We start from the raw sequence: 72,089 nt of genomic DNA on the forward strand, positions 1-72,089 counted from the left end.
AAGCCTTTTCATAGATCAGTTATCAAGGTATAGTCCGTGAGTCAGCAAGGTGAGCATCACTTGCGAACTTATTAGAAATGCATATTCTGGGTCACACCCCAGCTTTTCTGAATCAGAAACTTCAAAGAAGGAATTTAGCAAAGTGTTTTTAGAAGCTCTTCGGGAAATTCTGCTGCTCACTTGGATTTGAGAGGCACTACGTCAGATAAACCTGAAGACATATATCTCAGCTCTTTCATTCACCAGGCAAGTGTTTAACCTTGCTGCCTCAGAGGTCTTACCCATAAAAATGGAAAATAGTGATGAGTCTTATTTTATAGGGACATTGAAAGAATTGAATGAGACAGTCCATGTAAAGTCCTTTCAAAATGCCTAGGATATAATAAATTCTCAATAAATATTAGGAATTATCAGCTATTCTTTTATGTGCAAGGATATAATCGATGGAAAGCTGGTCAGACCCTGGCTATAAAAATAGAAGAAACCGTATCTAATTTGAGAGAACAAGAGAAGACTATTTGGGCTGCCACAATAAAGCAATTCTAATTTGGAAAGATTTGAAGGAAACCCCAAATGGTGGACAAGCAGGTAAACTCAAATGGAAAGGATTTCAAACTAAGAAGACAGGAGGGGTTGAAACGGTCATTTGAAAAGTCCTCTGAGGAGCTAGAGGTAAGGTCTCCTGCTGGCCTTTGTAGGAATGAGAAAAGGAACCCCTTTTGGGTGGATACAATCCCTCAGGTGCTTTGCATGGCCACTGAATGCTCTCCTTTGTGTCAAGGGACAAAAACTTCCAGCAGGGCTCATGGTTGGAGGAGCAGACAGTGGATGGAATTTGGACCCCCATATCCACTCTGCTAGGTTCCCAGGCATAGGGCTAAACCTACATAATCCCACACATTATTCCTGATGGCAAATCGAGGTCTTTGTCTTTGATTAATACCTCCACTTGACTTTGTTAGAAATAAAGATAACTGGCAAGCATTTCAAGATTGAAAGGAAAATGAGTTGATAACCTTGAAAAGGCTGAATCCCCCTACTCTGAGGTTTTATTGCGCCTATCAGTTGGTGTTCACAATGCCTACACCTATCTACTTGCTCTGGTGAGCCTTGTAAACTTTGAAGAAGAAAAAAAATAAAACCTAACTCCTGGAAAATAGTGACAAATGAGATAGTCAATGTGTCCATACCTTGGAAACTGCAGAGCCCTGCTTACGTGTAAAGTAGAATGACAGGTTTCTTTTGTTGTCTCTGTGACCAAACATCTAATAAAGCCTCTGTTGTTTCCCTTTCCAAAAGTCTGGAGCTATATTATTGTTGCTTTACTGTTTAATTGACCATTGCCTTTGTACTGTGTAAACATGATTCAGACTCGTTTCTGAGAAAGATACTTCCTCTTAACACCAATGAAGCACCAGTAATATGACCTAATTGGAAACACTAATTTATAAGGAACAGAAGTGGCACATGGACCAGAGTCTGCTCTTCTCTTCCCTCCATTCCTATGACCACCATTAGTCCCACCACCCCACTTTTACTGTCACACAGGAGTGTCGTGACTGTTACTATGAATCAACCTTCCAACTCTGACCAGATCTGGTCAAAAGAAGAGGTCCCTTCCCACTGCATTCTGCATTACAAAGGGTTCTTCTATGAAAAACTAAGTACTATTGAGTCACTTTAGGATCCTGTGGAGAACTTCCATCTTGGGTTACAATGTTTCACAACCTAACCAGACCTATTTTCGTTAACACTCACTCCTCTTCTGAACTACTGCCATACCTCGCCTACTGGCTGGCACAGACTAAAATCCCAATACTTAATTGCACCAGTTGTGGGAACTACATACTCCTTTGCTCATTCTACACAGAGATACGTGTAATCAAACCTGGTCTACAGCCCAATGTATAACTCAGTTTCTGTGACTCAGGTGAGTGAGGTCCTGGGACACCTCATCTGAGTTTGCTTATATTTGTCAGAAACACAAAAAAATAATCCTGGAGCATAGAGATTTACCGCCTCTTCTATCTGCTACTGCTATCCTTGTTACATAGCAGCTTTCATTGCTCCTTAAACAGTCTCTGTTTGGATTCCCCTCATTCTCAAAATTTCTATCCCTTTAGTGGGCTGATTCACGTAGTCATCAAACAGATAGATGTTGGACCAAACAAAGATCAAGGCAAAGAAGACTGGTCAATGCAAATGAGGAACATTTATTTGTATTCTAATTAACTTAAAAGCAGTGACTCTGAACTCCTGTTGAGCCAAAAAAAGAAGTACCTGGGAAACTATTTAAAGGACCTTTGCTAGGGGCCCACCACAGGCCAATTCAATCCAAGACTCTGAACATAGCTTCAGTCATTTTGAAAAGATGCCCAAGTAATACTAGTGGTCAGCTAATGCAAGAACCCTTGAAAAGAAAAAAAGATTGGCTTCCAATGGCAGGACAGTACAAAGCATGTTTACTACCTCAAAAATTGGTGGTGGTGAACATTCAATACTAATTCCTCTCAGCCTGATGACAAAAAAGCCCAGGGGTCTAGATTTATTTAATATTTCATGATCAGAATCAAAATATCAGTATAGTATTTAGAGTGAGTAGAATATGACATATTCAGGGAATATAAACTCATAAGAGACATAGGGCTTCATGAAGTTCTGCAACATATAATGTTTCGACACTATATATGTTGTTTTATTTCTAGTATGGCTACTCTCTGGGAATGATATTCTATCTTTAAAAATATGTTTGTGCTCAGCAAGTATTACATTCTTTTATGAAGCAATCAGAGCCATGTTGATTGCCTACTGATGTGGGAGCCTATGGTAGGGAAGAACAGAACTAGGCAGAGAAAGCTAGGTTGTATGCTGGGAGAAAGAAGAGCAGAGTCAGAGAGATGCCAGGAAGCTGCCACCAGAGACATACGCTGGGAACTTTACCTGGTAAGTCACAGCCACGTGGCAATATACAGATTAATCGAAATGGGTTAAATTAATATGAGTTAGCCAATAAGAAGCTAGACCTAATGAGCCAAGCAGAAATTTAATTAATACAGTTTCTGTGTGATTATCTTGGGTCTAAGCTAGGCTGGTGGCAGGAAACCAACAAGCGACCTTTCTCCAACAGCCTATCCCTGAAGATTTTTATAGACTGGAGCTTACAGACCCCAGGAATAAATACTGTAGATCCTGGGACTAAAACCTCAGGCCTTCTTCCAGCAATGATCATAATTAAGGCCCAATAGTTGAGACACTTGAATTTTAAACCGGATTCTGGTTCAAAGCCAGGCCTAAAACAGACTATTCTCTAGCAAGTCCATTGTTATGTTAAGAAAAGGAATGGGGTCAGCACTAACTCTAGAAGCAATGAGTTAAGAAGTGGTTTTTGAGCTCCAGGTCCTGAAGTGATGAAGTGGCCACAGTTTGACAATAAGCGCTGTTCCCATATATCACTGCCACTTCCAGAGTAAAGAAGAGATTTATTTTTAAAAACCAAATAAAGAGGATAGAAAAGAAAATGTCAAAACGAAGGGTCAAAAACGTAAGAAAAAAAAAAAACAAAGATCTGATTCTAGAGAACAAGGAGTGTTCCCTCCCCAGATCAACTCAAATCCTGGGGTGTCATTGCAGCTTGGGTGAGTCAAATCCTCTGTTACACATTTTGCCCCTTTCCTCGGCAAGAATCCTCTCTGAGCACAGAGCTTCCCTTGCAATGAGAGCCATATTAACAGAAAGCATGCTGTTCCATGTTTCCTTCATCACCTAAGTGCCTTCCATCGCAACGAGCTGCATGCTGCAGGGAGAAGAAGGCCACTTTAGGAGGAAGGGGAGAGATGGACTTTAGCACTCGAGAGAAGATGGGTTCTGAGTGAGATGTGATAACGCAGGGACCGGGCAGCTATGAAGAAACGACTCGGACAAGGGGCCAAAAAAAAAAAAAAAAAAAAAAAAAAGACAGACATTTTAAAAATGAAATCTTAAGAGCACATTGCCGTGGTTAGTCTGAAACTGTTATGGTTCTCAGGACAATTTGTCTGGCTACCGTACTCTTGATGTCTTTCTTCTACACCAGGGGCAGAGCTCAGGTGCTGGTACACAAGAGCGTTAAAATCCCTAGAAAGTACGATTGACTCCACTGAAGCCACATTCTTGGGGTCTGAGTATCCATGAAAGATGGCATGCACATAAAGAACTAGGGAGCAATGTGCCAACCTAGGGTATGAAGGCAGAAAAACCTTTTAGAGACCGTCATGCTTAAACCACATTTAAACCCCGGGCGGGGTGCAAGCACTCACTGCGAATTCTGTCTGCCTGGCGAATCTGCCGCAGAGCTTTCTGAACGCTTTGGCTATCTTGTCCTGTGCTCAGGATGACTCCTACAGGTAGACCGTGGCTCTGAAGAGCACTTGAGACTCGACTGGCTGTGTGCACCCAAATTTCTTCATCTGAGGAAACGACCCCAGCGTGAGCCCACTGGAAATACTTCATGACAGTTACAAGCACCCGGATCGGAGAAGGGAGTGTCCGAGAGAAGGTCGGGTAGCTCTGTTTGTTATCTAATTCATGATTCACACAAGCCCAAGAGAAAATGCCTTTGTCCCAGCTGTTTCCCAGGAGTGAGGCTGCTTCACAGTAGCCAGGGTTGGCAGGGCCAACAAATCCTGAGGCCATCTGCTGGTGGGAAATGAAACTGGAGAGGGCGTTGGAAGTCCTGCAGTCTTCATTAAGAATCACGTATTCGAAGGAGTAACTCCTGTCAAATTCCACATCCCGGCTGATTCGTTCGATTGCTAAACCAGCAGCAACCTCCGGCAGGGCCTTTGAGAAGAATGGATCACACGTCCAGGGCCCTATGACCCCTATCTTGTAGGGGAATGCTCGCGTCCACCGCAGGAGAGTCACTAGGGCCAGGAGGCACACATATTGCCGGAACTTGGAGGATGTAAGGCCATGGTGTCCTGACAGTCTACTGGAAATGGCAAACCAGGGCAGAAGGCGAGAAAAAGGCCAGGGTCCGAAGAACATAGCCTTACTGCCTTTCAGCAAGCTAACGATGAGATACTGGAGGGTTACTCTGCCCTCTGGAGATGGACAGTGGTGTTTCCGAGTGCCTGTCAACCAGAGTAAAAGTTTTGTTACATGAGTCTGAAGCCTCTGGGGGAAATCACTTATGAAACAATGAAGTCTCCCAAGAGTCCAACCTCTTTTGATGAACTCTACCTTCAAGAAGCAATTGAAGTGTTCCCCCACTTCATGCTACCTTAGTTAACCCTCCCAGGTTGAGTTCAGTGCGCTCATATCCATAACTGTGAGAGAAGGGATTCCTTTCGCCCAAAGCTCCCTATGTTTCTGGCTGTGATACACATACAGGACTGACTGATGCCTCTGTGCTTACAGAATGTCAGAGGGAATAAGCAGTGACAAGGGCAGCTGTGTGGAAAAGAGATCCCATTGGACTAGGAGTTCCTGAAGCCAAGTTCCCAGCAAAGAAAATCAGATGAATGTGTGCAAACTGGATAAAGAACGCTGAAGTTGGCCCAAGACCGTGAATGTCTTCAATAGACAGAATTCATTGCTCACTACTATAATCACAGCATTTCAAAGATTCAGACTGCAGAGAGCTCAGCCCAGCATCCGGCGTACAGACTCGCCTGTACGAAGGGAAATTTAATATATATATATGGAAACATGAATTGATCAAGAGAGATGATACTGAGGGAAACCATTAATAAATACTTGCTTGAATAAAATGTGGCTTGGCTCTCCTCGGGGCTGATAATCAGCACAGCTGTGCACTGATCAGGCCATGCTATTACTGTTTTATTAACTGTAATCATTTTGCCTATGGTAGCCCTGTTGGATGTGATCCTGGCTCCAAGCCCTAATTTTGTGAGAAAGCCTAATTGGGGCACACCTGGTAGATTTTAAAGACCCATCAAACTACTGTGACTAATATTCACACACCAGAGCAAGCTGTTTAAATGACAGTGGGGGGGGGGCAACATGGGAAAGGAAGCAGTTCTAAAAGTAACGTGCCAAACACTGAGGGGTACGAGGGTCAGAAAGAGAAGCTCCCAACTGCTTTAAGGGTGCTTCTGGAATGGCCACATGCCTGAAGATCTCACGTCCATTACAAGACTTTGAAAGACAATATAGTCTTATTTCTCTTCCATAAAAACCCACACCCGGTCTGCATGCTGTTGTGGAAGCATGAGGGTCGGACACAACTTAAAGTAGAAAGCGTAGGTACAAGCTGAGATCTAGTAAACAGCCACACGCTTCTTCTCCCACCTCCATCCCATTCCAGGTTTTTCCATTGTGTGTGAGGGGTCCCTGTTTCGAGTACATTTTGCGATGAAGATATTGAATTATACAACTCTTAGCTCGCCGGGTCTCACCCTTTCGACCACCAGGGGTGGACAATAACAGCAATCCATGTGATGGACCTACCAGCAATTAGGTGAAGAAGCTGCCATCATTCATAGGTGGCTTGTGCATTACAAAATTTAGGATGAAAATCATCCCCAATGTGATAGTGCTGCGGTAGGACATTTAAGAGGTGAGTACGCCTTTAAGAGAGATGGGCTGGCTTTGGGGGAACTTGATGTTTACACAGGGATGAATGAGCTCTTGGGAGGATGAGTGTGTTCTTATAGAGTGAGTACCTGGTGTTTCATGCCACGTGATCTCTTATATGTGTTCCTGCCATTCTATGTCACCTGAAATGTTACAGTATGGATGCAGCTGCCAGATCTTGAGTTTCCTATTTTCCAAGCGGTGAACTTAACAAACATCTTTCTTTTAAAAAGTACTAAGCCTCAGATATGTTGTCATAGCAACGCAAAATGGACTATGGAAGACAAACAATTGGTTCTTCTAACGCAAATACACCAGTCTTATGAGTTCTTTTCCATAACCTGTACATTTAAATTAGAAATCAGCACCCAGAATAATAAAGGCTAAAATGTACTGCGTTCTTAGTATGTGAAAAGCAGTAGGTTATACCCCTTGCATATATTATCTTATTTTAATAACAACTTAATTTAAAGAATTCATTATACCTCTTAGAAGTACCTGCTGTCACAATTAATTATAGATGAGGAAGGAATGCAGAGAAAGAACAACTCGCCTGGGGGTGCACCACGGTAGACTGAGGATTTACACCCCAGTTGATTAAACACTGTGATAGAAGGCTTATACATATCCCCTAATCTATGAAATAATTGAGATCACCTCATTATACCTTCTATTCTACGCAAATTGAATTTTATTGGCTCATTTGTGGTTTAAGACCTCCTTAGTCCTCCCCTCTCCATGAAAGAATAAATTAGACAAAGAGGTAGAGAAACAAAGCAAATTGGAAGGAACAATGAAAGATTCGCTATCTAAATAGAAGGAACCTGCAGTTTGTGTTTAATCCTAGCTCTGCCATAACCTGACTTGAAGCACACTGTTGCAAAAGTGGAAATGGGGGTCACTTGTTAAGCTGCACTATATCCCAAGCCTACACTGGTGTTCAGGAATGGAAGTCTTAGAAGCATATCCCCTCGTGCTCAATTTCTTCATCTGGAAAGTGGAGAAATATAATCTGTAGTCTTTTGAAGAGAGCTGGTCAATAAGTTACAATGCTAAACACACAACTGTCTTTCCATAACACGGCTTCTGCCCTGCTGCTCGCAAAGTGCTGCTGGCAATCAGAAGGCCAGGTCTCTGGGGCCAGCTCTACTAGTGACTCAACATGCAACGGGCAACAAATTCCTCCCTTCTTTGCCCTAACCTGGACTTTGAGCTCTTCAATTATCTTTCTTCTCTGGCATACAGTGATCCTGGCTTCCATGTTTCTTCCAGAAAGTTATTCCAAACCACTCCACTGTTAAAATTTCTTGCTAGACCACCTTTAAAAGGCTTCTTCCTCAGTTTTATCCCCAACTCTTTTCCACTGAATTCCATCGGACAGATCCAGGGTTTTTTGTTTCTTTGTTTTGCTTGGGTTTTTTGTTTGTTTGGTTGCCTGGTTGGTTTTTCGAGACAGGGTTTCTCTGTAGCTTTGGAGCCTGTCCTGGAACTAGCTCTTGTAGACCAGGCTGGCCTCAAACTCACAAAGATCCTCCTGCCTCTGCCTCCCGAGTGCTGGGATTAAAGGCATGCGCCACCACTGTCCCGCTCAGATCCAGTTTCTTAATTTCGATTTAGAGTCCTTGATCAAGGACCTCCCATGTGAAGCCTACTCTCTCCTTCAGTGTGAGTTAAACTCTGCTGACAGCCTGGATTCTTAAAGCCACCACTCACCATTATTACTCCTAAACACACATTTAGAACCTAAGCACTTTGCGCTGTGCCTGAGTCATAGTAAATGCTCACTAAATATTTGTTGAGCAATTAGTGAAGAGAAAAAAAAACATCTGTAATGAGACATTTTCACATCGAAAAGGCCCTACTTTAGACCTGAGCAGTATCCACTTTTGAAAACGATCCACAAAGTGAAATTTGCAGCCCCAATTTTTTTCTCAGTTCTTGCTGGCCTCTCCATTAATAGAGAGCTCAAGAACTCCATAGAAACCTCTCTTCAAATCATCTGCGTGGATATGTGAAGAATGAGGACATTTGATGCCTTCTCCCACTCCGCTCAAGTGAACAGTGCTGGAAATAAATAGCGGTACAGGCATGTTTGTGCCCAAATAGTCAAATTTGCAGTACTTTCATGCCTCAAGTGCAGGGAGGTGAAGAGCACCCACGCTTTGAAGAGGAAAATTAGGGCTTGCAACTCAAAGCCACCAGCTATCCTTTCTAGTGTAAGCCTGGCGTTCTAATGGGATAATCCAGGCCACTCTTCCCAACCTGACCCATCTCAAGTTCTAAAACATTTGCATTTCTGGAAGCATTTTCAAAGTTTATATGCACTTATAACATAGGCTCTTCCTCTAGCCATGGGTCAGAAAATGTCCCTTGCCTATCCTTCCCAGTTACTGCCGCTCTTTTCCTTCATTAACTACAGAGTGAAGGCCCCACCAAGCTGAAGATCTACCCTCTCACTCTTTCTGGCACGTACGTCATGCATTAAGCGCTACTAACTCTGCTAGGTCTCCCTGGAGAACCACAATTGCCTATGTTGCTATTCTATTTCATCTTGATTCCACAGCTCAAGACTTTACAGGAGAAAAACCTAATCTTAAAAAAATGAATAGAGGAGTTAAAGGAGGGATGGAAAGGGGAAAGTGGAGATAAGAAGGGGGAGGAAGAAGAAAGTAAAGAAGGAGGAAGTAAGGAAAGAGGAAGTAAGGAAGGACACCTTCACCTGTTGGTTTTGATTTAAAGACAAATTATAACACACTCTTGTGTAAAAGGCCTCTGTCTGCGCGAAGGTCCCCTAGGGTTAATGGGAAGCATAGACATAAATAAAATGAAATCTGAAGTTATGAAATTTTGGAACTAAAACACTACCAACCCCACAGTTCCAGGGTTGTTGCCTAGGTAACTCCTTGGTAACTCAGGTGTGAAGATCTGCATGGGGGTCAAGCTTCCTCAGACTATGCTTAGCACGTAGGAATGCACCATTTCCTCTCAGATTGCCTTCCCAATCTGCTGAACATACACAAGGAGAGAGTGTGACAGATAGAGCTGAGGGAAATGGCTCCTCATCCCAGCTTGTCACGCTGGGGACTTCTCCGGATGATTGATCTTCGCAGTTATAGCCTGAATCAAGTTAACAGCTTGGCTAAGACAACATCAGGAAGAAATAAAAAAGAGTCATGAGAGAAAGTAAATAAAAGCTTGGAGAAGAGTTTTTAAATCCACATCCTGATTTAAAAGCGTCTTCAAGTCTCTCTCTCTCTCTCTCTCTCTCTCTCTCTCTCTCTCTCTCTTATCCTCTCATCCTCTCCCTCCCTTTCTTTCCTTTCCTTCTTTTATACCATGTATCACAGTAAAAGTAACATACCTCCTATAGTGTCTGAGCTCGTACGTGGGCTGTTTTTCTTCTCCCATCACAATCTCTCCTATAAGCAAGAGTTATCAACTACTTACCATGTAATTCACCACTCAAATAGCTTCAGTGGACGACCTGTGCATGCAGATCTCAGGCACAGCTACTCCAAAGCATCCATTTCTGCACATCTTTCAGGCTGTCATAATCCTGCTAAGGACTCCAGTCTGTTGACATCTTCCATTGAAAGAGTAAATGATTATGAGGCATAGTAAACCTTCGGGAACCCACTTCAGCATCCCCACACCAAGATCCGGATTAGGATTTAGAGTGACACTTCTAATCCTTTAAATTGATCCCACCTGTAAGAGCTGACCTAAATGCATTGACCCAGAGATTAACAATTAGAACCCTCTAGATGGGTGCATCCTCCACAGGCTACTGCCTTCAACCTTTCCAGCCAGACTCACATAGCCTTGGATGTGGCCTGTGTGTTTCTCCTTTCTCTCCTTTTATCTAATAACTACAAAGCTCCCTTTTCTCCAGGACTGCTACTTCTAAATGCCAGAACATTCATGAGCTGTTCTGGTCCCAGATATGAATGATAATGCAGGCTGGCTCCCTGAAAACTACAAAGTAGATGAAATTTCTCTCCCTCATGTATCTCCCTTATGGGCTCGCACTTTCTTTTCTTCCGAAAGGGGGTTTCGAACTTCCCTGCACTCCAGTCTTTCTACTTCCCTGAGAGTTCAGATCTGTGCTTTTCCCATCATCCTTCCCTCTGGGTACCTGCTCACCAGGGCGCTACTCTGGAATCCAGAGTTTAAAAGTTGAGATATTAATGAATAAAATTACTTCTATTAAGTAACAGTTACTACATGACAGCCATTTTTATAATAGCTTAATTCTGGCATAATTCACCTGTCATATTTACTCTCATAAAATGTATGATTTAGAGTATTTTGGTATACTCACAAAATTGTTCAATTATTACTAGCCTCCCTTCCCAGAATAATTTTCATTTTCCCCACGAGCAAATTCTATCCCTTGTTAAAAATAACTCTCGATTCCCCATTGCTGCTATGCCTAGGTAGCCACTGGTCTGCTTTTGTTTTCTGTAGCCTGCCTTTCCTGGACACATATAACTAGAATCATGCAGTATGTGGCCTTTAGTATCTACTGTGTTTCCCTTACCATTATATTTCCAAGATTCATTCTTGTCCCATCATTCCTGAATACTTTATTCCTTTTTATTTATGTAAAAGGATTCTCTGGGCACTTGTGTGCATATATGCATGTGTGTGTGTATGTGCGTGCGCGCGCATGCACGCACAAAGAAAAGAAGATCAGTGTCATCCTCAATCACTATCCACTTTTTTTTTTTGATATGGCGTTTCTCACTGAACCAGAATCTGGCTAGAGTGGTATCTTGTGAGCCTTGGGGACCCTCTTGTCTCTGCCTCCCAACTGCTGAAATTACAGGAGCATGCCACTGTGCTCAGTCTTTTTATGTGTATTCTGGAAGATAAACTCAGGTATCCATGACTGAAAGTAAGCATTTCACAAACTGAGTCATCTCTGCAACTGCAATTGGACATAAAATGTTTAGAAGGGCCAGGAGGTAGTAGTGCACACCTTCAGTCCCAGCACTCGGGAGGCAGGCTCAGGTGACTCTCTAAAGTGAGGCAGCCTGGTCTACCGAGCAAGTTCCAGGACAGCCACAGCTACATAGAGAAACCCCATCTTGAAAAACAACAACAAAAACCATTAAGTGGACATATTTTTCTTTTCTCTTGGGTACGTACATAGAGAAGTCCTGGCACATGTATCCCACACACCCTCGTGAAGTGCCTGCAGAGGGAGCCCATTCTTTCCTTCCCTCTTTACGTAAATTCGGGGAATTGAACTTGAGCCTCTAAGATTGTAAGTTCATTTACATACTGAACCATCTAGCTGGACCCCTGACTTCCTTTATAATTACAGTTACAAAGAACAGAGAACTGTCTCTTCATATTTAATAATATTTTTATACTAAACACTACAGAAGACTTCAAAGACAACTATCTTGGAAAGTGGCCAAGGCCTCATGTGACATTAGGTACCAATCCTCATATTCCTTCCATGACTGAGATATAGGCTAGAGCATGGTATAACATAAAGGCCTGCTTGTTGGGGTTTATGTCCTGCCCAGTTCCCACAGCTGGTAAGCCCCCAAAGAAAATCACACAGAGAGTCTATGTTATAAACTGATTGGCCCATTAGCTCAGGCTTCATATTAGCTCTTATAACATATATTAACCCATTATCCTTATCTATGTTAGCCACATGGCTCAGTACCTTTTTCAGCGGGGTAGGTCATATCCTGCTGCTTCCCTGGTCTGGGCAGGACTGGGGAGAGAGCTTCCTTCTTTCCAGAATTCTCCTGTTCTCATTGCCCCGCCTCTACTTTCTGTCTGTCCTACCTATACTTCCTGCCTGGCTACTGACCAATTAGCATTTATTTAAAATGTAATTGACAGAATACAGAATTGTCCAACATCAGCATGGGCTATAAAAACAGATCAACAATAATCAGTCCCTAGTTCATCACCCAGAATGAGGCTTTGGACAAGTTCTTTCTTCAAGTCTGGAAATCTTATGTGAACCCAGGGAACCTATTGGGGGAAAAATAAGTTTAAAGACAGAGGAAAGCTACTAGACAAGATGTCAGACAAATTGCCACACCCCTCCTCTTTTCAATGAGGCCTCATACTGGCAACTTTCAAGCCTTAAAAAAAAAGTTTCCTGGGGGCTGGAGAGATGGCTCAGTGGTTAAGAGCACTGGCTGCTCTTTCAGAGGTCCTGAGTTCAATTCCCAGCAACCACATGGTGGCTCACAACCATCTGTAATAAGATCTGGTGCCCTCTTCTGTACTGAAGGATACATGCAGGAAGAACCCTGTATACATAAGAAATAAAAATCTTTTTAAAACACTTTTTCCATGCCCTGATGCCACTGAGATGTCTTTCTTGAAATATTTTTGAGCAATATTTGCTATCTTTCTGTGTCTGAGTATTTCATCTCCATGTATGTCTGTGCGCCACGTGCATGCAGTGCCTGCCGATGGAGTCCAGAAAGGGGCATCAGATTCCCCGAGGCCAGAGTAACAGATGATTGTTAGCTGCCATGTGGGTGCTGTGAATTGAACCTGGGTCCTCTGGAGGAGCAGCCAGTGCTCCTAACTGCTGAGCCCCATCACTGAAATTTCTTTAGTCCACTCAGTAGTAATCGCAAAGGTCTCTCTCCATTTGTCATGCTTATCATGCCCACCGAGGAGGCATCCCCAGGATGTATCTTTTAAAAGGACAGCCTGGGGTCAGGAGCAATATCATAATAACCAATTACTGTGCACGTCCTCACACATGGCACTAAAAATGGATTATTTATTTTTCATAACAACCCCAAGACACAGAGACAATTCCGAACTTCACTTTACATGCGGAGAAACCGACTGACTAAGCCCATATAGGTTATGTGGACACACAGTTAGTGAATGATGGGGTCGTGACTGTAATTCAGGGAGTGTGGGTTAAGAGCCTGGCACTTAATAATTTTGCTATATTGCTTCAGATTGCACAGAAACAATAGGAAGGTGATTTTATACATATATATTTCTGTGCATATATATATATATATATTTATCTATGACATTACAAATGGGCTTGGTTTTCTGCAGTTTTAACTGAACAGGCGGAATTTTGCTTCAGCTGTCATAGTCGGTCCAGAAAAGAAAGCCCGCATAAAGGTCAGCACTGCCCTCTGGTGGTCAGTTTCGAAACTGAAATTAAAACTAAAGCGGTAATGACAGCACATAGCCACAGGATGTCACTATATCATCATATAAAATCCCTCTAACTTGAATTTTTAATATTAATATAAGGGTGTACATGCTGGTTGTGAAAACATTTTGTGCTGCAAAACAGTACAAAGTCATTAAAGTATTTTGTTTACATTGAATATAGTATATTGTGAATTTGTTTTTTTGAGACAAGGTCTCACTCTACAATGCAGACTGGCCTACACTTGCGGCAATCTTTCTGCCTCTGCCTCACAAGTGCTTTGAATAGAGGTGTCAGCCCCCACACCGAATTTACATTTTATTTTATTCTACGAGACAAAGGCTCATGTAGCTGTGGCTGGCCAGGAATTAACTATGTAGACCAGGCTGGCCTTGAACTCACAGACCCACTTAATTCTACTTCCCAGTTGCTGGGATTAAAGGCATGTGCCATTACACCCAGTGCAGTTATTTTCTAAATATGACATTACAACATACATGTTCTCATTAAAATCACAGGCTACGGAGTTAAACTGGACCTACCTGCGATCATAGGCTCCACCTTTCCTAACTTTCACTTCTGGAGGCCATGCCCCATAGCTTTTCTCACATACATTGATATGAAATGTTACATGTATATTTGAAGAAGAATTTAGAGGCTGGCAGAGGTGGCTCAGCTGTTAAAGAGCACTGGCAGAGGGCTAGGGTTCAGGTCCCAGCATCTACATAGTGGCTCATAATGTCTATAACTCCAGTTCTGGGGATTCCAGCATCTTCTTCTGTCCTCCTCACAAAGCAAGCATGGATGTGGTGCAGGCATCCATGCAGACTAATACTCATGTGCATAAGCTAAAGATAAATCTTTTATTTAAAAAAAGAAGAATTTGAAGAGTTTAAAGTTTTGACTTTAAAATTTATTGCTTGTCGTTATTTTGGTGAAATTTCTGTGGTTGTTCTTTGACACAGATTCTCATATATAGCCCAGATTGGCCTCAACTTGCTATGTAACTAACTAGAAAACTGAATACGTTTTTATTTTATTTTAAAATTTGTGTGTGCATGTGTATATGCATATATGTTTGTGTTTGTGTATGTGTGTGTGCATGTGCAAACATGCTAGAACATGCTAGTTCAGGTCAGAGAACAACCTGAGAGTCAGTTCTCTGCTTACACTATGTGAGACTTAGCTACCAAACTCAAGTTATGAACCTTTAGGCCAAATGCCTTTACCCACTGAACCATCTCATTGGCCATGACACTGAATTTGTGATCCTCTTACCTCTGCCTCCCAAATATTGGGAGTATATTTATACTTCTTAGTAGAAATAGTATATATTCATTCATTCTTATAAACATACCATTCAACTAGCCATTTTGACAAACTACTTAATTTTTCTGAATTTAAAGTGTAAGCATTGGTAAAAATCAATGCATTGTATGTTTTGACATTTACTTAACATTTATTGACTTGGATTTCAGAGTTATCTTGATGTGTTGAGCCAGTTAATTCCAACAACTTTAGTCAAGTTTCAAAGTCCTTTGCAGAATCTTGAGAATGTCACAGGTCTGAGGCATTGTGCCTATAATGGTTGAAAATGAAAACTTCTGGTTAATAATATTTTCATGTCACTTATGTGTTATTTTTACAGCTGCAGAATATTTATATCTATTCCAAAGTGGGCCCATCAATATTCTGTCACTATAGATTTAGGTTGTTTCCAGTTCTCCCATTATAAATGATGCTACAATGTGAAATCTTTAAATAGAAACCTATTTACAATATATTAGATGATTACTTTAGGATAGATTCTCAGACATGAAATTTATCACGTCAGTGTATATGAACATCGGTTACAGTTCATAGCATATGTGGTGCAATTATTTTCCAAAATATTACGAACAACTTGTGCTCTTATCAATAGCAAATAAAAGTTCCCATCCTATTGTTTCTCAGTAGATTTGTGGACCCTCCAAAATGGCATTTTGTTTTAGTATGTATTTCTATAATATGCGATTTAATTAAACAATCTGTGGGCAAACCATTTTGTAAGCCAAATCCTTATAGTGCTTGATGAATTACCTTTTTCTGCATCTAAGGTTCAGGAATAGGCAGAGAATGCTCCAAATTAGCATTTTCCTCACTTATGCAAAACTACAGAGTGAGGGGCCTGTGAGATGGCTCAGTAGGCAACGGTATTTGCTGCTAAGATTGAGGACCTGGGTTCAATTCCTGGAACCCACAGAGTGAGAGAGTTGACTCCCATAGGTTGTCCTCTGACCTGTTTGTGGTGACACACATATGGCCACACACATGCATGAGTGCATGGACACACACACACATATGCATGTGCACACATGCACAAAGTAAATAAAAATGTAGCTAAAAAATAAAGCAAAAGGAAAGAACTGTGTACTATCTAATACTATAAAAAGCCTTACAATCCGATAATAAAATGGATTGGTTCTGCTTCCTCTCCAAGTCAGAACATTATGCAGTTAGGATTATTCATATAGAACAGATGTCATCAAATAAATACACTTGCGTAATGTTTGGTAGTTGAAAGCAGTCTGACAAAGTAGAAAGATTGTGTGTGTTTGTGTGTGTGTGTGTGTGTGTGTGTGTGTGTGTGGTTTTTATGTAGTGTTCACTGTCCACCTTACTGAGTACAGAGAGTAGTTGCGGTTTTGTACACAGAGGAGTTATTAAAGGTAGCTTCCTGACCTCATTTCTAATCAGTGGGTCTCAGATGGGGCTGTTTTTACAATGGGCTGCATAAATGAGATAAATATAAAAGAATATTCTCAGAAATGCCATACCAAACAAGGGTCTCGCTTGTAGGTCACTAAATATTGTTGCTGAGAACTACTAGCCCAGTCCAAAGAAACATCAGCCTGCCTGCCTGCCTGCCTGCCTGCCTGCCTGCCTGCCTGCCTGCTCAGATTCCCCTCTCAAGATCTCAGGACACTAGAGTCAAGACACACGAAGTCAGTTCCCAGAAGGAAGGGGAGCTGTAGATGGAGGCTGTTTGGTTTTTGGCTGCCCAGACCCAAAATAATCATATAGAAACTATATTAATTAAAATGTTGTTTGGCCTATTAGCTTAGGCTTTCTGTTAACTAACTTTTACATCTTAAATTAACACATTTTTATTAATTTGTGTATCACCATGTGACTATGGCCTACAGGTAAGGTTTTGTCCAGTATCTTTCTCCTTCAGTGGCTACATGGAGCTTATAAGACAAGCCCAAATTTAAGCATGTTAGTTTTTTTCTACGGTAGTTTTTAGCCTGTTGTCCAGACACATGCTAAAAGGGGCTCCAACGAGGCACAAAAGGCAGCATAGCTTTAGGTAATGTTTGCAAACTCAAGAAAACAGAAATCGGAGTTTGACGAAGCCCCAAGCCCTGCTAAGATCTGAGTAGCCTTGAGTCTGAGGAGACAGACAGGTGGAACTAGCACTGAGCACAAGCATTACCATCTGTTAACCTGCCAGTCATACTGCAAAGAACAAAGACAAGGAATGAAGAATAGCAGCTAAAAAGTAGCGTGGAGTAGCAAATGCTTCATGAAGGTAATAGGAACTTCTTGAAGAACACTGATGCTGGGAAACACCCATCCCTGCATCTCATGGATGCATCCTTGATATTAGGAATGTGGTAGACTAGATATAAATGGATTCTAGCAAATATTGCAATCTAGCCTCCAGTTCTATCCCAGAAGCTTCATTGATTCAAATAATTTGTGTTTCTGTCACTTGCAAAAAGCAGTATTGGTAGCCATACCTGTTACCAACAACTTTGAAAGTAAAAATAAGCTCAAACTCTCTGACCTTTAGTCAAGGTGGAACAGGCTCACATCTGTGGGCCCTGACAACTAACATCACCATTTAAAAGCAAAGGCAAAGGCAGTGAGATGGCTCAACCTGTTAAGGTACTCCCCACAAAGCCTGAGAATCTGAATTTCAACCCTGAGACCCCCACGGTAGAAACCTGCATTTAAAAATGTTTCTCTCCCCCTCTGCCTCCTTTCCCCTTCCCCTGCCCACTCCCTGCCCATGTATTCTGAAACAGTCTCACTAGCCTCAAGCACATAATCCTGTTGCCAGAGGCTCCTGAGTCCTGTGATCACTTATGTGTGCCAACCCTTGCAACTAAAAGGCCAGTCTCTTGCTCACCTTTTCATTATGTACTCATAATACATTGGGCTCATGTGTTTAAAAAGATCCCTCTCACCACTAGACTAGACACAGGCACATTATAGACTGGGGTTAAAATTGCCTGGCGTGAGTGAGAAGAAAACATGGAACACACAACAAACTCACTTAGGAGTTTATTAGAGGGGGCATATACAGGCCTGGGAAAGTCTGTGTGTAGAGAGAGAGAAAGATGGTGCATCTAGCTTTTAAAAGCTGCCTAGTCCATGTGCACAGGAAGTTGACATGGCTACATCATAGGCAGATGACGGGGCTCACACATACATGCAAGGGCTTAGCTGAGTCATACTTGGATGATGTAACCACATGCACACAAGGGCTTAGCTGAGTGAAGGTGTGGGAGGTCCTTCTGTCTATGTGTTGTTTTTACTGGTTAATGAATAAATAACTGCTTTGAACCTATGGCAAGGACAGAACAGAACTTAGGGAAAAACTAAGCTGAATGCTGGGAGGAAGAAAAGCAAAGTGGGAGGGACACATGGAGTCATCAGGGACAGATGCTGGGAACTTTACCTGGTAAGCCACTGCCACGTGGCAATACAGAGATCAATAGAAATGGGTTAAATTAATATGTAAGAGTTAGCTCCTAAGAAGCTAGAGCTAATGGGCCAAGCAGTGATTTAATTAATATAGTTTCTTTGTGATTATTTTGTGTATAAGCTAGCCAGGAATGAAACTAGTGCCTTTTTCCATCAGAGTCATATGTAGATGATGCAACCATGCATTCATGTAAGGCCTTAGCTGAGTCATACATGGATGATGTAATCCATGCTGTACGTGGGTCACATGGGGCCCTTTAACATCCCTGGGGGCCATTAGGCACTTCTGCCTGAGGGCTTGTCTGCACATGCATAGCCCCTAGAACCCTGAAGTATCAGCTTTCTTGTGACTGAAATCATTACAGGGGTCCTATGTCAGATTCTCCAGTGTCTCATAACCCTATACTATGGAAGAACATTGCTTGTTTCTAGCAACAGAGTTTATTTCACAGTGAGTTGTTACTATGACTTGTGTACCTGGTCTTGAATAAGAAAGATGAAATAGTGACACTCAATGATCGGTTTTTCCTTTAGATCCCAGAGCCGATGTCTCAAGAGTCCTGCAGCTGAAGCTTAGCTTTGAATAGGCCAAGGCATTACCTGGAAAGTGAGCACATTCTACCAGTAAGATAGATGGACCTAGAAGAGGATCATGGAGTGCATCCCAGAATTGTTAATAACCACATACCTTCAGGCACCCAAAGGATACTGCTATCAGCAGTTTGTACTCTAGAAGGAAGGGAAAGGGGCTCATCTAGGACAAAAGGAGGTGCTTCTGGGCTGGGCACTCAAGCGGGTCTGTTCATCTAATCTTATCTGTCTGATGAGGATCCACTGGGATGTGCGCATTCACCCTGTCTTGGAGTTTTATTGCTGTGATGAGACACCATGACCACAGCAACTCTTATTGGGGAAACATTTCATTGGGGCTGGTTTATAAGTCAGAGGTTTAGTTCATTATCAGCACGACAGGAAGCATGGTGGCAGGCAGGCAGACATGGTGCCAGAAAAGTTTCTGGGAGTTCTACATCTGGCTCCTCTGGCAGTAGGAAGAGAAACAATGAGCCCGTTTTGAGCATCTGAAACTTCAAAATCCACCTCCAGTGACTTCTTCTCACAAGGCCACACCTATTCCAACAAGGCCACACCTCCTAATAATGCCACTCCCTATATACCTACGGGGGCCATTTTCTTTCAACCTACCACACAGTTTCCTTCCTATAACTGACTGCCATCATAAGGGTTAGATTTCCACTGGTGCCTCCTGTTGGCTACTGGGTGTGATTAACTTGTTCAAAGATGTTCCCTCAGCATTCTCTGTTTCCTGCTGGTGGAGGAGGTATTCAAAGACATTAACTGTGCCAAATGCCAAACACATCAGAGAGGTCAGATTAATATGTGAAATAACCATTAAAAAGTGATGTTTCCACCATATGCAAGAACTGTGTAAAAGAAAAAGAATACAAACACATTATAGATCACAATTTGGATGCCACAGAATAAACAGATTGCAAGAAACATATCATCTGAGCTAGAGAGATGGCTCAGCAATTATGAGCACTGACTACTTTTTCAGAGGATCCGAATTTAATTTCCAGCACCCATATAGCAGCTCACAGCTGTCTGTAACTCCAATTCCAGGAGACCCAACACCCATGGTAAAACACCAATGTACATAAAATAAAAATAAAATAAAAGAAGAAGCATATCATCTACCAGGGATGAATGATGAATAAGAAATAGAAAATATGAACAGAACAACAGCTAGTATGGTAGTTTGAATGTAGTTACCTCCCTCCATAATCTCACAGGGAGTGTCACTATTAGGAATTGTGACTTTGTTGGAGGAAGTATGTCACTATGGGGGCGGGCTTTGAGGCTTTCTATGCTCAGGATAACATCCAGTGTCTCAGTTGACTTCCTGTTGTCTTCTGATCAAAATATAGCCAGCATCATGTCTGCCTACGTGCTGCCATCCACCCTGTCTTGATGATAATGGACTGAATTTCTAAACTGTAAGCTGCCACCTCAATTAAATGCTTTCCATACAGAGTTGCTGAGGTCATAGTGTCTCTTCACAGCAATAGAAGCCTTAACTAAGACAACTAGTACGGTCACTGAAATTAGGCATAGAAGGAATGTATCTCGGTGCATCAAAGCCCATATGTGTCATAAACATGGGTATCATCACATTGAATGTGGAAAAGATGAAAGCCTTGCATTCCAGATCAGGAAGGAATGATTTCATCTGCCACCACTCTTACTCAACATTCTACTAAAAGTCCTAGTCAATTCAATTAGACAAGAGAAACAAATAAAAATTGTCCAAGATGTTAAGAAGAAAATCAAACCAAACTGCCCTCACAAATAATACAATTTTCAATGTAAAAACCCTAAAGACTTCACCAAATACTGTTAAAACAAACAAAAAACAAATTTGATAATGTTGAAGGATAAAACGCCAACATACAAAAATTATATCAATTCTATACATTAATAAAAGCAAATGAAAAAGAAAACAATATAACATCTATAATTGCTACAAAAATTGTACGAATAAAAAAGAGGCGAATGATATCTATAGCAGGTAGGTAGGCTAACTGCAGATCTTCACCTCTCTCTCCATCCCTCTAAATCTAATCACCTAGTGTCTTAGTTAGGGTTTCTATTGCTGTGACAAAACACCATGACCAAAAGGCAAGTTAGAGAGGAGTTTATTTAGCTCACATTTATTTGCTGTTCATCACTGAAGAAATGTTTCCCTTTATAAGAGTTGCTGTGGTCATGGTGTCTCATCAGAGCAATAACACTCCAAGACAGGGTAAATACCCACATCCCAGTGGATCCTATGAGTTGGCCCACCCCAACATCCAACCCACCAATGAACTGCTGTAGCAGCAGGTTAAGTGGACAAACCTATAGATCCAAAACAGCAGGATCTTCATGACACAGGACAACAACAGGATATCGAAGAGGAGGCCCAGTGAGAGCACATTATCAGTGGTGTAGCAAACGCCACAGGCCTTGAACCAGACCAATGACTCAAGTAAAGATGAAAGTACCCCCCATCCACTCTTCAGAGAGTTTAAGCCCTTCCTTGGGGAGTCAGTGAAGTCTGACATACCAAGCTGAGGCAGAATCAAGCCCCTCCCCCCTGTATCAAGGCTGAGCAAGGTATTCCACCATAGGAAATGGGATCTGAAAAGTCAGTTCATGTGCCCGGGATAGGTCCTGGTTCCATTGCCACTCCTCCCCACAGTAGATCAAGCCACATAACTGCCTCTCACATTCAGAGGGCCTAGTTAGGTCCCATGCAGGTTCCCCAGCTTTCATTCCAGAATCCATGAGCTTCCACTAGCTCAGGTCAACTGACTCTGTGGATTTTCCCCCCATCGTGATCATGATCTCCCCTTGCTCATATGATTCCTCCTCCTTCTCTTCAACTGAACTCCAGGAGCTCAGCCCAGTACTTGGCTGTGGATCTCTGCATCTGCTTCCATCAGTTACTGGATATAGAATCTATGATGACAATTTGGGTAGTCACTAATCTGATTATGGGGACAGGGCAGTTCAGACACCCTCTCCATGATTCCTAATAGTCTTAGCTGGGGTCATCCTTATGGATTACTGGGAATCAATCTTTCTTTCTTTCTTTCTTTCTTTTTTTCTTTCTTTCTTTCTGTTTGTTTTTCTTTAATTTGGTTTTGATTTGGGGGAGGTTACAAGGTCAGAGGGCAAATTCAAGGAGACTGGAAGATAAGTGGGATCAGAGTGTAATGATGTAAAATCCACAAAAAAAATAAATAAAAGGGAAAAAAGAAATATCTGAAATCAGTGACTTTATACCTCAAGGAATTAGGGGAAAAAGAGCAAAAGAACCTAATGTCATCAAGAAGAATGGAATAATGAAAATTAGCATACATGCCAATAGAAAAGTAGCTGAGAGCATAAGGCAGATAAAAAAATAATTTTGTTCCAGTACAGCCAGGGTAAAATAGAGAAACTCTGTCTCAAAAAACAAACAAACAAAAAAGTGAATTTTTATTTATTTATTTGTTTATTAAAGATTTCTGTCTCTTCCCCACCACTGCCTTCCCTTTCCCTCCCCCTCCCCCAATCAAGTCCCCCTCCCTCGTCAGCTCAAAGAGCTCCTTGGACTTCCCAAAAAAGTTAATTTTGTGAAATGATTAACAAATAGGAAAATGTTGCCAAAGTTAACAAGGAAATCAGAGAAAAAGTGAATCAGTAAAATAATAAATTAAAGTGAAGACATGTCTTACAGATATAAAAGTGAAAACTAAAGCTGACAGGATGGCTCAATTGATAAAGGAACTTGCCACCAACCCTGAGTACCCAAGTTCAATCTGAGATCCACATGGTAGAAGGGAAATTATTCCTGCAAGTTGTCCTCTGACCTGCACACATGCTCTGTGGCAACAAGTATGTGCATGAGTCCACATGTGTGCAACACACACTCTCTACATCAGAAATAAATAATAAATTATATTTAATAAAAAGGAACATATGAAAGAATACTATGAACAATAATAAAATAGTAAATTATGTAGCATATTACATTCATTCTTATACACACACCAATTACAAAAAATAGCTCAAATTAAATGTGGGTCATCAGGAAATTTCAATGGGTAAAGTGCTTGTCACACAAGCCCTATGACCCGAATTCCATCCCTGGAACCCACACAAAGATGGAAAGAGAGAAAGAACCCCACAAAGTGTCCTACACATGTACTTAATGGCACAGCCTCCCATACACATCATATGCCCAATAACAATACATAAATTTCTAAAGGAGGGGCAAGAAAAAAGATTATAAATGGAAACAAATGAATGTAGAAATATAGTAACTGAATAAATCATTAAAAAAATCCTTTTAAAGAAATCCTGGAGCTGATGCCTTCAACTGGGGAAAACTATTACATATTGAGGGAAGAATTAGTGTCAGTCACTAACAACGCCTCCCACAACGTTGAAGATGTAAAGACATGTCCTATATTATTCAGATTGTTATAATCCTGATTTGAGTAGCAAAGACATCACAGTAAAAGAAAATGATATCCAATGCCCCAAAATATTGAAAACAAATACACACATGTATGCATGTTCACAGCAGCACTATTCATAACAACCTAAAAAGGAGCAACAGCTCAATATCCATCACGAGACAAATTGATAAATAAGATGGGTATCTTTACAAAAAAAGTTGCTCAGTCACAAAGAAGGCCATTGGTTATCCACCCTCCAACCCTCACAACAGCAGAGCCTTTAATACTGTGTGTTAAAATTTGAGTACTTGTAGAAGACTGGAAGCAAGAGAGGGCATTGAAAGAGAGTTGGCTTATAGCGGACAATGAGGACTACTGAGACCCCAAGAACAATGGCAATGGGTTTTTGATCCTACTGCACCTATTGGTTTTGTGGGAGCCTAGGCAGTTTGGATGCTCACCTTACTAGACCTGAATGGAGGTGGGTGGTCCTTGGACTTCCCACAGGACAGGAAACCCTGATTGCTCGATGGGGAGAGGGGGAGGGAAGGGGGAGGCGGTGGTGGGGAAGAGACAGAAATCTTTAATTAGTTAATAAAGAAATAAATTAATTAAAAAATAAAAAAGAAAGTCAAATGAAAAAAAAAAGAGGACTGGAGTGGGGGGATAGAAGAAGGTAGATAATATGAAAATAGAGAGAGGGAATACTGGGGATTGAAAGGTTCACTCAGGGAGGGCTGGGGATGGGAGAAAACAAGAGGCAGCAAGAGAGTTGATCAAACCAAAAATTAATGGAAAAGTCATATGGAAACTTACTATACAGTTGCCAAGTTAAAAATATAATTTATTTAAGCCTGGTGGTGGTGGCTCACGCCTTTAATCACAGCACTCGGAAGGCAGAGGCAGTCTGATCTCTGAGTTTGAGGCCAACCTCGTCTACAGAGTGAATTCCAAGACAGCCAGGGCGACACAGGGAAACCCTGACTTGAAAAAACATAAATAAAAAATAAATAAAATTATTTAAAATGAGAAAGTGAAAAATAGGTACCCTCCATTGCTAGAAAAAGCTGTTCCCAGATGCTATAGGTTATTAAACAAAAATTCAAATGCTAGGGGTGTGAAACAACTCCAGAAGTTGTCAGGGACTCCCCAGAGGCCCATAAAACAACACAGGCTTTTGCCATTTCTCTTGATTGCCCACCAAAACTAAATGATAACATGACTATTCGCTAGCCAAAAGAATCGATTTAATTATTTAAATTTAAATATCAAATTATTTTAAATATTTAAATAATATTAAATTGATTAAATTCAAATATTAAGTTATTTAAATTTAACTATTTAAAGTAGTTAAGTAAACATAAGAAAATACTAGATAATATTAAACAGACAAAATCATTTATATGTGTATATAATTATCAGGAAACAACTAGATGTTGTAAGGAATGGCGGGCTACGTTCCTGGCGCCTGGCCGCCCGCACAGCTAGCTTTACCCGAAATAATTACATGGAAACTGTATTCTTTTAAACACTGTTTGGCCCATTAGTTATAACCTCTTATTGGCTAGCTCTTATATATTGATCTAACCCATTTCTAATATTCTGTGTAGCACCACAAGCTGGCGTACCAGGAAAGATCTTAACCTGCGTCTGTCTGGAGTGGGAGAATCATGGCAACTGCCTTACTCAGCTTCTTTCTCCCAGCATTCTGTTCTGTTTACTCTGACTACCTAATTTTCTGTCCTATTAAAGGCCAAGCAGTTTTTTTATTAATTAACCAACGAAAGCAACAGTTAGATACAAGACGCACCTCCATCATTTCCCCTTTTTCTGTTTAAACAAAAAAGAAAGACTTTAACTTTAACATAGTAAAATTACATATAACAAAACAGTTATCAAGCAAGAATTACAGTTACAATATTTATATCTATTTTATCTTTATCATAATAATAGAAAACTATAACTATCTATCCATTCTTAACTCCATCGAAGACTCCAGAAGGATATAATATTACCTAAGCAAACAAGAAATCCAAAACTCTAGAAATGACAGAGACATCTTGTTGTCTGGACAGCCACCCAAATTTCTTTTGCACTGTTGGGGAATTCATCTTCGGCCTACAGGCCCATACTATCCAGTAGACTCTTCCATGAAGCAGGAAATTTCAAAGACAGTTCAGTCACTTCAACTGTGTCCTGCAGAATGTCTCGCAGACTCTTTCATGAATCAGGAACCCCGAAAGACCATCTCACCTTTAGGCAAGCTCAGAAGTCCTCTCTCTGCAGGTTCTCTATGCAACAGTCCAGGCAAGAGCAGTTTCTTGCCCAACTGGCTAACCAACTCCACAAGTAGCCTCTTCAATGCCCATCTTCCTCTTGAAGTAGCTGGTGCTGCCAAGAGCAGATGTGTCTCATTGTCATGAAAAGCCCTAAGTTATTAAAACATTCAAAATACCAATTCTGCAGTCTTTGAAAGATATGAAGAATGCTTATCTAACTGAAATATATCTCTGTATATCTAGAAAATCTAACTAACATGACTACAAGCTTTACTATTATCGATGATTATCCATTAACAACCTATATTTCCTAATTATATATTGCATTCTTAAATGAACTATACAATCACAATACCTTAATCAAGATCAAAAATACATATACATATAACAAAATCGACCTTAAAATCCACACCAATGCAAATTATTCATATCTGTATCAAATAGAGATAATTTTAAAATATAGACCAGATTTGTTACTACATGTCTGTAATCTCAGCACCTGGGAGACTGAGGCAAAGGATTTCTGTGAGTTCAGGGCAACTTTTGCTTTAGAATGGAGTCCAGGACAGATCAGATTATATAGAGACCCTATCTAAAGAAGGTATTTTTAAGAAATAAGACCAATTACAGTGTCATACAATCCAAGCTACCCAGGAAGAACTCTAATGAAAGTTGTTTACCACTTCTCATATGAAGCATTACTGAGAGAAACCAGAGAACAAAATGGTAAGAAATACATCATGTCACGGTTTTGGAAAGTCAATATTATTATGATTTTAATTTCTTTAAATTGATTTAATTGAAAAGTTTTGTGCCCCAATAAACCTCTCTGCCAATACAATAATCCAAATCAGACAAAATCAAACCAAATTTCTAAAAGCCCAGGTTTAATGGATACCAATGCTCCCAGGTGACCTTCCAGCCGCCTGAGAGAGGAGAAAGGGAAGGAAGACCAAAAAACCACATTTGTTCTCTGGGGGGCAGTTTAAATGCCCTGTGCGAGTGGTCTTGAGCATCTCTGGGGAGGTGGTCATCGTTTGGTGGGCTTCCTCAGAGGTGGAGTCTGCACTGAGGCAACTCTCAGAGGAGGGGACGTGGGATGGAACTTCCAACCAAGCACTAATATTCAGTACAACCCAAACCCAAGTCACAACATAATTTATCGGGAAATCACAAAAAAAACCCTGAAACTTTATACCAAGTTGCAAAAGACCCAGAACAGACAAAAATCATTGAAAAATCAAATAAAAAGTTTTATCTTCACTCTCAGTTTTTAAGAGATATTCTGAATCTCTAACAATTAAGACAGCAACTCAAAAACAGAAAGAAAAAAAAACTCAAGGGAACCAAGTGACATCTGAAAAACCAAGACCTGAATTATAACAAAGACTACACTGCTGTCTCCCGGATGAAGGGATGGTTTTTGCAATAAGAGGTTACCTGATCCATGTCCAATCACACTGTGTAAAAAAGAACACAAACTGCTCTAATATAGGAGAATATATTAAAGACCTCCAACTTAGTCAAACTTTCTACACTGGGACACACAATCATTAAAAGAGAAAAGTGACCAATTATATTTCATCAAAATTAAAACCTTCTGTGCATCAAAACAGAACAGTAAGAGAAGAAAATGGAAAGCCATGGATCTAAAGAAGACGTTCATAGTACATACATACTCAGTTTTGACCACTACTCTGTATGTTTACTGGATGTCAGTGATTTCAGTGTTAAATATATGAAAATTACATATTGTAATTCCTAGAACACTAAATCCATTAAAAATAAGTATATAAATAAGAAAGGGATTATTATAGTAGCCTTTAAAAATATGACTAAAATATAGGAAGAAATACATAAATCAAGTTTTAGAAACACAGACTACCAATATTTTTGATGATTTTATTTGTTTGCTTGCTTTTTAGTTTTTCAAAATAGTATCTCACTATTTAACTCTGGCTGTTCTGGAACTCACTCTGTTGACCAGGCTGGCCTCAAATTCACAGAGATTAATTTGCCTGTCTCTGTCTCCTGAGTGCTGGGATTAAAGCATGAACCACCACTGCCCAGATAGAATGCCGATTTTTTTTTTAAGACAGGGTTTCTCTGTGTAGCTTTGGTGCCTGTCCTGTAACTAGCTCTGTAGATCAAAATGGCCTCTAAATCACAGAGATCTGCCTGCCTCTGCATCCCAAGTAATTGGATTAAATGCGTACACCAGCACCTGGCTTAGATTGCCGATTTTTAATTGAGTAAAATATACAAATACCCTTTTCTCTATAAAGAGCAAATAAATAAACAATGAGGATCTTAGCTCATCACCTACCGAGAAACAACTCTGTGGTGAAATACCAACCCACATCCTCCAAAATAGTTCAAAATAAAATACCAACCACAGAAAAATGTTATCTGCCAGAATCTCACAGACATAATCACATTTGGACACTATAATCTAGCAATTACAACTCAATACACAAAGCAGATGAGATCTCTTTCACAACACAAACATGGTTATCCACAGCATTTTTATTTAAAACATCTCCAAACTGAAAACAATGCAAAAGTCAGTTGCTAGGAGAGGGGGGAGATACACTGTCATACATTTATAAAAATAAATAACACAAATTAATGTGAAACAACAGACTACAAGACAACATGAATTTCACAATAATTTCCAATAAGGGGAAAACAGATGTGCTCCAAGTCCTATGTGTACCAAAGTGAGAGTAATTAATAATAAATCATACTATACTTCGAAATTGTAAATGACAGATTGATATTAAATGTTTTCTTGGCAGAAATGATAACTATGCCAAAGATAGTTGGATTTGTCTGATACAGTTATTACGCAATGTATACAAATAATTAGCATTTTAACCACTAAGTTATCTCTCCAGGTCCTATTAGTCAATTAAAAATTTAAAATTACATTTAAAAAGCTAAGCACTGAAGAATGTGTACTATGTAATGTCATTTATATGAAGAGCAATAACTGTCAAGACCTATCTGTAACCAAAGAAGTCATTATAGGTACCTTTAGGAAGTATGGACTGGGAAAGGACTGGAAAGAGCTTTCTGGAGCAACACAATTATACCATTTTGATACAAGCCTTACATGAGTATATATATAAAATCCAGAAATACATTACTTCAACATTATGAAAATTATTATAATTATGATGGCTAGTCTTGATCGCTAACGTGACTACATCTGGAATTAATTAAAACTCACAAATGGAGGGGCACATTTGTGAGGGATTTTTGTCAATTTGAAGTGGAAAAATTCAATTCTAATCCAGATCTTTGAGGTAGGAAGGCCCACCTCCAATCTGGGCCACATCTTTTATTGAAAGCCTTATGTAAGGTGGAGAAGAAGGGAGCTTTTGCTCTTTGCCTGATTGCTGTCACCTCCTAGTAAGTCCATTCTTTCACTAGTATAGAAGTTACTTCTTCGGGATTCCAGTTTATACTGAAGACTAGACAAGATATCCAGCCTGGTGGATTGAACAATTACTGGATTCTTTCTATATTTTAAAATAACTTCCTTGTTGTCTGCTGTCTTAAATATATAACCTTACATAGACACTTTGCCTCAAAAAAAAAAAAACAGCAAAAATAAGGCAATATCTCAAGATGCACTTGGCATACAAATATCATCTTGTAGAATAGGAAGTCTGGATCCCTGTACAACAAAAAGCTGAAAAACAAAAGGCATTGTATTCTAAATATACCCAAATATGTGTGTAAATCCAGCACATACACAATATGGCTTACTTAGGTTCCTTTATGAGCATAATTCCTTAATTATCCTTTTGTGGAGTAAGGATTAATGTTAAAAAATATGAGGCCAGGTGATGGTGGTTCACACATTTAATCTTTGCACTCAGGGAGGCAGAAGAAGGCAGACCCTCCGTGAATTCAAGGCCAGCCTAGTCAACAAAGTGAGTTCCAGAACAGCCAGCGACACACAGAGAAACACTGTCTCAAAGGCAAACAAAAAATATAAAATCCAAACTACATTTGTTTTCACAAATCAGTGTTAAACTCAAGAGAAACAACTTCATTGACTAAGTTTCAAAATTAAAAGGTAACCTTAATTTTTAGTAACCATCTAAACAGGGTCTTGAAGAAAAAAGGTAGATTTTTCTCTCTTGGCATGAATAAGAAGAACAAACAAGTAAAACTGAGAATGCCCACAATATATAAATCTATCATGGAAACCATACTCTTTCTAACATAGCAAGCCAAATAAGAAACCACCAGAAATATTAAATATATCTCAGGCAATAGAAGCGCAAAGTTAACTCTATACATTTGTTAGAATTTTCAAGTTCTTACTTCTAAGACAATTTTAGTATACCTAATAAGTATAGCAGGTCATTTAGAAAAACAGAAACAAGATATATATTCAATATTCAAATATAAAATTTGTACTTTTTTCTAGATACAATTTATGCAATCAAGGTTTTATTAAACAGGACAAGCCTTCGGAATATGATGCATACAAACTAACAGTAGTGTATGTTCCAATCTCATTCTTCCTGTGTTATGATATGACATAACTTTTCTTTTTTGGGGGGGTTCTTTTTTTTCTTTTTTAATTAATTAATTAATTAAAGATTTCTGTCTCTTCCCCACCGCCGCCTCCCCTTTCCCTCTCCCTCCCCCAATCAAGTCCCCCTCCCTCATCGAGAGAGAGCACAAGCAAGGAACTCAGGACCGCGAGGGGTGCACCCACACACTGAGACAATGGGGATGTTCTATCGGGAACTCACCAAGGCCAGCTGGCCTGGGTCTGAAAAAGCCTGGGTTAAAACCGGTCTCGCTGAACATAGCGGACAATGAGGACTACTGAGACCCCAAGAACAATGACATAACTTTTCTTAAGGAATGTTTACGTTAAAGCTTAAGGTGTAAGCACTTTAGAAGGTAACTTAGTGAAATGATTGTTCACTTAAAAATAAGTATCATCCCATAACAGGCCTCTGAATGTTGAAACTTACATGTAAAATATATTTACATCTTACATCTAGAAAAGGCACGTTTTATACATAAAAGCAGCAAAATCTTAAACCAGCCAATTTACTGGAAAAGCCATTACTTTATTACAAACAATAATGCTTCTCAAGATGTTGACAACAAGGCACAGTATAGGACACACTTCATGCATTATATTTAATTATATTCCATGCCTCCTTGGCTGTGGGAAGCTGGTGTGTTTGATGAACAATATAACCTGGTCTGCTTCTACACAAACCAAGCATTTCCTCCCCCAAAGTATCATACTCAGAAAGCCAAAGATCATGGATACATTTAGGGAATCCTATACTAGTCACAAGCCAAAGTGACACATTGCTACTGTTGACAGACAAGGCTCAAGTTACTAAACAATATTGTGTCTGGTAGTTATTTTAATATCTGTAAGAGATTTAACCCAGGCGGAGAAGCAATAGTAACAATCAAGTCAATGGTGGGAAGTTGGCGACTATCCCAGTAGAGAGAGGTTGGTGTACCCCGCATAGAGCACAAGGGCAACAATGCAGTGCAAGAACACAGAGACTACAAATGTGCTGTAGAACTGTGCAGGAGGAGAATCGTCACCTATGAGGACATGCTTTTCCCATTTCACATCGCACACATTGACATGTGAAGGCGGATTAGATGACGCCTGATTCAACCTGAATAGATAACCAAAAATAGATGTAATCTTCTTATTGTTATTATTGTTATAATAACAGCTCACTTGGATTTTGGTTTTGTCCTTAAACCCATCACAGGTGGCAAAAGCAAAGATGGAAGCAAACCACTCCCCGACCTTGATGAATCTAAGAAGCTCCTGAGCTGGTTGAGGTGGACATCTTCTGAGGAGAGGAGGGAAAAGACAATTACTCAATTCTTGAGCCTTCTGTACATAGGCAACTATTGTTGGATTATCTGGACCACAGCCTGTAAGCCATTCTAATAAATTACCTTTACATATATAGAGATAGATAGATAGATAGATAGATAGATAGATAGATAGATAGATAGATAGATGATAGATAGATAGATAGATAGATAGATAGATAGATAGATAGATAGATAGATTATATAAGTTCTGTTATTCTGTAGAACCCTGACTAATACAGTAACTAAATTCATATTTGATGGTTGGGTTGAGATAGGGTCTCACTATGTAGCTCAGACTGGATTGGAACTCACTATGTAGCACAGGGTGGTCTCAGTCTAATAGTCATCTTCCTAACTCAGCCTCCCATGTACTGGGACTACAGGTATATACCATCACAACACCCAGCTGCCTCCATGGTTTTTTTGTTTGTTTGTTTGTTTGTTTTTAGGAATATTTCCTGGCATATCCCCATAATACAACTATATGCATTTTTCCATTTTTAATTAATATATAATTACACCCTTCCCCCTTTCCCTTTCCTTTCTCCATTCCCTCCCATTTATCTCCCCGTCCCTTTCAATTCAAGGCCCCTGGCCTCGTTTTCTTTACATGTTGTCACATATATGCAATTTTGAAAAGGCAACATATCAATACTAGAACTCAGAAACACTGAAAATAAAATGATGGAATAAAGTTATGCAAGAAAATACTAAAAATACTGATTAGGAGCATGACTCAGTGGGAGAGTGCTTATCTAGCTTAGGTGAAATGCTATGTTCAATTCCTATTACCATAAAATACTTTGTTACTAAAACATTAATAAATTTATGTTAATATCAGGAAATATAATTAAAGGTATCAGAAGAACTGAACCATGACATCAGGTCCATAACCACATATTCTTTCTGTTTGGGAAGGCAAGCAAAGAAGGATCATATATTGTCTTCATAATTTTTTTGTTTTAACTTGAGTTTATGGAAGGGTGAAATTTGGAACTTGGTAGGAAAGAATATAAAATAAATGCATTCTTAGAATGAAGAAGAATTCACAGGTAGAGCAAAACAAGATAAGGAATTCTTTAGATTTTAGCTTGTCATCTTGCTAATTAAATGCACATCTCTGTCAGAATCTTCCATGCCAATATCTTGACCATCACAATCATATTTTTCTAAGACGTTTGCAGTCTGGATGAAGCAGCATCTCTGCAAGACTCCCTGAAACCAGAAAGCTCAACCAATACAAAAGACTTAGTACATGCTTTATTCTGAAAATAATTAATTGAAAGCAAAGTTTCCAGCAGGGAGATGAAAGACTTGTTCTCCTTGAAGAGAAGACTTGTGAATGCCCCATAGAGGATGCAGTCGAAATGTAATAAGGTGAAAATGGATTAGGCTCTCACCTCTGTGTCACAGGAAGAAAAAAAAATCCCTTTACTGGAAATTAATTCACACCTTCACTTCTCTCTGAGTGGTTTCAGAATGTGGATGTTAGGATGTTTACAAAAGGAAGAAATTCTATTTGGTCACTCAGCTTCAACCATACACTCTATACAATTTTTACTGAGTGTCAGGGGTTCAGATGTTAAATATGTGAAAATTGTATAATTATTCACAGAAATATCAAGTCTACTAGAAAAATAAGTACATAAATAATAAAAGGAAGATTATTGTAGAATATTTTAAAATATAAATTTCATTTTGTCTCTTTAAGGTAGACATCATCTAATCATCAACTAATCATCTCACAGTTACCCAGTATCCTTCTATGACCAAATCGTCTGCATTTTCTTTGTTCACCCAATTCCTGAATACAATACACCACTATTACCTAGGAGTCTGTGTTGTATGGTAGCTCTCTAGACTGCTACTTTGAGTCCTTTGACTCTCATCTCCCCATTCCCTTCCCTACCTGCTCCCAGTAATCACTGTTTTATCCTCTGCATGTGACAGGTTTGAAATTCTACATGTAAAAGAAATCACCCAGTATTTTTCTTTTTATGCCTGGCTTATTTTACTTGTCATTCATATTTTTTCCAAATGACAGCTCTTTTTATTATTATTTTTAATTACTATATTTAAGTTATTAGATACTGAGGGTTGAATAAACATGGCTCACATAGGCACATATATTTGAATGCTTAATCACCAGAGAGAGACACTATTTGAAAGAATTGAAAGGACTAGGAGATGTAGCCTTGTTGGGGGAAGTGTGTCACTGGAGGTAGGCTTTGAGATTCAAAAGTCCATTTCAATATCAGTCTCTGCCAGCCCACCTGCCTGCCTGCCAACTCCTCCCTCCCCCACCAGAGATTAAGACATCGCTCTCAACTACTTCTGCAGTACCATGTATGACTGCCTTGCCTGCTGCCATGTTCCCCACCATGATGATAATGGACTAAACCTCTGAAATTGTAAGCAATTAATTAAATTAATTAAATACCCAATTAAGTGCTTTCTCTTATAAAAGTTGACACGGTCATGATGTCTCTTCACAGCAACAGAATAGTGACTAAGGCAGATACTATGGAAGTCTTTCACAAAGTGTTGCTTTGTTTCCTTCTAAAGACTGAATAATATTCCATTATGCCCACACAGACACACGTATTACATTTATCCCTTCTTCCATTCCTGGATACCTATTATTCCATATCATGGCTACTGTAAATGCTGTTACATATCAACAGGCTATAAAAGCATCACTTTCTAAAGTTACTTATACTCTCATAATTATTGTATTATATAGATATTAGTTCATATTCACTAGGATGGCTGTACTCCAAAAGACAATTAAAAGTATTGGGAAATACATAGAAAAATTGAAACTTTTGTGTCTGCTGAGATGGAATGTAAAATGTAGGCACCATGGAACTCAAACTAGTAGTTTCTTAAAATATTTAGTATGTTACCATATGATTCAGCAATTCCACTACTTGGTATTTGAGATGTACCCACATAAAAATTTATACAAATATCCACAGAAGCATTATTTAAGATGGCCAACATGAGGAAGCTACTCAAATAACAATCAATGGGTGAATACGTAGATAAAATGTGTTGTGTATGTATAGTGGAAAGTTATTCTGCAAACTGAAGTAAATGATGCCTTGCCATTGTGCTATAAAATGGTCAAACCTCGAAAATATTCTAAATGAAAGATACCAGACACAAATGATCACATTTTTACAATTCCATGTCCATGAAATGTCCAGATTAGAAAGACACCTAGAGAGAGGCAGAATACAAGTCTGCCAGGAGCTGAACTGAAAGAGCAAGCAATAATCAGCTGAAAAAGGGAAACATGTTTGCAATAATGCTTGAATAAATCTGTCACTACAAGAAAACTCTCTGAATTGTGTGCTCTAAATGAGTAGTAGATCATGTGGTATATAAAATATACATTATTCGGTATGGATAAGATGCTTTCTAATTAGAGACCCACGAGGAAGTGAATGACTACTCAGAACCCTCCTCCCCAATTTTCTAGATTATTCCTGCTCAAATACGATGCAAGAGAAAGAATTCAAGTAAGAATTGTGGTAACTACCAAGAACTTTGATTCTCCTAGGTCCACACCATACCAGAGCTGGTTGTACAATACAGCTACAAGAAATCCTAATCAACCCCGTCTATGGTCCTATAGTATGTTTTGCCGCAATTCCCAACTCTTTCCTGAACTGGACTGATGCTGCTCCCTACCTCTCAAATTATCTAATTTCTCCCAACTCCGTTTTATCAGAGTCTGAGCTGTCCAATCTCTGACATTTATAGGAAGATGTATTTTTCAAACAGAAAACACATGAGATTCTGAGTGACTCATTACATTCTCATAGCAATGGGCTTTTCAAAATACAGTTATTTATATATAATTTATCTGCATGGGCATGGAGAAGGATGCATGCCATGATGCAAATGTGGAGGTCAGATGATAACTTGCAGTGGTTCATTCTCTCCGTCTGCCATGTGCATCCTGGGGACTAAACTGGGGTTCATCAGTATTGGTGCCAGGCTTCTTTTCTAATAAGTCATTTTGTCTACTCTAGCAATGTTTTGAAATATATACTATTATTATTTCCATTTTACACGTTGAAAGACTGGGTTTTATAATGTGTAGGTAAATTCTTCAAAGTCAGAGAATCTGAACTCAGACAGATGACAAAAATAGCGTTATTTTAATTCATAAAAGTCTGTTAATGCAGTTCCTAGTAACTCTCCACACTTTAAATAATTGCACAGTTATGTAGTGAAGATGAATCTTATTACCCAACACAAACAAAAATTATTATTGTTTTCTTTCTCGCTGGCTGTTTTCTCATCCTCCCTACCCCAACACACATCCAATGAGTTTTTCAAATGTTTCAACTCAAAGCTCCAACAATCAGAGCCCAATATTTATTTTTATGGCATCATTGTCCCCAGCCTTGCACTTTCGTGTAGTCGTTCTCCCATCATAACACAAAATTATGTGCAACAAAAATCTGTGTAAAGCTCTGTTTTTTCATTCCTCCTCTAACTCAAATATCCCTTTCCCAAGTCCCAGCACTTCTCTACTCCGTTAGCACTATTGTCCCTCCCAATAGCCACTTCTGTAGTCCTAAGAGTAGCATCCTACACACTATGTTTCTAGAAAAATGAAATGAGCGAAAGCTTCACAAAAGTGATTATACTTGCCCAGATACTTGAAGGACAGAGAGATGGAGTAAACAATTCAAAAAGAAGAAGAAAATGAGGAGGAGGAAAAAGTAATAAAATATACATAAAAGAATAAACAGCACAGTGTGTTAATCAGACAGTTTGGGGTTTAAATTATGGATCTACCATGAAGACATACCACACACATGGTGGTGTCAAAGAAACCTAGAAGAAGATGTCTGAACTCCTGGAACTGGAGGTACAGACAGTTGCAAGCTGACTAATATGGCTGCTAGGAACTGCACCTAGGTCCCTTGCAAGAACAATAAATGTTCTTAACCACTGAGCCATTTCTCCAGCCCAGATCTGTGTTATCTTACCAAATCTTGTTTGTGTTTTTGGTTTTCTCTTTTGACTTTCATATCAAATTCTTAAAAATATGTGTCATATTAATAACTACCTCTCTGTGTTTTGTGAAGATTGAATGCAATCATATAAAATACATTTCCTCATTCAAGAAAAGCCAAGACCAATGTAACAATGAACAGGAGTCATTTTGTGAAAAAAAAAAAAAACATAGTTTACTAGCCTTTCTTAAATTTGGGAGAGAACTCTGGGAAAAATAAAATAAAACCACATCAAGATAGGCTTTAAATATTAGGAGTTCTGTGGAGTGAGAATAGAAGAAAGGGGTAAAAGTGACAGAGAAGAGAGGCGGAGGAAAAAGAAAACGGGGTTAGAAAGGCAAAGATAGAGAAAGAAAATGAGGTAGAGAATGTTTTAGAGATTGGTCAAAACTAGCTACTTAGAATTCATTGCTTGGAATTCCTTTAAAATGTATTAATACTTAACTGATTGTTTGTTCCTCTGGTTCGTCCATAAGCTTTGTTTTTTTTTTTTTAAGTCAGCTTTAATTTTTAATTGGACTGGGACTCCCAAAAGTCCTTTAGCATAATGACAGTAGCCAACAGCAGAAACAATTGGAAAGATTTGTGAAATTTTATACTCTTTTTTTTTGTTTGTTTTATAAAAATACCACTCAAGCCGGGCGGTGGTGGTGCACGCCTTTAATCCCAGCACTTGGGAGGCAGAGGGAGGCAGATCTCTGGGAGTTCGAGGCCAGCTTAATCTACAAGAGCTAGTTCCGGAACAGGCACCAAAGCTACAGAGAAACCCTGTCTCGAAAAACCAAAAAAAAAAAAAAAAAAAAACAACCACTCAAAATTTCCACTTCCTCCCCTCCTCCCACTATCCTCCCACTCTCCCCCAATCCCCCTCCCCTTCCAGTTTTAAGAGAGGGCAGGGTACCCTGCGCTGTGGGAAGGCCTTCGCCACTCCATGCAGGCCTAGGAAGGTGTGCATCCAAAAAGACTAGGTTCTCAAAAAGCCAGTACATGCAGTAGAATCTAATCCCAGTGCCATTATCATTGACTTCTCAGTCACCCCCCATTGTCAGCCACATTCAGAAAGTCTGGTTTGATTACATGCTCCTTCAGTCTCAAGGACTGAAGCCTTGGTGAGCTCCCCTAAGATCAGTCACACCTTCTCAGTGGGTGGACAAACCCCTCACAGTCCTGACTTCCTTGTGTGGAACAAAGAAGCCCCTGCATCAGGGGCAAGAGGTGCCCTGCACTCCCTTCCGGATTGTCTGCTCAGGTAGGGTACACACTCACCGTCTGGATGGATCTCCTCAGCACCCGTCTGTAAGCTTTGTACGGGTATTATGTCAGTTGCGTTCACTCCTTGGCAGCAAGAGCTTTACACAATGCCTGGAGCACAGTAAATGACAATAAATATATGTTGAATGAATAAACAATAAGAAGAGAACCAAAAAAAAAAAATAAAAAAATAAAAAAAAAGAAGAGAACCAAAAATCAATCAATAAATAATGCAGATTTGTGTATAGCTGACTGAGAAAATATATACTAGAAATAAACTGGAGAAAAAAAATCAGTTTAAATTTTGGACTTGAGGGTCTGAGAAACTTGAGAAACATGAAGAACATTTTCATTTTCACTATAAGTAAGATTCCATATGTATCATTTCAGCTCCATAAAGGTAGAACTGAAGTTATAAAACTGATTCAATAGTATATGAAGAACAGTTGGGCGGCACATGGGAATAGCTGCCCCGGAAGTAATAAGTAATGGCCATAAGCGTCATAGCAGGCAAACCGGAAGTAACTGAAGCCGAGTCCTGCGCAGTCAGAAAAGAAAGCCATCACCGTGCGTACACTCGTGAGCACCGGGTGGAGACTAAAAATATGAAGAAATACAGTAGCGACTGGTCCCGTGGGGACAAGCTCTATGAAAGAGCTGGCTGTTCTTCTCAAGAATCACAAATAAGCTACCAATAGTAAGTTTATAGAAATATTTGATTCAAAGTTCAGAAGTCTGTCAGGGCCATGTTGGGATAAACCGTTTTAAGAAATGGCACGGGAAGTGGGGGGAGGGTACTGATACTAGTTTGTCACGGCGGCATTTTCATTACTTGAGCTTAAATCATAGCTAGTCACTGGTTAATCACTGTTTTAATAATGTTACGGTAAAAAATAGCCTTTAACTCAAAGTTTCCATAAATAATTAAAAATGCTTAGAAAAGTGCTTGTTTGTTTTTGTTTTGTTTTGTTTTGGGGGGAGTGCTTGACATTTAATTCTCTCAGTGTGGAGGGAGTAAGTAAAATATATGTGTTTTAAACAGAAAATTTTCAGGCATTCAACTATGGCGTTAGTAACAGACACAGAATGAAGAACATTCTAGAACTTTAAGTGGTGTTCCAGCCCCTCATGTAGTAGGCGGTTTTTCTTATCCTTTTCTCAAGTTCTGCCCCCTTTTCCTGTTGGCTACTAACCTAGGTTATTTCGTTTCTCATTGGCCTGCCTCCTGGAATAAGCCATGCCCGTAACTGGGCCCTTTATTTTTAACTTGTGCAAGGGCAGGAAACTGGAAAACTGAGATGCATTTGTTTTCCGTATTAAGATTACAAGAACAAGGTGTTTGTTTTTATGGGAGTGAGGTGGGGGTTGTTTTGTTTTTACATTGTTTTGTTGGGATTTTTTGGATGATTTATTTTTGGTTTTGTCTGTTTCTCTCCTTTATGCTAAGCGAACAGTGTGCAAGTAATTAAAACAGATGGGTGGAATGGGTTGAAACTGAAGGGAACTGCTGTTTAACGTTGGAACATCGGGGTGATTTTAACATCGGGATACAATGGGCAGGTTGAAAAATACGTGCCTTTTGCAGGTTTCATTTTCTTGCTAAACATTTCATCTTTTCACAGTCAAAGTAGCCAGATATGTGAGGAGGAGTTGATATCTCAGCTGGCGAAGCATACCATTTCAGGCACCCCAAGTACCCCGATGTCCTCCTCTACTATGGTGAGTGTGTGACATTATGGCATATTAAGAAGCTAGGGCCTGGGCAGCAGAGGGAAGGGAAGGCACAAGTAGGACTTGAATACAGAGCAAGGAGCTTGGACACCTGAACAAGCGGTGAATCAGAGTCTGGTCTGCCAGCACCCCCCTCCCCCGGGGGGGGGGAGGCCTTTTAAAAGTTAGAATCTTCCGATTAAAGAATGACGATTATTTTTAATTCAAATAAATAGAACTTCTCAGTAAACGGTGGGGGCAAAGTTACTTAAGGGATCTTTTTGCAAGACCACTCTGAGAAGTTTCATTTCTTGGTTTTTGCAGTTCATTTACTAACACCAGTGAATGTTTATGTAAGAAAAATTTCTGAGTGAGGCCACTTAGACTTTCATGTCATACTTACCTTTAAAAAAAAAACTCACTAACTTTTGAGTTTGGTCCTAAGTTGAAACTCAGCAGTGACTGTCCACCCCTCACACCTTGTTTCTACACACACTCACCCTTGAGTTACTATCCCTATGGTATCCTTTTGTAGGTGAATGGTTTATAAAACACTAGTTTTTTTTTTTTTTACTTAGTTGCCAATCAAAGATCTTAGAGTTATGTGTGAAGGGTGAAAAAAAGGACAGATGAATACGTTCTAAAGACATAGACCAAAAACTAGGAGCAGATTGCTTTTAAATCTGAAAGTATTTGTGCCTTGACCTCTATGATACTCAAATATATGTGATAGTTGATTTCATGTGCAGCTTTACAGTGATGAATATAGATCAAGAACTTCTGCTGCATATTTCGTGTATGATTTACCTTTGTGAAATTTTTCTTGTAGGATTTTAAAACTTGCGTGGAACAAGCATGTATTGCTGCTGAGGAATTCATCAATATTTACTATGAGACGATGGACAAAAGAAGACATGTGAGTTTTTTAGTTTCTCTTGCTCTTTGTTTAAGTGCCATTTCTTTGTTTAAATATCATTTATCTGACCTACATAAGTAATTACTGTACACACATTCTTTAAGAGTTGTTTTTATTTTGTTACAGTTTGGTGAGGTTTTTTTTCTTTTTTGGTGTTGTTTTATTTTGTTTTCTTGGTTTGAGGTTTTTTTTTTTTTACTGTATTCGGTGTTTGTTTTGCTTTTTTTTGAGAAACTACTACTTGGGAAGCAAGGGAAAGGATTTGGAGGACTTGGAGGAGGGGAAAATATGATCAAAATATATTTAAATTTAAAAAATTGTTTCAGATAATAAAAATATAATGTTGCAGGATATTTGATCACACTGTAAACCCCAAGAGTGCATTATTTACTGGAAAAAAAACGGTTTCTAGTTGTGGTGTGGCTCATTTGTAGCACATTTAACCCAAGGGTTTTCTGCTTAAATATTGTAAACAGGATTAAATAAAGTCAACAATAGGTCAAGAGGTGGAGCAGTTGACAGAAAGTGAATATAGGATTATCACGAAAAGAAATAGAGAATGAGAGGGAGTCAGGAGGATGGGTAGGGAGACACACAGGAAGTAGAAGCGAGGAACATTCTGTTTGAGGAGTCTTGTGAGAAAGGGACATCTGGACATTCTGGGACATCAGATGAGGAGAAAGGCCATCTGAGTGCTTTCTCTGCCTCTCTGAGCTAGCAAGCTTTCACCCCAGCATCTGACTCCTGAGTCTTTATTGATAAAATTGAACAATTAATATTTTGTTAAAAATGGTGCTGGCATACCTGGATGTCAACCTGTAAAAGAATGAAAATAGATCCATATCTATCACCATGCACAAAACTCAAGTCCAAATGGATGAAAGACCTCAATATCAATCTGAACACACTGAACCTGATAGAAGAGAAAGTGGGAAGTACTCTACAACTTATGGGCACAGGAGATCAACTCCCTACGTATAAGCCCAGCAACACAGACATTAAGGGCAACATTGAATAAATGGGACCTCCTGAAACTGAGAAGCTTCTGTAATGCAAAGGACACCGTCACTAAGACAAAAAGGCAACCCACTGACTGGGGGAAAATCTTCACCAACCCCACAACTGACAAAGGTCTGATCTCCAAAATATATAAAGAATTCGAGAAACTAGACTTTAAAATGCTAATTAACCCAATTTAAAAAAAATGGGACACTGAACTGAACAGAGAATTCTCAACAGAAGTTCAAATGACCAAAAGACACTTAAGGTCATGCTCAGCCTCCTTAGTGATCAGGGAAATGCAAATCAAAACAACTTTGAGATACCATCTTACACCTGTCAGAATGGCTAAAATCAAAAACACCAATGATAGCCTTTGCTGGAGAGGTTGTGGAGTAAGGGGTACACTCATCCATTGCTGGTGGGAATGCAAACTTGTGCAACCGCTTTGGAAATCAGTGTGGCAATTTCTCAGGAAATTCCCAAGACCCAGTAATACCACTCTTGGGAATATACCCAAGAGATGCCCTATCATATGACAAAAGCGTTTCTTCAACTATATTCATAGCAGCATTGTTTGTAATAGCCAGAACCTGGAAAAACCTAGATGCCCTTCAATGGAAGAATGGATGAAGAAAGTGGAATATATACATATTAGAGTACTACTCAGTGGTAAAAAACAATGACATCATGAATTTTGCATGCAAATGGATGGAAATAGAAAACACTATCCTGAGTGAGGTAACCCAGACCCAAAAAGATGAACATGGAATGTACTCACTCATAATTGGTTTCTAACCATAAATAAAGGACAATGAGCCTATAATTTGTGATCCTAGAGAAGCTAAATAAGGAGGTAAACCCAAAGAAAAACATATAGTCATCTGCCTGGATATGAATCTGGCGATGGATGGAGATATAGACAGAGACCCACATTGGAGCACTGGACTGAGCTCCCAAGGTCCAAGTGAGGAGCAGAAGGAGGGAGAACATGAGCAAGGAAGTCAGGACCGCGAGGGGTGAACCCACACACTGTGACAGTGGGGCTGATCTATTGGGAGCTCACCAAGGCCAGCTAGACTGTGACTGAAAAAGCATGGGATAAAACCGGACTCTCTGAATATGGCGGACAGTGAAGGATGCTGAGAAGCCAAGGACAATGGCATGGGGTTTTGATCCTACTTCATGTTCTGGCTTTGTGGGAGCCTAGGCAGTTTGGATGCTCACCTTCCTGGACCTGGATGGAGGTGGAGGACCTTGGACTTCCCACAGGGCAGGGAATCCAGACTGCTCTTCAGACTCGAGAGGAAGGGGGAATGGAGTGGGGGGGAATGGGAGAGGAGTGGGGAGAGGGGGAGAGGAGTGGGGGGAGGGGAAAAGGAGTGGGAGGAGGGGAAGAGGAGTGGGAGGAGGGGAAGAGGAGTGGGAGGAGTGGGAGGGAAATGGGAGGCAGGGAGGAGGCAGAAATTTTTTCAACAAAAATAAATAAATAATAAATAAATGAATAAATAAATAAAAGATTTTGTTAAAAACAACATTTGTCACCTACTATCTGGCACAGCCACATGGACAGGGAAATTATGTAAGCTATGGACAAACTGAGAAGTCATAAGATTTGGTAAGATACCTGGGAAGTTCTCAGGGAAAGAATCTAACATGAAAAGGAAAACTCTTCCCCATGTTAAGGATGGGAAATATCATAATACAGGGCTTTATGACCCTATATAGTGCTACTTTAGATGACTTGAAAACAGAAGCAGAAAATGAAAAGATAAATGGCTTAACTGAGATTGACATAGTACTAATAATTACTGTCAGTTTGGAAATTTGTATTTTATCCCTAATAGCCATAGTGGGTTTTTTATGCCAAATATGAGAAATGGTTTAATAATTATACCAAATATGAACAGTGGATTGATAAGGTACAAGTCTTAGAAAGACTTATGAGTGAAAATAAAAATGCCCAAAGACAGAGGAATTTAGACAAGAATCTACCATGCCAGCACATGATGAAACTGAAGAGGGGTGGGACAAGGTTCTTAGAAAACCAACTTTAGCTTAGTCAGTTACTATACAAGAACTAACATCAGACAGTAGGCATCTCCAAGATTATGAAGAAGTTAAATGGACTCCTAGAGAAATACTGGATTTGAGGAGATTTAAGGAAGTGGTAATTTCATATGGTATACATATGTGTATTTCAAAGATGTGTTGACCTCAGAATGGAAACCAGTATATGTATTCCATTAGAGAAGAGGTTTTGCCTTTGTTTTCACAGAAGAAAAGCTGTGAATGCTGTCAAGATTGATAAAGATTAGATTCAAACGGGAGAGGCCTCCTGAATAAAGAGAGGTGTTAGTTTATTACACAGGTTGGTCCTTCAGTCCAAATTAGCTTAAAGAGGCCAACAAATGCCTTTCAATTGATCAGACATGAAAAAAATAACAAACAAATAATATTTTTAATGATAATTTATGAAAGGCACACTTGCTTTACTGGCATGAAATTAAAAATGTGTTTTCTTGAACCATGTGTCTTAATTCCATGTTCGAATGTTAAACTGTAGATTACCATGCAGCAATATACATGCCATCTTGGACATCAGCTTTTGAGGATTCTTCTTAAATAAAGAGGATATTTTTGTTGTTTTGGTATTAAAAACATAGTTAAAATATAAAAACATAAGTAAATTCAAAGTATTACTATAGTTCAAGATTGGAGTTATTTGAAGCTAAAATAAAATATCTGAGCAGGACACTGGGGAGGATCACAGGTGAACAATCCCTGAAGGCATGAGAGCAGGATAGCCTACCCCCTCCTCTGTATGCCCCCTACAGCAATCAAAAGAGAGGGCCCTGTACCTTGACTGGGTAAAACAATAGAACTGACCCTGGGAATATAAGTATGGGGGACTCAGATATAAGGGTGTGAGCAGGAGAACTGCATCAGAGCAGGCACATAAGAATTACAGTGATTGGAAATTAAAAGCCACTTGCAAAAGGCAAGCCAAAATTCAAAGTGAATGTCCTTTGTAATCTAAAAATAGACACACTTAAACCTTGAATTTATGTATAAAAAGAAGAGGGAAATAGGTATATTTATCTACACATGCTCCAGTTTATTTAGTTTAAGAAGAATTTTTTAATTAAAAGATAATATTTTTGTGTTGCCAAAAACCATTTTGCCCTAAAAAAGATATAACCTGCTAAAAATAGGAATCCCATTTTATTATATTGTTGTTAAAATGTAATAAAAAAGAAAGCAAGTTGCTTATAGACTGTATGTGTAAGGTATTAGGGGGGAAATCAGCTTAGAAATAATGTCCTTAAGTTTGCCTTTATCAAGTACCATGCTCTTAGGCAAAGTCTCAAGTTTTTTTAAGGTCATTTTACTTTTAAGGGGGAAAAATTTTGCAATGCTAGAAATTAAACTCATGGCCTTAACAAACTATGTGAGTACCCTACCCCTGCCCTAAGTCCGCAGCTCAGAGATTAAATACTGTGTATAACACTGAGTCCAGCACACCTGTACTTAAAAAGTTGATCAGGTTCTTTTAGCCCCTTGAGTTTAATAAATAGCGCAGTGTGGAATGGTCTACAATTTCAGGGATGTCTCCTGGTTTTCCTCTTTTATTTTGTATACTAATAAAAAATTCTGATTAAAGTTTACAGCTATAGCTGATGTTCACAATAAGGATCCAAGTGATGTATATGCTTTTAGTTTTTAATAGATCAGGTTTCAGATCAGATTTTCCATTATAATTTACCTCTCAACTCTACTTTTATAAAGGAATTATTTCAGTATGTGATCAAATAGTCTTGCCTTGGTTTCCTACCAGTACAGAACTCTTTTATTATTTAAAAAAATACATTTTCTTTTAATTTTTATTTATTTATTTATTTATTTATTTATTTATTTATTTATTTATTAAAGATTTCTGTCTCTTCCCCACCGCCGCCTCCCCTCCCCCAATCAAGTCCCCCTCCCTCGTCAGCCCAAAAAGCAATCAGGGTTCTCTGCCCTGTGGGAAGTCCAAGGACCACCCACCTCCATCCAGGTCTAGTAAGGTGAGCATCCACGAAACTGCCTAGGCTCCCACGAAACCAATAGGTCCAGTAGAATCAAAAACCCGTTGCCATTGTTCTTGAGGTCTCAGTAGTCCTCCTTGTCCGCTATGTTCAGCGAGACCAGTTTTGACCCAGGCTTTTTCAGACCCAGGCCAGCTGGCCTTGGTGAGTTCCTGATAGAACATCCCCATTGTCTCAGTGTATGGGTGCACCCCTCGCGGTCCTGAGTTCCTTGCTTGTGCTCTCTCTCCTTCTGCTCCTGATTTGGACCTTGAGATTTCAGTCCGGTGCTCCAATGTGGGTCTCTGTCTCTGTCTCCTTTCATCGCCTGATGAAGTTTAATATTCAGGAGGATGCCTATATGATTTTCTTTGGGTTCTCCTTCTTATTTAGCTTCTCTAAGAACCCGAATTATAGGTTCAATGTCCTTTATTTATGGCTAGAAACCAAATATGAGTGAGAACATCCCATGTTCCTCTTTTTGGGTCTGGCTTACCTCACTCAGGATGGTGTTTTCTATTTCCATCCATTTGCCTGCAAACTTCAAGAAGTCCTTGTTTTTTACTGCTGAGTAGTACTCTAATATGTATATATTCCATACTTTCTTCATCCATTCTTCAATTGAAGGGCATCTAGGTTGTTTCCAGGTTCTGGCTATTACAAACAATGCTGCTATAAACATAGTAGAGCATATACTTTTGTTGTGTGATAAGGCCTCTCTTGGGTATATTCCCAAGAGTGGTATTGCTGGGTCCATGGGTAGGTTGATCCCAAATTTCCTGAGAAACCTCCACACTGCTTTCCAGAGTGGTTGCACAAGTTTGCATTCCCACCAGCAATGGATGAGTGTACCCCTTTCTCCACAACCTCTCCAGCAAAGGCTATCATTGGTGTTTTTGATTTTTGCCATTCTGACAGGTGTAAGATGGTATCTTAAAGTTGTCTTGATTTGCATTTCCCTGATCGCTAAGGAAGTTGAGCATGACCTTAGGTGTCTTTTGGCCATTTGAACTTCTTCTGTTGAGAGATCTCTGTTCAACTCAGTGCCCCATTTTATAATTGGGTTGATTAGCCTTTTACGGTCTAGTTTCTTGAGTTCTTTATATATTTTGGAGATCAGACCTTTGTCAGTTGTGGGGTTGGTGAAGATCTTCTCCCAGTCAGTGGGTTGCCTTTCTGTCTTAGCAACAGTGTCCTTTGCTTTACAGAAGCTTCTCAGTCTCAGGAGGTCCCATTTATTCAATGAGGCCCTTACTGTCTGTGCTGCTGGGGTTATACGTAGGAAGTGGTCTCCTGTGCCCACGTGTTGTAGAGTACTTCCCACTTTCTCTTCAATCAGGTTCAGTGTGTTTGGACTGATATTGAGGTCTTTCACCCACTTGGACTTGAGTTTTGTGCATGGTGATAGATATGGGTCTATTTTCATTCTTCTACAGATTGACATCCAGTTTTGCCAGCACAATTTGTTGAAGATGCTCTCTTTTTTCCATTGTATACTTTTAGCTCCTTTATCGAAAATCAGGTGTTCATATGTTTGTGGGTTAAAGTCAGGGTCTTCTATTCGATTCCATTGGTCGACTTCTCTGTTTTTATGCCAATACCAAGCTGTTTTCAATACTGTAGCTCTGTAATAGAGTTTGAAGTCAGGGATGGTAATGCCTCCAGACGTTCCTTTATTGTATAAGATTGTTTTGGCTATCCTGGGTTTTTTGTTTTTCCATATAAAGTTGATTATTGTCTTCTCCAGATCTGTGAAGAATTTTGATGGGATTTTGATGGGGATTGCATTGAATCTATAGATTGCTTTTGGTAGAATTGCCATTTTTACTATGTTGATCCTCCCAATCCAAGAGCAAGGGAGGTCCTTCCATTTTCTGGTGTCCTCCTCTATTTCTTTCTTCAAAGACTTGAAGTTCTTGTCAAATAGATCTTTCACTTCCTTGGTCAGGGTTACCCCAAGATATTTTATGCTCTTTGTGGCTATCGTGAAAGGTGATGCTTCTGTGATTTCCCTCTCTGTTTCCTTATCCTTAGTGTATAGGAAGGCAACTGATTTTTTGGAGTTGATCTTGTATCCAGCCACGCTACTAAAGGTGTTTATCAGCTGTAGGAGTTCTTTGGTAGAATTTTTGGGGTCGCTTATGTATACTATCATGTCATCTGCAAATAACGAAAGCTTAACTTCTTCCTTTCCAATACGAATCCCCTTGATCCCCTTATGTTGTCTTATTGCTATTGCTAGAACTTCAAGCACTATATTGAAGAGGTATGGAGAGAGTGGACATCCTTGTCTTGTTCCTGATTTTAGTGGGATGGCTTTGAGTTTTTCTCCATTTAATTTAATGTTAGCTGTCGGTTTGCTGTAGATAGCTTTTATTATATTTAGGTATGACCCTTGTATCCCTATTCTCTCCAAGACCTTTATCATAAAGGGGTGTTGAATTTTGTCGAATGCTTTTTCCGCATCTAATGAAATGATCATATGGTTTTTTTCTTTCAGTCTATTTATATGGTGGATTACATTGATAGATTTGCGTATGTTGAACCAGCCCTGCATCTCTGGGATGAAGCCTACTTGATCATAATGGATAATTTTTCTGATGTGTTCTTGAATTCGGTTTGCCAGTATTTTATTGAGAATTTTTGCGTCGATATTCATGAGTGAGATAGGCCTGTAATTCTCTTTCTTGGTTGGGTCTTTGTGTGGTTTTGGTATCAGGGTAACTGTAGCTTCATAAAAGGAATTTGGCAATGACTTTTCTGTTTCTATATTGTGAAATACGTTAAGGAGTATAGGTATTAGCTCTTCTTGGAAGTTCTGGTAGAATTCTGCGTTGAACCCATCTGGTCCTGGGCTTTTTTTGGAAGGGAGATTTTTGATAACAGTTTCTAGTTCTTCGCGACTAACAGGTCTATTTAGATCATTCACCTGGTCTTGGTTTAGCTTTGGTATATGGTACTTATCTAAAAAAATGTCCATTTCTTTTGCATTTTCCAGTTTTGTGGCATACAGGCTTTTATAGTAAGATCTAATGATTCTCTGGATTTCCTCTGTGTCTGTGGTTATGTCCCCCCTTTCATTTCTGATTTTATTTATTTGCGTGTTCTCTCTCTGTTGTTTAGTTAGTTTGGATAGGGGTTTGTCGATCTTGTTGATTTTCTCCAAGAACCAACTTTTTGTTTCATTGATTCTTTGGACTGTTTTCTGTGTTTCTATTTTGTTGATTTCTGCCCTCAGTTTGATTATTTCCAGTCTTCTACTCCTTCTGGGCACCTCTGCTTCTTTTTTTTCTAAAGCTTTCAGGTGTGCCATTAAGTCCCCAATGTATGCTTTCTCTGTTTTCTTTAAGTGGGCACTTAGTGCTATGAACTTTCCTCTTAGCACTGCTTTCATCGTGTCCCATAGGTTTGAGTATGTTGTCTCTTTATTTTCATTAAATTCAAGGAAGACTTTAATTTCTTTCTTAATTTCTTCCTTGACCCAGGTGTGGTTCAGTAGTTGACTGTTCAGTTTCCATGAGTTTGTCGGCTTTCTGGGGGTAGCATAGTTGTTGCCATCTAACTTTAATCCGTGGTGATCTGATAAGACACAGGTGGACACTGATATTCTTTTGTATCTGTGGAGGTTTCCTTTGTTTCCGAGTATATGGTCAATTTTTGAGAAGGTTCCATGAGCTGCAGAGAAGAAGGTATATTCTTTCCTATTTGGGTGGAGTGTTCTGTAGATGTCTGTTAAGTCCATTTGCTTCATTACCTCCAATAATTCTCTTAATTCTCTATTAGGTTTCTGTCTGATTGACCTGTCCATTGGAGAGAGAGGTGTGTTGAAGTCTCCTACTATTAGTGTGTGTGGTTTTATGTCTGCCTTGAGTTTTAGAAATATTTCTTTTACATAAGTGGGTGCTTTTATATTAGGGGCATAGATATTCAGGATTGAGATGTCATCCTGATGAATTGTTCCTGTTATGAGTATAAAGTGTCCATCTCGATCTCTTCTGATTGATTTTAGTTTGAAGTCAGTTTTGTTGGAAATTAGTATGGCCACACCTGCTTTTTTGTTAGGACCATTTGCTTGAAAGACCTTTTCCCAACCTTTTACTCTGAGTAGATGCCTGTCTTTGTGGTTGAGATGTGTTTCTTGCAAACAGCAGAATGTTGGATCCTGTTTTCGTATCCAATCCCTTAGCCTGTGCCTTTTTATAGGTGAATTGAGACCATTAATATTAAGTGATATTAGTGACCAGTGGTTGTTTACTCCGGTTATTCTTACTGTTTTCGGTAGTAGAGTTTGTGTGTGTCCCTTCTTTGAGTTGTACTGGTGAAGGTTCGCTAGATTCCTGAGTTATTGTAGTCAGTGTTGGCAATGTTGGATTCCTTGGGTTGCGATTTTCCTTCTATTACTTTCTGTAGCGCTGGATTTGTGGCTACGTATTGTTTAAATTTGTTCTTATCCTGGAATGTCTTGTTTTCTCCATTGATAGTGAATACTAGCTTGGCTGGGTATAGAAGTTTGGGTTTGCATCCATGGTCTCTTAGTTTTTGAAGAACCTCTATCCAGGACCTTCTGGCTTTCATGGTTTCCATAGAGAAGTCAGGTGTAAGTCTGATCGGTTTACCTTTATAAGTTACTTGGCCTTTTTCCTTTGCAGCTCTTAATATTCTTTCTTTAACCTGTATATTTTGTGTTTTGATTATTATATGGCGAGGGGATGCTTTTCTTTGATCCAGTCTGTTTGGTGTTCTGTATGCTTCTTGGATATTCAAAGGAATATCTTTCTTTATGTTGGGAAAGTTTTCTTCCATAATTTTGTTAAATATATTTTCTGGGCCTTTGAGCTGTAATTCTTCCCCTTCTTCTATTCCTATTATTCTCAGGTTTGGTCTTTTTATTGTGTCCCATATTTCCTGAATGTTTTGTGATGAGAATTTGTTTGCTTTGCTGTTTTCTTTGATCAGTGTGTTTATTTTCTCTATGGTGTCTTCAGAATCTGAGATTCTTTCTTCTATTTCTTGTATTCTATTGATTATGCTTGTTTCTGTAGGCTCTGCTCGTTGACCTAGATTTTCCGTATCCAGCTGGTCCCCCGTTTGTGTTTTCTTCCTTGCTTTCATTTCAGTTTTCAATTCTTGAACTGTTTCCACTACCTCTTTGATTTAATTGTCCTGGGGCGATCTGCTCTCAGTGTTGAGCTGGTCCCTGCTGCCTGCGTCGCCTGCCACTGTGTCAGCACCCGCTGGTCCGGCCCGCGCCAACTGCATCGCCCGCCGTGCTTTGGTTCCGCCCGCCGCCGCCCAAAAAATACTTTTTTAAGAAAAAAGATAAACTATATTACTATAGCTGACATAGACCTGGGGGTGGGAAAGGCTATGACAATGGATGTTCATTGTCCCTTGTCATGAATATTTGTTATTTGTCCTGTCTTATTGCTTTCAAAACTAAAGTAGCCTGTTGGGTTTGTAGTAGCACAGGTGCTTAATCCCAGAACCTGGGAAGCAGAAGCAGGCAGATCTCTAAATTTAAGGTCATCCTTGTCTACATAGTGAGCTGCAGGACAGGTAGAGCAACATAGTGAAATCCTGCGGGTGCAGCAGAGCCAAGCTCCATTCATACCTATAATTCTAACATTCGGGAGGCTGAGACCAGATCCTGAATTTGAGGCTAGCCTGGGATACAGAGCAAAAGTAAAAGCAGTTAGTGTAGTTCATTATCAGTGCAAGGGTATGTTTAATCCTTTCAATCCAACTTTACTTTGAAAATAAAACAAGTAACGTGTCACTTAACCCAAAAGAGTTAAATCTGCTAGATTTTGCCTCACATGCACCTCGTCACATTTATTCTCATCACTCCACTTTCAGTGCTTCGGACTCTTCGGTGCTTACTATGCCAACACTGGAAAAATTAATTCTTCCCAGCATAAAGGCATCAAATGAGTCACATGTGTTTAGTCACTAGAATGAAAGCAGATTAGGACTTAATTCTCAAAATTGGAAAGGAGAAACTGAAAATGTGTTCGAGAGTGGGTGTGTTTGGGATTTGTGATCATTTAATATATTTTTAAATAGCAAGACTGTAAAACTCTTAGTATTTGAGGGGATACAAGTTTTTGTCATTGAAGCTAAAGCTGAAATACCAGGTCTATTGAGTCAGATAATACCTATTTAAGGCAAGCTAGATATCATGGTCACATTGTTTGCCAGTAGCAAGGGGGCAAAGGAAGTAGAGATGGAGACAGAGTCAGGAAAATGCTTACATTCCATCTACAATCTCTTACTGTATTTCTAAAGAAAAAAATGTTGCATAAAAATTCATTTCTTCAAAGTTTTCCTTTATTTTTAGGCAATTGTTAAGATGTATTTGGACAAGGCCACCCTAATTTGGAATGGAAATGCTGTTACAGGGCACGAAGCCCTTTCTAATTTTTTTGAGACGTTGCCTTCCAGTGAGTTCCTAATCAATATGCTGGACTGCCAACCAGTGCATGGTAAGATCACGATCTTCCAAAGTATCTCCTTTATTTGCTGTTAGTAATCGCTGAGGTTTACACCTAAAGCAGCAGTAACTTTTAATAGGAGATAGATTTACTTATTTGAGCAAGTGAAGTGTCACGAAAAGTACTTTATCCAGTCAAGCTTTGGGATTGTTTGATGCTTTTCACTCCAGAGAACTACCATTAAGTTTGGAATAGTGTATGCTTATTGGTTATTACAACTTATATGAGAAATTGCAACTAAATGTGATTTTTTTGTTGAAAGGGAGAGTGTATACAGAAAAAATCTATACCATATCATAGATTAATGTGTTTGAGGGTCTGTTAACATTTCAGAGAACTGTGTTCTGTGAAAGAACGACTTAGGACATGACAGAATTTGATTCAGAACAGATAGATGTAGTATACAATATTTACCACTAGATGGGGTACTTACTATCTTAACTGATTATTTATAATGGTATTTCCCCTTATAATTCCTGAAGGATGGCTTAAGAAGCAAACTATGAATGACGTTAGATATCTAATGAAATATTAATACATATAGGAAACAAATGGTCAGTTTAGATTTATAATCTTTATTTCGAAACTTGAGAGTACCCCATAAACCTTTCTGGATAGAAAAATCATCTTCATATTTTTTTAAATATTCAATTTTTGACTTTGGGATGTATGCTCAAAGGACAGAACATGAAAATCTTTAACATTACATCGTAAGCTTATTGAGACATGTAAATTGACATCTTTCTCTTGTGTTGCTAAAGAGCAAGCTACCCAGTCTCAGACTACCATTCTTGTTGTGACCAGCGGAGCCGTGAAGTTTGATGGAAACAGAAAACACTTCTTCAACCAGAACTTTCTTCTTACTGAACATAGCACTACTAACAACACCGTGTGGAAGATTGCAAGTGACTGCTTCCGTTTTCAGGATTGGGCTAGTTGTTAAAGAAGCAAAAGCCCATTCTCTAAGTCCATTGGTTCCAGCAAGAGAAGTTGAATGTGAATTAATATATTTCATTGCAAAAGTACTATAAACCAGTATTGCTGAAACAAAATGTATTGACTTTTTTATTGCTAATAACACTTTTGCTGCCAGTTTGAATTATTGCACCTAAGAGCTTTAAAGATAGATTTTTACATACCTTATGTATACATTCCACGACTGATATTCTCAGGGCAATATTAAACTTGATCTAGGTACTAAGATACTGTGAATCCAATCCATTGCACAAATGGAGTCCTTTTGTAATACTGTCTGTGGAAGAGCACAACATAGCTCTGTAAGAGTAAGTAGTGGTGTTACGGTTATTAAGATAATTTTTCAATGAAGCACATGCCTGTTTATGATTAACACTTGTCATATGTTTTAATATTTAAGTGTAGATTTTTTAAGTCAGTTCAACTTAGTATTAGAATCAACTAGTATTCTGACATATTTGAATTACTAGAGGTGTTTTTAGCACAGCCCATTTTTATTTTTTATCTTATATTTCTTTTTTATAATCCATATTGTTTTATAACCCATATTATAATCCATATTGTTTTCTTACTTTGACATGTATCCTTTTGAAATGAGGTGATCGACTAGATTGGTGAAAAATGTTCTCAACTGATTCTTGAATGTTGGGTGCTTTTACTGGCAGTAACACCTTTTAGCCATTTTCTTGGCAGCTTCAGGTCAGTGTCTTTATGTGATAAGTGGCAGTGAAACTCAAAGCTTTAATGGGAGAATATGGAATAAGAAATGTAGAAATTCAAGACTGAAGTCAAAAAATGTGAGAGATGACCAAGTGTTAAAATTAGTTCTTGTTTCCTCCTGGTAGTATAACCTAGTTTGAGGATTTAACTTCCAGAGTCTCTAAGTATTCTTGCCAAATGGTCATGAATTGACTTTCGTTCTAAGAATTGTATTTTAAGATCTTTATTTATCTCTAGAAACCAATTATGAGTGAGTACATCCCATGTTCATCTTTTTGAGTCTGGGTTACCTCACTCAGGATAGTGTTTTCTATTTCCATCCATTTGCATGCAAAATTCGAGAAGTCATTGTTTTTTACCGCAGAGTAGTATTCTAATGTGTATAAATTCCACACTTTCTTCATCCATTCTTCCATTGAAGGACATCTAGGTTGTTTCCAGGTTCTGGCTATTACAAATAATGCTGCTATGAACATAGTTAAACAAATGCCCCTGTCATATGATCGGGCATCTCTTGGGTATATTCCCAAGAGTGGCATTGCTGTGTCCAGGGGTAGGTTGATCCCGAATTTCCTGAGAAACCGCCACACTGCTTTCCAAAGTGGTTGCACAAGTTTGCATTCCCACCAGCAATGGATGAGGGTACCCCTTTCTCCACAACCTCTCCAGCAAAGGCTATCATTGGTGTTTTTGATTTTAGCCATTCTGACAGGTGTAAGATGATATCTCATCTTACACCTGTAAGATGTATTTTAGGATCTTACTTCCCTGTGTACTTGTCTCCAGTATCCATCCCAGTTTCTTCAAGAACTTCTGCGAGTCAACCATAAGCAGGAAGCTTAACTGGGTGACAGAATCTGTAAATTAGGGCAAAACCTACTGCAGTCTCTGTACACACTCAACTCCTAAGGTTTCCCCATCAACTTCAGACCCAAGACTTCTGTATATTACCTACCACCCACACGAATAGTTTCCTCCTCTGGTTCTGTACTGCCAACTTATTACCTACAATTTAAAGTTGTCTTCAATTTTGTAATTAGTTTTTGTGTAGCACTGGATAAAAGAAAAATCAATATTAAACCATCTCTGTGGTTTAAAAAAAAAACAGAAAAGATCATGATAAACTTCAAAGGAACAAACTCATTAATTTTATGTCTTAACTTCTAGAAACAAAAAGATATATTTTTAGTTTTAGCTAAACTTTAAAATTCTTTGTAATTTTTAAATAGTTTAAGCTAAATATGCTAGCTTTGTTCTTTAGTACAACCAAAATTAAATTTTTACTACTCAATTTTAAAAATGTAATTTAGTTTGGCCCAGAAATAAACTCATGAAAACTGAATTAAATAGGAAGGGATGGAACTGATATTAAAATCATGTCTTATTTCAGTGTTTAGCAAAACTTACACATTCTATTCAGAGTTTTCTTACTCTTATTTTGAATTAGTTTTTCTTACCCACATTTTTAGCAGAAACAATTAAAATACCCAAGTATTACCCTTTCTGTTGCTGGAGAAAAGTATCAAAAGCTGTGTACAACTAGCAATAACAAAATTGAACCATTGTGAATTACTTTATCCATACTCTGTATAACTCCATAATCTGTATGACATTTTATTGGCTGGAACTTCTCATATATGGACTAAACTCTATTTTTGACACGTTCATATTTTTCTAGCCGGGCGGTGGTGGCGCACGCCTTTAATCCCAGCACTTGGGAGGCAGAGGCAGGCGGATCTCTGTGAGTTAGAGACCAGCCTGGTCTATAGGAGCTAGTTCCAGGACAGGCTCCAAAACCACAGAGAAACCCTGTCTCGAAAAACCAAAAAAAAAAAAAAATTGCATTTTGACAAATTTTCTCAAGCGTTTCTTTTTTAAGAATTATTTATTTCATATGTATGAGTATTTTGCCTGCGTACATTTTTTGCATCTTTTTTTTTTTTTGTGGTTTTTGTGAGTGCTGGGATTAAAGGCGTGCGCCACCACCACCTGGCTCTCAAGTGTTTCTTAAAGTGTTTTTGTATCAAAGGCTTCCAAATGGGAACCTATTCCTTTTAAGTCTTCTTAAAACAAAGAAAAAAATGTTGAGATATTGAAAACAATGGTAGATAACTTGGGCTTTTTTTCTTTCTCATTTCTATAGTCCATCTTTTTCTTCCCATTTCCTATCAAGTATTCCCATTGCAACTCTTTGAAGTTCTAGTGAAGTTTGGGGTGAGAAGTTGTAATTCTTCACTGGAGAAAATAATCAAAACATTTATTCAGTAAGCATTGAAACAGAAATACATTTGTGTTCTAGAAATATTTATTCCTTCAGATTTAATATAACTTTAAAAAATATGCCAGGAGAATCTGGAGAGAAGGCTCCATGATTAAGAACTGGTGCAGTATGAAATAAAAAAAAAAAAGGTGAACCTTGGTGTTATTTACACAAGAGTTGGCCTGATTTGTGCAGAAGAGTCCCAATCTCGCTCCTGACCTCATTGATCTCTTGAACAAAGGCTGTCCTCTTGTTTATTGAACATAACAGCAAATATTGTATCAAAAGGGAATGAGGAACTTTTGTCTTAACCCTTTGACAGAAGTCTTGCAAGAAAGGAAATTGATTTTTGGTGGTTTTGATTCAGGACAGTACACAAAACCACATATATATATATATCCTATGTTGCCTTCAACATTTTTCTTAGCAGTTGAGGTGGGCATTGCTTTCAATGCCTCGCTGTTTTCAACAAATGATCTTAGGTCTAGCCACAACATCTTCTGCACATTCTTTGTTCCAATTAAAGGGTAAGTGTGGTATTTGGGAAGGAAATAAGAAGTCAACTAAGCAAATAAAAGCCAAAAAGCTAATCCTTTTATTCTGAAATTTTGCTGGATTATCTATTGCCAGAAATTAAAGGGGAAATTTAGTAGAAAATGCTTTCATTTGGGGTTTATTGTGAGAGAAGAAGGAGAAGCATGCTTTATTCTGGTTGATGTGATAACCCAGCACTCAGGATGCAGAAGCAGGGGGATCTTTGAATCTGAGGCGGGCCTGGTCTACAGAGTGAATTGCAGGACAACCATAACCAGAGGAAAAAAAGATTAAAAGCAAATACTCCACGTGTTTTAACATAGCCACATATTTAGCAGGAAAATGGCAAGTCTTTGGACTTAAGAGTTGATTGTTAATCAGAGCATTATGTCAAAACATTACAAAACTGTTCTAGTTAATATGCTTCCTTTGCCAAGTACTTCTGCACAAAAGATTTTTCATTGGGCTATATAGTTAAATCTAGCCTTCTATAAAAGCAATAAAAGGTAGAGAAGTGTACAGATTATTGTTGCAGTAATGTGTCAGATGAAGGCTCTTAGGATACAGCATATATCTTTGATTAAATGTGCAATAAACTTCCAGATAGTGAGGGCTGGTGAGACTACTTAGCTGTTAAGAGCACTAGATGCTCTTCCAAAAGACCTGAAGACCTGTGTTCAGTTCCAGGCATCCACATGGTGACTCACAACCATCTTTTACTGCATTCCTGAGATACCTACTGCCTTCTTCTGGCCTCCACAGGAACTGCATGCATGTCATACTCAAGGATATATGCAACCAAAGGACCCCTATACATGTCAAATGTAAAAACAAGTCTTAAAAAGTTATACCTCCAGATAGTTTGTACAAAGTATACTCCGACTCATAATCAGTAAGTTTTACTTCACAACCAATTATTAGAATGCACAAATAAATGAAATGTAGCTATCTAAAATAAATTTCATACATAACCACATGTGATATACTCCTAGCATTATTTTTACTTACTTTTATTTTTCAAGACAGAGTTTCTCTGTGTACCCCTGGCTGTCCTGGAACTCATCTATAGACCAGGCTGGCCTTGGACTCCACCTGCCTCTGTTTCCCAAGTCCTGGGATTAAGGACATGTGCCACCAGTGCCCTGCATGGGATTATATTTTAATTTCATTCTATTATTGTTTTGTTAATTCCAGTTACAACATGATCAGCTAACTTTCACAGCATCTTAAAGGATTGAATCAATAGTTTGGAGAAGATAAAAATTGAACCACACATATTGTTGTCACTATCCCTTTTTCATGGAGAATGTAGGGTCAGCTTCCAAAACACGGGGCTGTGTGTCAGTGATGTCACCCTAACTCACAAATGATAAAAAATGTTCTCTCATGCTTGTCTTCTTTGGTGAGGGCAGTAGTACTGGTTACTTTCTATTGTTGTAATATAACACCATGAACTTATAGAAGAAAAAGATTATTTGGTATTAACAATGCCAGATAGTATTCATGATAATAGAGGAGAGATGACAAGAATGAGATGAAATCCCAAATCTTGAACCACAAGCAGGATTCAGAGAGAGGGAACAAACTGGGAATGGCTTGAGTCTTTAAACTGTCAAAGCCCACCTTCAGTGACATACTTTCTCCAATAAGAAAAAAAAAAACATATACCTTCCTAAGCAGCACCACTAACTGGAGAATGAGTGTCCAAATTCCTATGGGGGTCATTCTCATTCAAGCCAAAACATTCCACGGTGTTTTTCTCTTGAAACCATACATTTTTATTTTCTTTAATTTTGCTTCAAATGATCTTTTTTTCATTGTTGATTTGAATAAGAGTATGGTGTTTTAAGTGAAAATAGCCCTCATAGGATCAGATGTTTGAATACTTGGTCCCAGTTGGTCAGCATGTTGGTGTGGGAGGTCCTTCTGTCTATATGTTGCTTTTATTGGTTAATGAATAAAGAAACTGCTTTGGCCTACTGATAGGGCAGAACTTAGGAAGGCAGGGAAAACTGGACTGAATGCTGGAAGAGAAGGCAGAGAGAAAGATGCCATGGAGCTGCCGCCAGAGACAGACGCTGGGAACTTGAGCCAGTCAGCCACTGTCATGTGGCAATACACAGATTAATGGAAATGGGTTAAATTAAGATGTAAGAGTTAGCCAATAAGAAGCTAGAGCTAATGGGCCAAGCAGTGTTTTAATTAATACAGTTTCTGTGCTATTATTTCAGTTTTGGGAAGCTGGGACTAACAAGCAGCTCCTTGCAACAGCATGTTTGGGAAGGATTAGGAGGCGTGGCCTTGTTGAAGGAGGCATGTGCTATGGACAGGTTTTTATTTGAGATTTCAAAGTAAGTGCCACTCCCAGTGTCTCCCAGTGTTTACCACTAGCAGCTTGGTTTAGAAAGGCTGAGTTCCCTGGAAGGAAACTCATTTATGTCACTTTCACAGTTTTGACACTAGAGGAATTAAAAAAAAAAAAGACCTAAAAAGGAAGGACATGGCTGCTCCTACGTATGGTAGAGGAGAAAGTTTTATTGTAGTTGAAAGGTAGAGCACGGGCAGAGGCAGAGATGTAGAACTCTAGCAGAGTCACAGAATCAAGGTAAACATTAGAACAGAAAAGTTATTTTCAAGAAGAACTTTGACCTTGGAGAAATCTTGGTGGAAATCAGTTGTTGTCTGGGATTGACAGAGCTGCTTTTCTGAAGCAGCGTAGCAGCCTTTTCATGAATTTAGTTACATGGTGGTCCTGGAAAACCTGGAGCTCTTGAATTATTGGGTTCACAATAAAGACTAAAGTGGCCGTGGCCAGGTGTGATGCTTTCCTTCAGAGAAACACAGATTAGATCAGGGACTTTGGTATGAAGAATTGTTTGCCTAGAAGATTTTATGTAACAATCAATAAATACACTTTGAACAGCTGTTTGAGGATCAGTCCATCAGAGGATGGACATTTCTGCTGCCACACAAGCCTACAATTCATCTTGAAGTTACTCTCTTTCTTTAATGGTCTCACACAACACAGAACACTTGACACAGAGATAATCTGGGAGAGTCCAGAGAGGATAAGACCCTGAGCTATGTGAGGAGAGAGGGGAAGGGGAAGGAAGTGAATAAGAGGTGAACCAAGTGCTGCGGTCACGAGGGGAAAAGTTTTACTTTTTAAAAATTTTTTATTGAGTTCTACATTTTCCTCTGCTCCCCTCCCTGTCTCTCCCCTCCCTTTCAAAGCTCTCCCAAGGTCCTAATGCTCCAAATTTACTCAGGGGATCTTTTCTTTTTCTATTTCCCATGCAGATTAGATCTATGCATGTCTCTCAGTGTTCTCATTGTTGTCTAAGTTCTCTGGGATTATAGTTTGTAGGCTGGTTTTCTTTGCTTTATGTTTAAAAACCACCTATGAGTGAGTACATGTGATAATTGTCTTTCTGTATCTGGGTTACCTCACTCAATATGATGTTTTCTAACTCCATCTGTTTTCCTGCAAATTTCAAGATGTTGTTATTTTTTCTGTTGTGTAGTACTCCATTGTGTAAATGTACCTCATTTTTCTTATCCATTCTTCAGTGGAGGGGCATTTAGGTTGTTTCTAAGTATTGGCTATGACAAACAATACTTCTATGAACCCAAAAGTGGTATATATCCAAAGGAGGCTCAGAGTCCTGCAGTGTTCGCACCAATTTGCACCCCGCCTATAGGGGGAAACGTCCTGTTATAGGCCTTATTGTGTCGCCATTTTGCGGGTTTTCACTGTTTCAGCTATGGGTAGCAAGCCATCCATGTCCATCCCCCCCCCTGGGGTGAATGCCTTTTAGAGGTCCTAAAACCACAGGTTTAAATGCCCTACTTCTTCAGCTCCTACCCTCACTCTGCCAGTATCCCACCAGCTCCACTTTTATGGGAGCTTTCTAACTACTGTGAGTGCACAGGCAAATGGACCCTGCCACTGCTATTGCTGCCAACAAGATTGGTAGGATCCATGAGGTGGCTGTTTTCAATTCCAGCCTTTTGCTTCCTGCCATGGCTTGTGGCATGGAGACTCAAAGATAGGGCGGATCATACCTATAAGTTTCTCTTATTATTTAAAGGCGTAAGTCACAAACAATGCCACACCAGTTTGGAATTATGATTAATAGGGTGGTATTTATTTAAAGGAGAAAAAACTTACAGATCACCATTCCAGACAACAGCCCTCTGCGCAGCCACGAAGTCGCTGGTGGAGCAGGAAGTGAAGAGAGAGAGGAGAGGGAAGTGGCCGCTTTTTTAAAGGGAGAGAGACCACGCCCCAATGGGCTGGTATCTCAGCAGCTATTGGCTGGAGGAGCGGAAGGACCTCCCGCAACAATTATTAACCTTAAATTTTCTGCAGCTCAAAAATTGTGGCTTTTCCATACAACATATGACTGCTTCCGTTTTGACTGAGGTCAGGTGACTTTATCACCATATTAACTGAATGACTTTTCCATATAACATGTGACTGCTGCCATTTTGAGTGAGGTCACGTGACTTCAATGCCATCTTGGCTGAGAACCAGGTCAGGTGACCATGTTCCACCATCTTTTAGTAAGATATTCCCTTCCTGGTTCCCCAGTGTTAACTCTGTTACATGGGTGACCTTACCACCATCTTAACTGAGGTCAGGTGACATTATCGCCATCTTTATCTTATGTTAAAACATCTTACTTGTGTTTTTGTCTCTAAATTTCTCTTGTTGACTCTGTTGCATGTGTGTTTTATGCAGGGGCATGCCTTTGATAGGGCCCACCAAGAGCATCCATTTCACTCAATTCCTCTTCAGTCTGTATGTGTGTGTGTTCATACATGTAACTTAAATGCACCAATGTTTACTGTTAAATGTTATAATTGTCTCTTCAATGCATCTCATTTCAGACTAAAAAACAATATGTTTCATGTTTTAAACTGGTATGTACTTTTAAGTCTCTTACAAAATACTTTATATTTAATCCAACCCTCATTTAAAATATATTAAAATGTTCTATATTATTGTCAGTTCTGCCATTAACCTTCTATTGCAAGCATTTTTCTCTCCAGGTAGATTCTATAGTATAGTTACACCTGATAAACAGCCCTTAACTGTTCGCAGATCTGGCAAATATGGCACTTAAATATTTAATTATTAAAAAAATTATAACAAAAAGAGACAGGTTGGCTCCTAGCAGCAACACTCTATTTCCTCCAAGGAAGACAGAAGACAAATGGGCACAAAACAATGTCCATCCACAATTTGCTTCAACTTTCAAGCACTGACCACTGGGAAAAACTACCTTTCATCTAAACTGAAGATCTCCAGACAAGTGGATAGAATTGCTGGAATCGACAGGCTAGCTGCTCAGGTCAAGGTAGCCCTGTCTTCCTACAGATTTCTTAGCCTACATGATCTTCTGGAGCCTGGCAGGCCCTGCACTAAACAGCAAAAACCAAATGTGACATTCAGCAACCATGGAGGACCCTGAGGACTAGCTCTAGGTGTCAACAAAGTAAGTTTTCTGTCATTTTTTAAAACAATAATTCAAGTAAAATTTTATCCTTCTCAAAGACCTCTGATGCAGTTTGACAGCTGAAAGGTTTTGTTAGTTTAAAAGGACAACCTCAACAAACAAATTTCAGTAAAAACAAATGAAAGACCTGCAAGTTATAAAGGTGTGAGGACAAATGCAAGTTATCAAACTTCTCTCTCGTGCTGCCTTCCAAAGTCTTAAAAATGCTTTTCATTGTACAAAAATATCTGTCAAGTCATTCTGACATAAATATGCTATTGTTTATATAATGTATATGTCTAAAACTTCTGTTTTCACAAACACAAAGAATTTTTGCAAGTTCCAGGGAGCCGAATTGAAGGAGCCACCTTAAAAAGGTCAGATACACCCCCCTCAATTCCCTGGTCCTAAACATTTTTTTTCCTTAAATTAACTTTGTCCTCTGTTCTGCCAATACCTTAAACAGGTGTAAGAGACACCAGACATTTCCATACCACAAACACCAGACAGGAACAAACAGACCAGCTACACCAGGATGTGACCAGCACCCAGATTTCTCAGGTTTCCCCCCAAAGATGACTCACATAAATAAGCAGGAAGCAGTCTTGAGAATCCACTGCCCCAATTCCATTAACCTGTGGTGCCTAACCTCCAGTCTTTTTAATATAAAAAAGAGATGGGAATGTAATGGTCTGTCTCTTTAAGAGACAAGCCACGCCCACTCCCTCCCCCATCTGCTGAGGCAGGCGTGTCTTCCTTCCTGCTTGCAGCCTGAGTCTCTTCCTTTTCCATCTCCCTCTCAGATAGGCAGCTTCTCTCTTTTCTCTCTCTTTCTCTTTCTCTCTCCTCTTCTCCTTCTCCCTCTTCTCTTCCATAACCCAGTAAATAAATATAAATAAATATCCAACCTCACTCTACATGGTGTACCTATCTGTTTGTCTCTTGTCTGCCACTGCCATGTGGCTCACTGTCCAGGACCAGCCAGCCGCCTTGGGAGACCTGTGGCATGGTCTCATGCACCATCTCTGCCTGGGACTGGCTGCTCTTGGGACCCACTGCCCTGTGTCTGCCATCACGTGGCCCACTGCCTGCCACTGCTCAGAGACCTGCAGCATTTCTGCCACTGCAGTTACTCGGGGATCCACAGAATTTTTTAATTAATCCATTTCATGTGTTAGATACGATTCCTCAGTAATGAATTCTCAGGTTTATGGCCAAGGGTTGGATGTAAATTAATCAGAAACATGTATTAAATAAGTTGCCTTTAAACAGAAAACCACATATAACAAGGTTATAGTTTTATAAGTTGCTAAAAAATTATGATGCTTACCTAAATATGTAGCCATATGTAGTTCGATATTCACTAACACTGGAACTTAACTACTGCAAATGGTGACACTGTGTTATGAAATGGTGGGAGTAGGGATTTAAGCCATGGGTGTGTTCAAACCACGGCCTGTGAGAGATAATGCCACACAGACAGAGATTGAGTATGGAGTTTATTGAGATAAAGGGAATGGGAAGGGAAGAGAGAATGGGAGAGGCAGGAAGGGAGTGGGAGGGAGGGAAGGGAGAAAGGGAAGAAAGGGGAAAGACAGAGAGTTCAGAAGAACTGCAGGAAAAGAGAGCATGAGTAGGCAGGGTTTGTCTTCTCAAATGGACAGGCTGTCTGTCATACACGCAAGTGTAACATAGGGCACAGGGCGCGACACACTGTGACAGGTTCCTAAGGGGCAGGGCCAAGCTATGCCTGGATACTTAACATGCACTAATTACTTCTCTCAACTTTCACAGCCTTCATTTTCCACCAAGCTAACCATGCTAACACCTCTTTCCTAAGCTGCTTATCTTCTAGAATGGTCTCCTTGCTTCTGTTTATTACTTTTTATTTATTTCTTTTGTGTGTGTATTGGTGGTGCATGTCACAGTGGGTATGTCGTGGCATCTATGTGGAAATCAGAGGACAACTTACAAGAGTTGGTTCTCTCCTTCTACTTTGTGGATCCCAAGGATCAAATTTAGGTCAGTTGTCAGGCTTGGAGTCAGTGCTTTTATCCAGTGAGCCATCTGAAGGCCTCCAGAGTAATTTCCTGGTATAATATTTCAGATTAGGTTACTTTCCTCACAAAACCATTGGGGAAGGCATCCTATTGTGCTTAGAATAAAACCCAAATTTCCTAGTTTATTATAATTATCCAGAGAAGCAGAACTAATAGTGGTGTGTGTGTGTGTGTGTGTGTGTGTGTGTGTGTGTGTGTTGATTTTAGAAGGAAGTAGTTGTGTGATTAGGGCTTCACTTGTAAGCAGCTAAATTGAAAAGGGAGTTATATGTTGTGGACCACCTTGTCTTCTTGACATAATGCCAGGAACTGAACAAAACAATCTCACCCATCCTTCCCCTGAGACATTTGGGGAGTAGGGATGCCTACATTTTAAGTGAAAAGAAAGAAGGGCACATAACACACACACACACACACACACACACACACACACTCCTAAATGTATAAATGAGTGTTTAGGGTTGTTTGAATGTATATGACTTTAGGGCTGACTACTTGGTATTAGATAAACAATCAGGAGGCTCATTTTTAGGAAAAACTAATTCTCCCTCTCTTTGCAGTTGTTTGTTGACTATAGTTCTTTGTCTATAGGTAGATTCCTGTAAGATTTTTCTCTTCCATATTATCATGTCTGTTGATATTGTCATTGTTCAGTTTTGGTTTCCACTGTTTTGCCAGGATATCATGAGTATAGTTTCCCTTTGATTTCTAGGAGACTCATTCTCACAGTAGACTTTCCAGTCCTTTGGTCTTTGCACTCTTTCTCCCCCTGCTTCCATGATGTTTCCTGAGCTATAGGTGTGAGGATTGTGTTGAAGATGTATCATCTGGGGCTGGTAACTACATGGTTAGTTGTTCTCTGCATTTTGATCAGTATGGCTTTCTGTGATGGTGTCCATCTGTTGCAAAGAGAAGCTTCCTTGATGAGAGGTGGGGGCTGCACTTACCTGTGGGCAGTGAGAATGCAGGTAGGCATTACACTGATTTAGTAAAGTAGCAGAAATAGGTCCCTTCTAAGACAAATGATCTCCCAGATATGTGATGAGATTTCTATTACCAGGCATGAACATCGTCTTGCTGAGTAGACCTTCAATTCAATTAGACAGCTGTTGGCTACCATCAAGCTGTAAGGGCCACTATTGTACCTTTAGTGATACCTTCATTAATAGAACAAATTTTCAGCATAGAAACAGATCCTCTTGTGACACATGAAAGAGATATTATAGCAGATCCCTGAGGATATTTGTGTGCCAAAATGGACAGATACTTACTATAGAACACATACAAAATAAAGTCCAATAGACTTAAGTTTTAGATGTGAAAAAAAATCAGACTTTTAAAACTTTTAGAAAAAAATATAGAATGCCTTTTTGATGCTACAGTAATGGAGAGTTTCCTGAACAAGACACTGAAAGTGCTTCTAATAAAAATAAAGCCCCCAAAAAATAATGGCCAGTTGCATTTATGTGGTTAAAAAGATACCATAAAGAGACTGGAAAAACAACCTATAAATATTTCTATATAGAAATATTAACAGTGACTTTTTTTAGCCTGGCGGTGGTAGCTCACCCTTTAATCCCAGTACTCAGGAGGCAGAGGCAGGCAGATCTCTGTGAATTCGAGACCAGCCTGGTGTACAGAGATAGTTCTAGGATATTCAAGGCTACACAAAGAAATCCTATCTCAGTAATCCAAAAAAAACTGACAATTTTTAAATAGCAAGGTAAAAACAGGCAAAGGTCATGAGCATTCATATGACAGAAAATACACACATGACCAATAAGCACAGAAAATGATGGCAACTTTCATTAGCATTCTGGGACATGCCAATTAAGATAGGGTAAGTATTACAAATCAAGATTACAAACTGTGCTTTAAGTTCATGGTAAAAAATAATATGTGTGACAGTAGAAAAATCATGAAGATTTGTATTAAGAATTTTTATATATTTAAGACCTGCTTATTAATGGATATAACCCCTTTGGGAAACCATTTGGCAATATCTTGTATATGCACACTCTATAACCCTGAAATTCCAGGTCTTGATCTGTTCTCTTGAAAATGTTCACCAGGAACCATAAAAAGGAATGATATAAATATATTCTTTATAGCAAGCATCAAATGGCAGCCCACATGTTCATCACAAAAGGCATAAATACATTATGGAGTATCATACAGCAGCAAATATGAAACACAGTCCCACAAAACAACATGACTGAACCTCAGTAATAAGTTTATGGAAAAATGAAATCTGAGAATAAGGACAGATACAAGGAAAGTTCAATTTTTATAAACCTTAAAATCATTGTTTAGGCATACATACTTATACAAAGCCCTATTCTTTCAAAATTAACACCCAAAAACCAGATTCAGTTGTGACATTAGATACAATAAAAAATTTTCCTTAAAGTGATATTAAAACAATATTTAAGAAGCTAGAGAGATGGTTCAATGGGTAGGAGCACTGGTTGCACTTTCAAAGGATATGGGTTTAATTCCTAGCTTCACATGGGGGTTCCAGTTCCAAGTAATCTGCCATCCTATTCTGACCTCTGTAGGCACCAGGCAGACACGTGATGCACAGACAGACATGTAAGCAAAATATGCACCTAAAAAGTCTTTAGGAAAAAAACCCCTCAGGGTTAGGTTATTTGGGTTTTAGGAAGAGAGTATGATGGGATGCATAGTGCTTTATTTCTTGTGTTCTGTTTCTTTCATAATTACGCTGATTTGTATTTTAATCTAGTTTATTGTTACACATGCTTTATGTATAAAATAAAGTGTCTAAAGAATGAAGAAGAGAGTGCAATAATTCACATTTTATTGTGTGCATACTTGGTCATGATTGCAGAAAGTAATATTGAAAAAGTCAGTAGTTTACACCAGTTATGGCAAGGAAACTATGAGTGTGAAGCCACAATGTGTATTGTTAATGTCAATGGTATTAAGCCATGTTATGTTTTCCAAAGTGTTAATTAATCGATGGTTGTTTCAATCTCAAATAAAAGCCACATTTTGGTGGTGCATGCCTTTAATCCTAGCACTCTGCAGGCAGAGGCAGGCAGATCTCTGTGAGTTTGAGGCCAGTCTAATCTATAAGAGCTAGTTCCAGGACAGGCTCCAAAGCTACAGAGAAACCCTGTCTCAAAAACAAAACAAAACAAAACAAAACAAAAGGCACACTTTTCTCTAATTTTACACAATTACAACAAGTCTAATTTTGCAATTCTTGGAAATTGCAAAGATTATTTAGTTGTATTTAAAAATAGAGTTAGACTCTGGATTCAGGTAAATATAATCAGGTTTTATACCCATTTATGCACCCATCCAAGTCATTCAAAGTTTTATGGGAGAATCGTTTATTATGTAAGAATGTTCCAAATACTACTTGAGTATCCTCAGTCCCTATCCATATATGATTAACACCATCACTAAATCACTGTGACAAATAAAAAATGTCCCTACAGGTTGCTCAACTTTCTCTTAGAACGAACGTTGTGTAGCAGTTTCCTCCAAGTTGAAATATTCCCTGGAAGAGGGAGGGAGTAAGCTAGAGAGATTCAAGGGATCATCTCAACAAGTCTGGGGAAACTGAAACTTGCGAGATTCTAAAAGGCCCTTCTCCCCAGGTTTTAGAAGAAAAAAAAAACTGCTGGATGAGGAGACTGGCCTGCCAGACTGCCAAACGGCCAAGAGGAGATTTCTTAGATATGTGGAGCTGCCCGCAAGCTATGTAGAGAGCTCTAGGGTTCCAGATTCTGTGAGTCATCCCCTGTATTCGGTTGGGCTTTTCAGTGATGCAGCTGTTTTCTAGGCTTCCTTGCTTCTGTGTGTAACCTCTTACCCATAATCCTGTTAGTAATCCTTATGAAAACTCATTTGGTACCAAGTTGGACTTTAACACAATTGTTACTTTGATTTGCCATGAATTCCATGTGTGTCTGTCTGATTGTCTTGTGTTATGTTGTATTTCCCTAGGAAAAAAAAGTCTGTCACAAACAGAGAAAATACCATCGGATTCACTGCCCTGGCAGAAAAAAAAAAATCACTAACTTTTCTATAATTTGGTTTCTTATTTAAATAAACCAAGGAACTCATTAGAAAAACCTTTTGGATATGACCATCAAGAATGGGTCTGAAACCAGGTATAGTGGCAACTGTCTTTAATCCCAGCACTTGCGAAGGAGAGGAAGGTGGATCTCTGTGAGTTCGAGGCCAGCCTGGTCTATAAAGTGAGTTCCAAGACTGCCAGTGCCATACTGAGAAATCCTATCTCAGAAAAAAAAATAAACAACAAAAAAGACTTGATATAAGATAATGGAGCGAAAGTACATAAAAGCAGAATGTATTATTTTGAGGGAGTAAAGGGATCACAGGGGCAGGAGGGAGTAGGAGAAGACACTATGGGATGAATAAGAACAAAAATCTACTGAAATATATTTGCAGGTGTTAAAAATAAACTCATTTTTTGTAATGTTAGTCAAAATTTTATTTTTACAAAGTCCTTAGTAACTGGAGTCAAAATCACACGGACCATATAATCATGGTATAAGCTTTTGAGTCGGTGGGAGTCCCGATTCTGACCTTTCAAGTAACTAGCTAAATAAACTTGGACAAGGTACAAAAAAAAATGATGTGGACAGAAGAGGGAGGAGCGTGTGTGTGTGTGTGTGTGTGTGTGTGTGTGTGTGAGAGAGAGAGAGAGAGAGAGAGAGAGAGAGAGAAAGAAGGTAGAGACAAGGAAGATAACGTGAATGCCAGGCGGTCCTCAAACTAGGAAATTCATTCAAGACAGTGTGTCTTCTGTAAATGCTCAGTTTTAATACTGAGCAACCCCTCCCTAAACGTGCACTTACCAGACTCGCTGAAAGATCCAAGAGAACCTTTAGACACTTTGGTGAAATAGAAGGGAATAATCCTCAGTTGTGCTTGCAACGGAGAGGAGCTGAACCCAACCAAAAGAGTGCTGTAATCTAGGTCAGTAAAAATATAAAAATCAAATAAACTTCATAATTACATAACTTTATTAACCCTGTGGAAATATTGAACCCTGGGCAGGACAGTCAACGAATCCAGCACATGCCTTTTCTGGCAGTGTCCACAAAATGTCACCAGGAAGATTCCACCCGTCTTCTTTCCTTTTATTGATATTTGCAGAGGAGCTCAGCTGTCAACTCTGAAGAAGGAAACAGGCTTAACAGATATGCAATTGAGCTGAAGGATAAGGTGGCTCAGAATAACCTCTCCAGACCAAAAAACCACTTGATACCCAGGTGTGGTGCCAGGAGTCAAGGACCGGAGATTGGGTCCAGTTTCGGAAACTGGGCATCCTGAGTCTAAGATAGCTGAGTGTTTGGAAGGTCACACTGAGCAACAAGGATCCCTGTGCACACAGAAAGGCCAACTTCAGGCCAGCCAAGAATAGAGAGAAGCAGCTGTCAAGGTGATGGACTGTAAAAACTATCTTCCCATTAGGCAGTTAGAAGGGAGAGGTGAGGTGAAATCCTCTTAGAATGTGAAATAAATGATTAGTTGTGTTAAAAAAAAAAAGGAAGCATAAATCTATCTTGAAAACCAAATAAAGGGAGAGGGGTCCAGTATGCACTATTTGTGGAATCTGCGTTGTAACACAGAAGTCTCTCATGCCCATAAATTACTTGATCCCACTATTTCAAGATAGTTACGTTAAATAAAATATTGTTTGTGGAGCAAGTTGCTGACAAATGAATGATATCTAGCTTAATTTGAATATTTTATTTACCCTAGTGGGAAAACAAACTACATACACACATTCGTAAGAGTTTGGATGAAGGCAGAAAAGGATGGGTATAGAACTGTTATCAGTGGGAGTGAATAAGCAGATCTATATTTTTTAAAACCTCCATAACACTTATCTTGATTAACTAACACATGACAGAGATCTAAAAATTAAATGTGATAGAACGACTGGAGCTCAACCCCTCCCCCGCAGATTCAGCAGAAATTGGGCAGAGAGAAGCCCTTGACATTCAGTAGACACCGGAGACAGCAGAGACACAGGGCATGACCACGTGTGTGTGTGTGTGTGTGTGTGTGTGTGTGTGTGTTCAGCAGATTTCAAAAGACTACCCTGTTGGGAAGGGTGGGGCATATTCCTAAGAAAGAGGAAACAGGGCCATAGGGGACTGAAATAGTGAAGGGGGAGGGCTTAAGGAAAGGATAAAGAAAGGGGCCTATCAAAGGAAGATAGACAACTTCCCCAGCTCCAGCTCCGTCGTGTCTCCAGTGACCAAGGCAGTGAAGCAGTGTATCTCTGTGAGGGATTAAGATAACTAAGCTAACATCACAATGATGGGCCTCACTCTCCTTCACTCTCAACTTGGTGTGGGTTTAGACTAATTTAGCTCATCTCTGAGAACTGCTTAAGCCTCTCCAAGGTTGAAGGTCTGTGATATACTTACAGAGAGACCTGTACCAGAAACACGGGATGGCAAAGGGGAACTAGTTGCCTTTCTTCTCCCAGGACACCAACCAGCTTGACAGTTGGACTATGGGGCATCAAGGAGTGCCTACCTGCAAACAACGGTGAGCGACAAAGTTACAAGGATTTCTACTTGTGGATGTTGACTCGGCTGGAAAGACAGTAAGGATCTTTCCCCTTTTACCCCTCCACTGCTATAGCTCTAGATTCGTATGAACAGTTGAAATAGAAGGGATCATACCTACAGGGAGCTGAATAATAAAGCAAACCCAATCTCTAGGAGCCTTATGTGTCATCAGAAAACGAGTAAGTTCTTTTGCTATGGTTCTATTATGTAGTTGAATTTACTTTATCAAAGTCTGAGGTTCTCAGTAAGTTTTCCTAGGTGAAAGGTAGACTGAATCATCTGAATGTGAAAGAGGTACTTTTAAAAACCCAAATTCACTTATCCTCAGCCCCAGGTAAGAATTCCTACCTTGGCAACAATTGCCAATTGGAAGGATGTCATAGAACCCACTCATGTTGGCAGAAAAATCAAGTAGTTCCTAAAGTGTGGTCTTTGAACCAGCAGCTTAAAATGTCATCTGGGTACCTGATAGAGACGCCATCATAAAGTCCCAGCCCAAATTTTACTGAATCTGAAACTCTGATGGTTTAACAAACTCTTCAGAAGGTTCTAATGTTTAGGCCCAGATTAAAAAGTCATACCCTCTGGCCAAACCAAAAGGCTTAAAATGATCACCATTTTTGGTAGGTCAGCATACCAAACTGTTACAGAGAAAGTGAAAACAAACAAAACAAAAAAATGAAAAGCTAAAACAACAAATGTAACAACAATACTGTGGGAAGTCCAAGACCATATACATTTGTTATAATAAACAAGAATGGATTATATTGCCAAAAAATCAAAAAAATGAAATCTATAAAAAGGACTCTCAGTTTTTAGATGTCCCACTATATCTTACTTATAATGAATACTTCCTGTGGAAATAAAGCAAAGAAGAGGTTGTAAGGTGCACTGGAACTGAAGTTACAGATGTTTGTGAAGTACCGTGTGAGTGCTGAGAATCAAAGTCAGGACCTCTGGAAGAGCAGTCAGTGCTCTAACCACTGAGCCATCTCTCCAGCTCCACCTCAAAGATCGGTTAATAAAATTTAAGTGAAAAAGCGAACCAAGAATTTAATTCATATCAGAAAAATATCAAACTTTAGACACCAGAGGTAAAAAAGTTAAAAAGGAAAAAGAAACTCATATCGCATAGTCTACCTATCCCTATTCCAATAAAATTTATTCTACATAAACTTTAAAAGCTGAGAAAACTAGAACAAAGAAAAACCTGTAGACCACATTTACTTATAAAAACTAGTATAAAATGAAAATAAAAATGTTTTAATAAAATGTTAGCAAACACATGGTAGCACCACAGTAAAAAGTTATTACA

The 72,089-nt window shown here is 39.2% G+C and overlaps 2 protein-coding genes and 1 pseudogene across 2 annotated transcripts in view; 1 reads left to right on the forward strand and 2 right to left on the reverse strand.

Moving 5' to 3' along the window:
• Gucy2f (guanylate cyclase 2F, retinal) overlaps window positions 1–5,025 on the reverse strand; it is a 79,158-nt gene extending 74,133 nt beyond the window's left edge. Inside the window, exon 1 of the mRNA XM_050123995.1 lies at window positions 4,296–5,025. Within this exon, the coding sequence (XP_049979952.1) occupies window positions 4,296–5,025 (730 nt within the window). The remainder of the gene's footprint in view (window positions 1–4,295) is intronic.
• A 25,928-nt stretch (window positions 5,026–30,953) lies between these two features.
• Window positions 30,954–38,517, reverse strand: LOC126489665 (synaptophysin-like protein 1; annotated as a pseudogene).
• Window positions 38,518–38,559: 42 nt separating this feature from the next.
• Window positions 38,560–53,080, forward strand: Nxt2 (nuclear transport factor 2 like export factor 2). Its single transcript, XM_050124058.1, has 5 exons — window positions 38,560–38,651; window positions 39,577–39,673; window positions 40,494–40,580; window positions 51,984–52,128; window positions 52,899–53,080. Exons 1-5 carry the CDS (start codon window positions 38,560–38,562, stop codon window positions 53,078–53,080), a joined length of 603 nt encoding a protein of 200 aa, XP_049980015.1.
• Window positions 53,081–72,089: the final 19,009 nt, after the last annotated feature.

This window comes from Alexandromys fortis, unplaced genomic scaffold, assembly GCF_014885135.2.
Source record: "Alexandromys fortis isolate MF-2015 unplaced genomic scaffold, M_Fortis_MF-2015_v1.1 scaffold_195, whole genome shotgun sequence".
Lineage (NCBI taxonomy): Eukaryota > Metazoa > Chordata > Mammalia > Rodentia > Cricetidae > Alexandromys > Alexandromys fortis.

Excerpts from the sequence above, each read along its gene's own strand:
- Nxt2 (XM_050124058.1), top strand. The coding sequence starts at position 38,560 with ATGAAGAAATACAGTAGCGACTGGTCCCGTGGGGACAAGCTCTATGAA. Across the intron at positions 39,674-40,493 it reads CGATGTCCTCCTCTACTATG|GATTTTAAAACTTGCGTGGA; the intron begins GTGAGTGTGTGA and ends TTTTTCTTGTAG. Across the intron at positions 40,581-51,983 it reads CGATGGACAAAAGAAGACAT|GCAATTGTTAAGATGTATTT; the intron begins GTGAGTTTTTTA and ends CTTTATTTTTAG.